This window comes from Somniosus microcephalus, chromosome 8 (assembly GCF_052327205.1).
Source record: "Somniosus microcephalus isolate GS21.2 chromosome 8, FLI_Smic_1.0, whole genome shotgun sequence".
Classification (NCBI taxonomy): Eukaryota; Metazoa; Chordata; class Chondrichthyes; order Squaliformes; family Somniosidae; genus Somniosus; species Somniosus microcephalus.
Window position 1 is genome coordinate 116,720,374 of NC_140994.1, and position 72,089 is coordinate 116,792,462.

The 72,089-nt window shown below is 46.4% G+C and overlaps 1 protein-coding gene across 1 annotated transcript; it reads right to left on the reverse strand.

Moving 5' to 3' along the window:
• Positions 1-2,847: 2,847 nt before the first annotated feature.
• Positions 2,848-45,371, reverse strand: tlx3b (T cell leukemia homeobox 3b). Its single transcript, XM_085994038.1, has 3 exons — positions 44,891-45,371; positions 40,056-40,293; positions 2,848-4,170 (listed from the first exon to the last, which is right to left on the reverse strand). The coding sequence occupies exons 1-3, from the start codon at positions 45,300-45,302 to the stop codon at positions 3,960-3,962; spliced, it is 861 nt and encodes a 286-aa protein (XP_085850164.1). The 5' UTR covers positions 45,303-45,371; the 3' UTR covers positions 2,848-3,959.
• Positions 45,372-72,089: the final 26,718 nt, after the last annotated feature.

Consider the following 72,089-nt stretch of genomic DNA (forward strand, 5'->3'; position numbering starts at 1 on the left):
TGTTTGTGGGAGCTTTCTGTGTGCAAATTGGCTGCTGCGTTTCCTACATTACAACACTTCAAATGTACTTCATTGGCTGTAAAGTGCTTTGGGACATCCTGGGTCCTGAAAGGTGCTATATAAATGCAAGTATTTCTTTCCATAGTTACAATAATAATAGCCTGGACTGTTTTGTTTATGGCTCTTTCACTAACAGAATTTTTTCCTGATAGTTATTCTCAATTGCAAATAAATGAATGAGAATTGAGGGTAAATATCCCCAGCAAAGCGAAGTGTGTCTGACCCTGAGCTCACACTGGCTGGGGCAGGGATTGTTGGGGTCATCTACACATGTACTTTAGTGCTGGATCCTGTTTGGCTGGGACACTGTGGTCGTTGTGTTGAAAGGGAGCCACATCACCAGTCTTTTTTTATTCGTTTATGGGATGTGGGCGCCGCTGGCAAGGCCAGCATTTATTGCCCATCCTAATTGCCTTTGAGAAGGTGGTGGTGAGCCGCCTTCTTGAACCGCTGCAGTCCGTGTGGTGAAGGCACTCCCGCAGTGTTGTTAGGGAGGGAGATCCAGGATTTTGCCCCCCATCGCCCCAGCAGCCGGGGAGAGAGGGGCGCAGGGTTCACACCCCAGTGCGGGTCTCGCAGCTGCAGTGTTCGCATCCAAAGCCAAGTCGAGCGCCTTTTTAAACGCATGTTACTCCTCGGAGATCAGAGCAATATCCCCCTCTAAAAAAAAATATTGAGACTGGAAAGGTCAGAAATAAATCTTGTCCCTCTGCTCCAGTAACTCTCTCACCCTGACAGCCAATTGGTCCTGGGCTAACCTCAGCGTTGTGTCCCCTTGCCTGCCGGATTATTGCAGTCATTTATCATTCGTTCAGTAAGTTTTCCCTGATACCGGTTGGAGACTTATTTTCATTGTCTGGGAGATGGAGTCCCGGAGGAACCCCGGCGATGGGAAGTAATCTCTTGGATTGAAGCCACCTCCTAATGTATTCCGGCTTTCAAATTAGAAACCTTTTCTCCCCAAAAAACGTGCGCATTGCTGAGTGTAAGTGGTGATTCGGAAACTATTTATAACGTCACTAACTGCCACGTTTTTGGTACAAATCTCGAAGCATCGAGAGCAATACTGATTTGAACAAAATCCAGTTTGTTTCATCGCTGACCGATGAAAGTAAATATTTAAAATCCCCCCAAAATGTCACAAGATATCTGTTGAGCGGGACAGAAGTGACTAGTACTGGTGTCCTAGTGGGATCTAAATTACCAGAAATGGGGCCTCAGAACAGGTACATTTAGAAAAAGATCAGAGTTTGAAACTCAGTGGGTTAAAGCGGATCTGAACCCGCAATATTAACCTGTCTTTCCACAGATACGGTCTGATCTGCTGTAAATTTCCAATCTTTTCTCTTTGAATTTCTGTTTCCCTTTCATTTACATTATTTTCTTTAAATTGTTTGTTCGCCGGTGGTTCGGGAAGAGTGCAATGATATTTTCCCGACATTGCATATGGTGAAACATAGAAACATAAGAAACATAGAAGATAGGAGCAGGAGTAGGCCATTCGGCCCTTCGAGCCTGCTCCGCCATTCAACGAGATCATGGCTGATCATCCAAACCCTAGCACCCGGTCCCTAAGACAGCCATCCCACCCAAGCCCTATCCCCGTAACCCCGTAACCCCACGTATTTAATCCCCCCTAACACTAAGGGCCAATTTTTTTATCATAGCCAATCAACCTACCCCGCACATCTTTGGACTGTGGGAGGAAACCGGAGCACCCGGAGGAAACCCACGCAAACACGAGGAGAATGTGCAAACTCCACACAGTCACCTGAGGCCAGAATTTGAACCCGGGTCCCTGGCGCTGTGAGGCAACAGTGCTAACCACTGGGAACACGGCGATCTGAAAGGGAGAGAGCCCGGTATCAGTCCCAGTCTCTGAGCTTTGATCAGGGAGAGCTGAGGTGCTGACTTACCGGACGAAGTTGGCGCTGAACGAGGCTACAGGGTTCTCCTTTAAACAAAAAAACACTTTATTACTTGGGAGCCGCCTTATTACAGTGTTCAAAAGAGCAGATAAATCAAGAAATGGTAATTGAATTTGGCCAGGATTGGGTTAGGAAAGACAGTGGATGGAAAATGAAAACTGAAGGAGGTGAGAAGTTCCACAGTTCGAAGGAGAGAGAGGAGATGAGCAGCCCTGGCTCAGTTGGCAGCACATCATGGGTTCATAACCCCTCTCCAGAGATTTGAGCACATAATCTAGGCTGACACTTCAGTGAGTGCTTCACTGTTGGAGGTGCCGTCTTTCCGATGAGAGGTTAAACGCAGGCCCCATCTGCCCTCTCAGGTGGATATAAAAGATCCCACGGCACTATTGGAAGAACAGCAAGGGAGTTCTCCCGGTGTCCTGGCCAATATTTATCCCTCAACCAACATCACTAAAACAGACTATCTGGCAATTATCTCATTGTTGTTTATGGAATCTTGCTGTGTACAAATTGGCTGCTGCATTTCCTGCATTCCTACATTCACTTCAAAAGTATATAATTGGTTTTGGGACGTCCGGAGGCCGTGAAAGTCATTATATAAATCTAAATCTTTCTGTCTTTTTGAATCCAAGACAGTGAGATTAGGAGAAAGGGACGGTAAGATGGTGTATTTATACAGAACAGTATTCATGTGCATGTTCTATACAGACTGAGAAATATTAATGGCTCATTGGTACCCGGGAGAATGTCGGAGCGAAGAAGCTTATTGGGGCTGGCGTTATGTATGTGGAGTTATGCTGGAGTTGTGTAATGATGTGATATTTGGGATATCGGGTCAGAACGACGAAGATTTTTTTTAAAGAAAACAGGCTTTTATTTACACATTTTGTAAGTACAAAGTAATAGTGTACAGTGCTTGTTATATACATTATATTACCGTCACTCAAACCTATAGTCGATGGCGTTATATGAATCCATACATTAAAAATGCTCTGGCGCATGCTTCTCACACAGAGGTGATGAATTAACAGCCCCTTTCCCAGGCGATGGGGTCGAAGCTGGATTAAAGTGAACAAGAGACAATTCAAATAAAGAGGAGAATTTTCAATAATAAAAGAAACTGAAGGGTGCAGTTTGTTTGGTGAATAATGTACATTAATAAAGTCCCTGGAATGCTCACACTCTCCACTGATAGCTAGTTCAGAATTCCCCCTCACATTCCTTGATGCTCCCAATGAGTTCGCACCTCGCAGGATTCCCGATCTCTCCCGGAGAGGGACTCCAGGGAGCTGAAATGAAAAGTGCGGAGAGGGTGCAATCCTTGGAGAGATGCGAGCAAAGCTTCAGCTCCTCACGCGGGGCCTGGTGCCCTCTTCCAGTGCGGGGGTCAATCAGAGGGGATGACAAATTTACAGTCTCACTCCACAGAAGTTTGTCTTTGTTTTAATAGATGGGCACCGAAACTGTTCTTTGAGCAACGACACTCAAAGGGAGAAGTTAGTTTAATAGTTTCAAAGTCCAGTCTTCGAGTGGTTCAAGTGAGCAAAAATGTTTGAAATTCTCCCTTTTTCCTGAGGGTTACTTAAAAAAATTATAATTATTAACTCTTAATATTCCCGAAGATTTGACAGCAGGCGATGTATATTAAGTTTGCAGTCAAAGTAAGACAGCAAGTCTCGCCGCGCTCTCCCCCTCTCCGTGTTCCCAGTGTTAAAGGAGTCTTTTATTACTATTTTTGTTGTTGTTTAAATGCTTCTCGGAGTTGCTTTGTTGGTTATTCTCCCTCACGTTACTGGCTTCGAGCAGTTCAAGAACTATTCAGTTCAAAAAGTGTCCTTAACCCGCTTGGTTACTCATCCTTGGTCAGATTCTCTGTTTTTTTTCTCTCCCCCAATTCATCTTTGAAAGAAAAAAACACCAATCCATGTCCGGGACAGTGCGGGTCTGTTTGGTGCCCACCTATTAGGCTCACACTAAAGACGTGACAACTGGGATCTTGCCATTCTCCTCGGCCCAGGGCTGCAGGTTCTGCAGGGCGTACAGAGACGAGTTGTGGAGACAGAGAGGGTCGGGCTGGATGGAATCGTTGAGGGATTTCTGGAAGGCGTCGTGTTGCAGCTGTAACATCAGTCTGTTGGCTTGTTGTCTCTCGGCCTCTCTCTCTTCTGCCGTCTGCCGCCTGGGTGAGATAAACACAACAACCCCGTTAGATCAGAGGCCGGCTCTTGACACCTTGGGCCTAGTCAAAAGGAAGGGATGGACCCCACCTTGGGTTCAGTTTCTGAGCCCTTCCTTTCTCGCTGTGTTACTCAATTAGCCGTTTTGCTCCGCATTACCTCGTTCTATTAATGGCCCCATTGCAATGTGTTTAAAGCCTCCAGGAACGGGCGGTTCAATATCACAAATAGGCTAAAAATCAATTCTAATAAACGGAAGTCCTTTTATAACAGTGCAAGAACGGGAATGAATCCAATAATCATCAGGAATAATACAGGTTGCTGCACTCCTGGTTTAAGATTGGGATTCTACCCCACTCTCTCTCCTCCTGTACAGATCTTGTGCACAAGGATCCAGGTTGTCCCAGGTATCAGTTAACTGGTCACACCTCACCCTCTAAACTGCTCTGATGGCCACTTTACAATCTCTTCAATTCGTTATGTTATTAACCCCCCCCAACCCCCAACCCCAATCGACAACTACAAAGGTTTTCCGATTTACGTTTTAAAAAAGTAACGAACCTGTAACTCGATTAAACTCAGGTCCAAGTACACACGTCACGTGTGGGTAGAAGGGGCGAGGTTGAGTCCGAGCGGGGCACCCCAGTCAGCGTCTCCAGTCAAACGCGGGTTAGGGTGCACGCAGGCAGTCTGGACTCCACAGCACCAATACAATCACAGATCATTATAATCAAAACAGAACAGAAAGGGACGGGCAGTTTGCCAGGTTTTGGTTTTGTTTGCTAATTGAAGCATCATTAAAGGAGGCATTTCTATTCGTTAATGGGGATTTGGCGAGCCTCGGACATAATACACAGTAAACCTGCGCGTGTTTTGGCACAGGGCAGAAGGAACCCCACTCTTGTGCGGGTTGAAACTGCAAGTAACAGGAGGGAATGAAAGAGGGTCCAATTCAAGAATAAACGAGACTTTAAGTACAAAGATCGCAATGCCCCTCTAGTGACTTGCGTTAGCCACATTGTGGGAAGGCGTTCCATAAAACCACAGTACAGGAGGAGGACACTCGATCCCTGATATCTATGCTCTTGGCCAGAGCAATCTAAAACCAATTCCACTGCCCCGCTGTCTCCCCACAAGCCCGTCTCTTCCTCGGATTCAAATATTTCTCTGTTTTCCTTTAAAAGATGCAATGGTCTCTGTCTCACTCCCTCCCTCTGGGAGAACAGCTCATGCTCCAATGATAGACATTTCCCCTAACCTCCCTCCTCACTCTCTTAGTGATCATTTTAGTTTCATGACCCAATCCTCACTCACTCTCTAACCAGAGGGATCATGTTGGCAATCCTAAAAGCATTCTGGAAAGAAAGGGTTTATAATTTCACTGAAATCCTAACCAGAGAAAAATTCTCCCCTTCAATTTGTTACGGTCACCTCCAAAAGCAATAAACCATTAAACGATTACTCCACACAACCGTGTTGTGAAAGACACGCATCTTCCCTTAAACATCTGTAACCCTTCACATTACAGAAAACAAGAGTCAACACTCTAGTAAAAGGGCAAGAAAGACTACAAGTGTCGCAAGTCTGAAAATGCTGGAAATACAGTGTGTCAGTCAGCAATTGGAAGAGATGGAATAGAGTAACGTTTCGTGTGTAGACCCCTGGGCAGAGGCCGATAGACAGATCGAAATCTGAAACATCAAACTGCCTTTCAAACCAAAATCAAAATACTGTACACGCGGGAAACAGAAACAGAAACAGAAACTGACTGAAATTCTCAGCTCTGATGAAGGAATATGCCGAAAAAGTCAACATTTCCCCTTGCTTTACAGAGGAATGTGCCTATCACTTTCTGTGTTTGCATCAATCCGCCTTTCCTCTTTCCCCAGGATGGTTGCACTGTGGAGTATTTACATTTGTTTCCTGATTTCGTTTCAATAAATACATTTGAAAGGATAAGTCGATGAGTGCAATAATTCCGATAGTTTGGGACAGAGTCTACATCATTGCGGGGTCACTCGTATTATTAGTGCCGGGTGGATCTATTGTTATTTCGATGCATAGTTCTGTATTTTCACTCTGCGAGCGTGGGTTCCGATTCTGGGAGGTAGAATCTGACTTGTAGAAATGGGTTTACCCCGAAAAATACATCAGGACAAAATAAAAACGGCTCCCCTGTGTATCAATGTGGTAAACGCGTTCACGAAGGTTCCTCCATGTCCTACTTCTAGCATGGCACTTTTACATAGAAACAGAAACATAGAAGATAGGAGCAGGAGTAGGCCATTCGGCCCCTCGAGCCTGCTCCGCCGTTCGATGAGATCATCCAAACTCAGTACCCTGTCCCTGCCTTCTCCCCATAACCCTTGATCCCTTTAGCCTTAAGAAATATATCTAACTCCTTCTTGAATATATTTAATGAATTGGCCTCAACTGCCTTCTGTGGTAGAGAATTCCACAGGTTCACCACTCTCTGGGTGAAGAAATTCCTCCTCATCTCTGTCCTAAATGGCTTACCCCTTATCTTTAGACTGTGACTGCTGGTTCTGGACTCCCCCGCCGTCGGGAACATCCTTCCTGCATCTAGTCTGTCTAGTCCTGTTAGAATTTTATAAGTTTCAATGAGATCCCCTCTCATTCGTCTAAACTCTAGCGAGTATAAGCCCAATCAACCCAATCTCTCCTCATACGTCATTCCTGCCATCCCAGGTATCAGTCTGGTGAATCTTCGCTGCACTCCCTCCATGGCAAGAACATCCTTCCTCAGATAAGGCGACCAAAACTGCACACAATACTCAAGGTGTGGTCTCACCAAGGCCCTGTACAACTGCAGCAAGACATCCTTGTTCCTGTACTCGAATCCTCTGCTAGGAAGGCCAACATACCATTTGCCTTCTTAACCGCCTGCTGCACCTGCATGCTTACCTTCAGCGACTGGTGCACAAGGACACCCAGGTCTCGTTGCACTTCCCCTTCTCCCAATCTATTGCCATTCAGATAATAATCTGCCTTCCTGTTTTTGCCACCAAAGTGGATAACCTCGCATTTATCCACATTATATTGCATCTGCCATATATTTGCCCAATCACCCAACCTGTCCAAATCATACTGGAGTTTCTGGGCATTCTCCTCACAGGATTTCGTTAGAAACAGCCAACGCAATGAATCGTCGCCACCAGGTTTACACTGGGGATAACCCGCTCCTAGGAAATGTGTAGGCACAGACCACGAGTTTTCCTCGTCCACTTTACTGGCTGGGCTGGGATGTGCCGTTTCCTCATATGTGCTCCCTGGAGTGGCAAGTTGGAAGTGTTCACTCTGATGTCATCATGCAGCATGGCCAGAAAAGTACTTGCCAACAAAAAATGGGTTTTTAAAAATCATGGGAATTAGTGAGTTTCTAAGGGACAGTCTGGTTTTAGATAATGCATTATTAAACGTACTTTTCTTTTTAAAAATGAATCACTCACGTAGCATTTCCCCAGCCTACCTGTTACTCTGTTTCTTTTCATCGATAAACCCCCAGGGATTTCGCCCCAAGGATTTTGCTCTATCTGGGGTCTGTGCTTTTGCATATCACTAAAAATCGTGCTTGTGACAGTATTATTGAAAGCCCCCTCACCCCATCAATACAGATCTATTGAAAGATAAATACAATCACTGTAAAATGAGCAAGTTTATTGCCATTCAGGTTTAAAAAAAAAAATTCTCCTTACATTACAAAACTGACTACACTTCAAAAACTACTTTGTTGACTGTAAAGTGCTTGGGATGAGCTGAGGATGTGAAAGGCTCTATATAACTGGTTAGTTCTCTATTATTTATATTGAAAATTGATTTAACTTATACTTGTATTGCTGTTTGCTGACATATAGGTCAGTATTTGGGGTAGAGTGGGGGTGAGGTTTCATAGAATCATAGAATGTTACAGCACAGAAGGAGGCCATTCGGCCCATTGTGCCTGTGCCAGCTCTTTGGTAGAGTTATGCAATTATTTGCATTCCCTTGCTCTTTCCCCATAGCACTGTAAATGTTTCCCCTTCAAGTATTTATCCAAATCTCTTTTGAATGTTATTATTGAATTTGCTTCCACCACCCTTTTAGACAGCGCATTCCAGATCATAACAACTCGCTGTGCAAAAAAATATTCCATTGTGTCATCTCTGGTTCTTTTGCCAATCATCTTAAATCTGTGTCCTTTGGTTACTGACCCTTTTGCCACTTTACTCTATCAAAACCACTCATTATTTTAATCACCTCTATCAAATCTCCTCTTAACCTTCTCTGTTCTAAGGAAAACAACCCCAGCTGCTCCAGTCTCTCCACATAACTGAAGTCCCTCAACCCTGGAACGATTCCAGTAAATCTCTTTTGCACCCTCTCCAAGGCCTTGATATCCTTCCTAAAGTGTGGTGCCCAGAATTGAACACAATACTCCAGCTGAGGTCTTACCAGCGTTTTATAAAGGTTAGCATAACTTCCTTGCTTTTGTATTTTATTCCTCTATTAATAAAACCAAGGACCCCATATGCATTTTAACAACTTTCTCAACTTGTTCTGCCACCTTCAATGTTTTGTGTGCATACACCCACAGGTCTCTCTGTTCCTGCACATCCTTTAAAATTGTACCATTTAGTTCATATTGCCTCACTTAATTCTTCCTACCAAAATGTACCAAATCACACTTCACTGTGTTAAATTTCATTTGCCATATGTCTGCCCATTTCAACAATCTGTTTATGTCCTTCTGAACCTCCTGAAGTTTGCATTGTTTACAACATTTCCCGAGTTTCATATTATCTGCAAACTTTGAAATTATGCCTTGTATACCCAAATCCAGGTCATTAATATATATAAAAAAGAGCAGTGGTCCTAATACTAACCCCTGGGGAACACCACTGTGTACTTCCCTCCAATCTGAAAAACAATCATTCACCACTACTCTCTGCTTTCTGTCCCTTAGCCAATTTTGAATCCATGCAGCCACTGTCCCTTTAATCCCATGGGCTTTAATTTTGCTAACAAGTCTATTATGTGGTACTTTGTCAAACACCATTTGAAAGTCCATATACACAACATCAACCGCACTACCCGCATCAATAAAGAACTTGATCAAGTTAGTCAAACACAATTTGCCTTTAACAAATCTATGTTGACTTTCATTTATTAGCCCATACTTTTCCAAATGCCAATTAATTTTGTCTCAGATTATTGTCTTTAAAAGTTCCCTCCACTACCGACAATAGGCTGACTGGCCTGTACTTACTGGGTTTATCCCTCTCCCCTTTTTTGAACAGGGGTGTTACATTTGCAATCCTCCAGTCCTCTGGCACTACTCCCATATCCAAGGATGATTGGAAGATTGTGGTCAGAGCTGCTGGAATTTCCACTCTTACTTCCCTCAGCAATCTAGGATTAATCCCATCTAGACTGGATGACTTTCCTACTTTGAGCAGTGCTAAATTTTAAGTACCTCCTATTTATCTATTTCTATCCTATCCAATATCACTACCACCACATTAGCAGCATCCTCTTCTTTAGTGAAGGCAGATGCAGAGTATTTGTTTAGTACCTCAGCCATGGCCTCTGCCTCCACAAAATCTCCGTTTTGGTCCCTAATGAATTCCACCTTTCCTTTGGCTACCTTTTTACTATTTATGTGTTTATAAAAGACTTTTGGGTTCCCTTTTACATTAGCTTCTAATCTATTTTCATAACCTTTCATTGCCCCTCTTATTCCATTTTTTAGATCTCCTCTGTACTTTCTATATTCAGCTTCATTCTCTACTGTATTATGAACAGTACAATTGTCATAAGCCTTCCTTTTCTGCCTCATTTTAACCTCTATCTCTTTAGTAATCCAGGGAACTCTAGCTTTGGAGCACTTCCTTTAATCATATTGTGAGGGTGCCAGTCAGTTCCTTCTGTAGCCTCTAGATGGCACCTTCACTTGTTTGATTCTAGCCCTTTGTTAATTGTTCCTAGCCTCCTGTGTTAATTCTTAAACAGCCTGTTAGCTGTTCATGGGTTGCACCTGGTTTTCTTGGTATATAAGTTCTGTGGTTGCTTCACTCTTTGCTCAGTCCTAATCGGGAACTGGCCTTGCTCTGTGGCTCCTGGCTTTAACTAGCTGGTTGCCATGGTTATCTCGAGCTTTGTATTTAAGATGTATTCTCGAGCTTTGTATTTAAGTTGTATTCTCGAGAGCTGTATTTAAGATGTAACTAACTTTGTGTTTTTGTTGTTCTTAGTCTTGATAAGGTGCTGGGCTGGACTAGCGTGTTGCCATGTTGGCGCTTGTCTTGAGCTTTGTATTGAGAAGCCTGTTACCCCTGCGGCAGCCCCTTGTGATAGCTTGTCTCGAGTCTCGTCTCGGCAAGCTGGTTGCGCTTGTGGTAAGCTTATCCCAGCTCAGTATGGACAAGTATGTTGCCTCATGGAAGCTGTCCTGAGTTCCTATTCTTGACTAGCCGTTTTGTAACTTGTCTCGAGTTCTATGTATATTGTTCTTCTCTCGAGTTCTATGGATGATGTGTTTTCCTGTCTTGAGTTCTTACGTATGCTGTTGTGTTCTTGTATGAATCTAGTTATGTGTGAATCTAGTTAAGTAATGAATAAAGTACTGTTCTTTAAGATTGTATACCTGCCTTTAGCCTGGTTTCTGCACTTGGGTCCAGAACCTACCTTGCCCGGAGAGCACGGCCCCGTATCTACATGGCCCTGTGGCTCCCCCACCCGTGACACATATGGGAATGTATCTATACTGTATCTGAACCATCTTTCTTTTGAAGGCTTCTCATTGTTCAATTCTGTGCTGTACTGTTCCATAATTCTAATTACTATTTTGTCTACCAATTTTCGATTCCAATACACCTGGGCCATATCACTATTCAACTCACTGAAGTTATCCTCCCTCCAGTTAAATATTTTTATGAGTGATTGCACCTTGTCCTTTTCCATAACTATTCTCAACCTGATGATATTATGATCACTGTTCCCCAAATGCTCTCCCACGGAAACATGATCCACTTGCCCCAGTTCATTCCCTAGAACTAGATCCAGTACTACTTCCTTCCTCATTGGGCTGGAAACACACTAATCAAGAAAGTTCTCTTGTACACATTTCAGGAATTCCCCTCCCTTTGCCCTTTACACTGTTACTATCCCGGTCTATATAAGGATAATTGAATTCCCTATTATCACTACTCTGTAGTTCTTGCATCTTTCTGTAATTTGCCTGCAGATTTGCTCTGCTATCTCTGTCCCACTATTTGTTGGCCTATAGTACACAACCAATAATGTAATAGTTCTTCTATTGTCCCTTAATTCTAACCAAGTAGACTCTGTCTTTGATTCCTCCATTACATCATTCCTCTCCAGTGCTATAATAGTTTCTTCAATCAATACTGCCACCCCACTTCTTTTTTTTCCTTCCCTATCTTTCCTGAATACTTTGTAACAAGGAATATTAAGTTTCCAATCCTCCCCTTCTTTGAGCCAGGTCTTTGTTATTGCCATATATCATAGTTCCATGTGGTGAATTGTGCCTGCAGCTCACCAACCTTACTTACCACACTACGTACATTTATGTACATGCACTCCAAGCCCATCTTAGACTGCTTCACATTTGCCCCGTCTAATCCCTCCTAATTCTGAACTATTCTTTACTCTAGTGCTATTTTCCTCTCCAAGTCCTCTGTGCACCTTGTTTCTCCTCTCTAATGTTTCATCCTAGTACCCTTCCCCCTGCCAAATTAGATTAAATCCTCCCCCACAGTACTAGTTAAACTTCCCACTAGGATATTAGTCCCAGCTCTGTTGAGGTGCAACCCGTCCACCTTGAATAGGTCCCTCCTGCCCCAGAACTGGTCCCAATACCCCAGGAATCTGAAGTCCTCCCTCCTGCACCATTTCTCCAGCCACTCATTAACCTGTTTTATCCTACTGTTCCTCTACTCACGAGCATGTGACACTGGGAGTAATCCAGAGATTACTACCTTTGAGGTCCTGCTCTTTTAACTTCCTCCCTAGCACCTGAAAATCTGACTGCAGGACCTCAACCATTTTCCTTCCTATGTCATTGGTTCCCACATGGATCAGAACTTCTGGCTGTTCCCCTTCCTCCCTCAAAATGTTCTGCGCCCTCTCAGTGGTGTCCTTTACCCTGGCACCAGAGAGGCAACACACCATGTGGGGCTCACATTGGTGGTTGCAGAAATGCCTATTTATCATCCTGACTATCGAATCCCCTATGACCTTTGCATTTCTACACTTTGCTATGTCCCCCTGTACAGTTATTTGCCAACACAGTGCCGTGGACTTGCTCTAGAATGCACTCCCCATGGTGTTATCAACCTCACTTGTATTCAGTGGTCTGGTCAGTAATTAGGGTGGAGTGAGGTGAAGGGTCAGGTCAGTAATTGGGGTGGAGTGGGGGGTGAGGGGTCGGGTCAGTAATTTGGGTGGAGTGGGGGTGAGGGGTCGGGTCAGTAAGACTGCAACTCAGGCAGGCAAGGGGGCCCCAGGTGCCGTGCAGGAGGAGCCTCGTCCTTTGCCCTTATCCAACAGATATGAGGTTCTTGTTGCCTTTATGAATGGGGGCAAAATCTGCAGGGTGGATGAGCAAACAGACCACGGCACTGTGGTACAGGAGGCCATTCAATTGGGGGAGTGAAAAGCAATGTGGTAGTGTTAGGGGACAGTGTCATTAGGGGGACAGATACTCTTCTCTGCAGCTGTGACCGGGAGTTCCGGAGGCAGTGTTGCCTGCCTGGTGCCAGGGTTAAAGATATCTCCTCTGGGCTGGAGAAGAATTTGGAGTGGGAGGGGGAGGATCCAGTTGTCGTGGTCCACGTAGGAACCAATGACATAGGTAGAACTAGGAATGAGGTTCTGCTGAGATAGTTTGAGGAGCTAAGGCCCAAATTAAAATGCAAAACCTCAAAGGTAATAATCTTTGGATTGTTACCTGAGCCACGTGCAAATTGGCATGGGGCAAGCAGATCAGAGAATTAAATGTGTGGCTCAAAGATTGGTGTGAGAGGAAGGGGTTTCAATTCATGGGGCACTGGCACCAGTACTGGGGAAGGAGGGAGCTGTTCCATTGGGACGGACTCCACTGAAACCGGGCTGGGACCAGTGTCCTGACAAATCAAATAACTAGGGCTGTAGATAGGGCTTTAAGCTAAAAAGGAGGGGGGGGGGTCAGGTGAGGGGAAGTTTTGAAACCTAAAGAGAAAAGTCAATGCAATGGAGCAGTGTAGAAATTTGAATAAAGATAAGCAGAGTGTGATAGGAAGGGACAGAGAGTTTAATGATCAATGTGTATCAGCGAATAAGGTGAAAGCAGGGAATAATGGTAAAAAGTTCAAATTAAAGGCACTTTATCTGAATGTATCAAGCATTCATAACAAGATAAATTAATTCGTGGCACATATAGAGATAAATGGCTTTGATCTAATAGCGATTACAGAGACCTGGTTGCAAGGTTACCAAGGTTGGGAACTAAATATTCCAGGGTACTTGATGTTTTGAAAAGACAGGCAGGATGGAAAAGGAGTAGGGTTGGGTAGCCCTGATAATAAAGGATGACATAAGGGTAGTAGTGAGAAAGGATCTCAGCTTGGAAGGTCAGGAGTAGAATCAGTATGGGTGGAGATAAGAAATAACCAGGGGCAGAAATCACTGCTGGGAGTAGTTTATAGGCCCCCACATAGTAGCTATACTATTGGACAGAATATTAATCAACAAATAATATGAGCTTGTAATAAAGTTAATACAATAATCATTTAATATTCATATAGACTGGGCAAATCAAATTGGCAAATATAGTCTGGAGGACGAGCTCATGGAATGCATTTGAGGCAGTTTCCTAGAACAATATGTCATTGAACCAACCAGAGAACAGGTTATTTTAGATCTTGTATTGTGTAATGAGAAAGGGTTAATTAGTAATCTTATAACTCCTCTAGGAAAGAGTGATCGTAATATAATAGAATTTCACATTGAGTTTGAGAGTGAAATACTTAGAAAAACAGAACATTTTTTAAATGGTGAGAAAATATTAAATGTTGGTGTTCAGAGAGATTTAGATGTGCTCATACAGGAAACACAGAAATTTAGCATGCAGGTGCAGCAAGCAATTAGGAAGGCATATGGCATGTTGGCCATTATTGCAAAGAGGTTGGAGTACAAGAGTAGGGAAGTCTTACTACAGTTGTACAGGGCTTTGGTGAGACCACACCTGGCGTACTGTGCACAGTTTTGGTCTCCTTATCTGAGGAAGGACATACTTGCCTTAGAGGCAGTGTGATGAAGGTTCACTAGATTGATTCTTGGGATGAGAGGGTTGTCCTATGAAGAGAGATTGAGTACATTAGGCCTATTCTCTCTGGAGTTTAGAAGAATGAGAAGTGATCTCATTGAAACATACAAGATTCTTGAGGGGCATTGGCAGGGTAGGTGTTGTGAGATTGTTTCCCCTGGCTGGAGTATCTAGAACTAGGGGGCATTGTCTCAGGATAAGGGGTAGGCCATTTAAAACAGAGATGAGGAGGAATTTCTTCACTCAGAGGGTTGTGAATCTTTGGAATTCTCTACCCCAAAGGGCTGTGGATGCTGAGTTGTTGAATATATTCAAGGCTGAGATAGATAGATCTTTGCACTCTCGGGGAATCAAGGGATATGGGGATCAGGCAGGAAAGTGGAGTTGAGTTCGATGATCAGCCATGATTTTATTGAATGGCGGAGCAGGCTCAAGGGGCCGTATGGCCTACTCCTGCTCCTAATTCTTATATTCTTATAATTCAGGTGGAGTGGAGGGGGTGAGGGGTCGGGTCAGTAATTGGGATGGAATGGGGGGGGGTGCGGGGTCAGGTCAGTAATGGGGTGGATTGGGGTGAGGGGTCAGGTCAGTAATTTGAGGTGTAGTGGGGGTGAGTGGTGTGTTTGATAATTGGGGTTGTGGGGGTAGATCATTAGGGGACGTTTTGGTGAATGAAATGTGGTGTGTTTTGCAGTTTGAAAGCTCAGACTGGAATGTAGAAACTAGAGAGCAAGATGCAGTGCTCATTGTTCAGGATGGAGGGTATAGAGGTGGGTGAGTGATTATTGGGTCAGAAGGTTGTGGGTTCAAGTCCCACTCCAGAGAATTGAGCACAAAAATCTAGGCTGATACTCCAGTGCAGTACTGAGGGAGTGCTGCACTGTCTGAGGTGCCGTCCTTCGGATGAGACGTTAAGTACTCTGCTCTCTCGAGTGGAAGTAAAAGATCCCATGACACTATTTTGAATAAGAGCAGGGCAGTTATCCCTGGTGTCCTGGGCCAATACTTATCCCTCCATCAACATCACTAAAACAGATTATCTGGTCATTATCACATTGCTGTTTGTGGGATCTTGCTGTGCGCAAATAGGCTGCCGTGTTTCCTATATTACAACAGTGACTACACCTCAAAAGCTTTAAAGCGCTTTGGGACGTCCAGTGGTCGTGAAAGACGCTTTATAAATGCAAGTCTTTCTTTTATTAAAAATACACGTGTCATTAAATGCAGGTAAATTATCCGATTTAATTATATAACGGGAGATTTCTCCGCATAGACTCCCGGCGGGTATTACAGATAATATTAATGGATATTGGAGTGTGCGCGTTGCTTAATGGATTAAAACTTATGTCGAGAAGTTTTTGTTCAGTCCATTCACAGGCTGTAGAATTGCTGATCGTTTCGCTACACACGGCAGTGTAACTGTGGCGGGAGCCCCTTGATCCGGAGCCCAAGCCCCTGGTGCTGGCTGTGTCACAGGTGAAATGTGTGATAGGCACAAATCTGTACAAGATTCTTCACGCTCCGCCATGCACCAGCCTGCCCCTTGTGTTCTTTTTATTAATCCACTCGAACATGTCAAATGCTATCTGTTAACCCATTACAAACTCTCCTTGTTCGATTCATGTAGGAGACACATCTGTGCATTCAGAAGCTGGGAGATGCACAACTCTGATTGGACCGAAGGCGATTAGATCCTCTTAAACAGTTTAGTTACAGCACGTATACAGTGGGACTCCAAACTAAAATCGGGAAATGGCCGGGATACAGAATAGGGCCGTCAGTATCTGAAAAGCGAGGTTAACATGGGAGGTGATGGGGCTGGGGGTGGGTGGGTGGGGAGGGGTTGCAGGGTGTAGGGTGCTCGCTCAGTCCTGTTGAGAGTTGTCTTCTCTCGGGGAATGCCCAACCCTCTTAATATTTGTTTTTTTGCGTTTGATGTCTACTTAAAAAAAATGAAAATCTGTTGAGAAATTAGCGTGTGTTCGAGAGAGAAACGTGTGTGAGATTTAAAATGTATATGAGAAATATTTGTGTTAAATATAGAGATATACATATATATATACGTACGATACATATATGTACAAATATATATTTAATGTAGATATGTGTCATATATTGGAGAGACTATTTACTATGTATGGGACAGGCAGAAATGTGTGTATGGAATATATACGTTTGTGATATAAGGTGGGTGTGCGGTATAAAATGGAGAGTGAATTTTAGCTGTATAGCACTGTGTGTAATTGATGCGTTATGATCGGTTCGAAGTTCACGTTAGTTACCGTTTATTTGTTCAACATTAAAATAGAACAGAAATACCGATGGTTCTTTGCAGCCTATTGAAACAGGCACACACACACACCTCGCACACAAAGAAACATTCTCACATAAAAATATACAAACACACACTCTCAAACACGCACACTTACACACACTTTCACACTCTCAAGCTCACGCACAAAGTCTTAATACACTCACACTCTAACACACACTCAACACACTCTAATACACACACACTTAATCACACAGACACACACTCTTAACACACCACACACGCACACTAACACACTCTCTCACACACACTCTCTAACACACACTCTCGCACACTCTCACACACTCTCTCACGCACATTTTAACACACACACACACTCTCACATACATTCTCTCACACACACTCTCTCACACACACACTTTCACACACATTATATCACACACACACACACACACACACACACACACACACACTCTCACACACACTCTCACACACACCATATCACACACTGTAACACACACACACTCTCACACACACTCTCACACACTAACACACACACTCTCACACACAGTCTCACACACTGTAACACACACACTCCAACATACTCTCATGCACTAACACACACATACTCTCACACACTCTCTCACACACTGTAACACACACACACACTCACACGCTCTCACACACTCGCTCACACATGTAACACACACACACTCTCACACACACTCTCACACACACTCTCACACACTGTAACACACAAACTGTAACACACACACTCTCACACACTCTCACATACACTCACACACACTCTCACACATTCGCTCCCACATTCTCACACACTCTCACAGAATAACTCACACACTGTAACACACACTCTCACACACACTCTCATACTCTCACACACACGCTCACATATTCTCACACACTCACACACACTCACACACACACTTTCACACACACACTTTCACACACACACTCTCTCACACACTCACTCACACACACACTCTCACACAGACTATCTCGCACACTGTAATGCACACACACACTCTCACACACTAACACACACACTCTCACACACAATCCCTCACACACTGTAACACACACACTCACACACACTCTCATACACTAACACACACACACTCTCACAAACACTCTCACACACTGTAACACACACACACACTCTCTCACACACTCTCACACTGTAACACACACACTCTCACACACTCTCACACACTAACACACACACACTCTCACACACTCTCACACAATAACTCACACATTCTCACACACACTCTCACACACACTCTCACACTCACTGTAACACACACTCTCACACAATAACTCACACACTGTAACACACACACACTCTCACACACTAACACACACATACTCTCACACACTCACACATTCTCACACACAGTCACACACTCTCTCACACATTCTCACACACATACACACTCTCACACTCTCACACACACACTCACACTCTCACACACACTCACACACACTCTCTCACACACTCTCACACACTCTCACACACACTCTCTCACACACTCTCACACACACTCTCACACACTCTCACACACACTCTCTCACACACTCTCACACACACTCTCTCACACACTCTCATACACACACACTCATGCACTCTCTCACACATTCTCACACACACTCTCTCACATATTCTCACACACTAATAGACACACCCTCTCACACACACACTCTCACACACTCTCACACCCTCTCTGACACATTCTCACACTCTCACACACACTCACACATTAACACACACACTCTCACACTCACACACACACTCACACACCCACACTCACACTCTCACACACACTATCTCGCACACTCGCACACACACACTCTCACTCACACTCTCTCACACGCACACACTCACACACAGTCTCACACGCACTCTCACACACACTCTCTCACGCACTAACACACATAGGCCTAGAAATTCAGTATAGCCACGTTTGGGGTGCTACAGCCAGGCGGCCGCTAAAGTTTGCGCCCGGCGCAACTTCGCACCACCATCACCAATATTCAGTGGCATCGCCCCAAGAGGTTGCTGCTGCGCTAAAGCAGGCGATGCACGACTATCATTAGGCACTAAGCCGGCGATCCGGGGCGCTAACACCGAGGACGGGCGCAGCGCAGGTGCGGCGAGTTGCTCAATGAAGGCAGACACGCTGGTGCCGGTCAGCTCTTAAAGGGGAAGGGTAGACTTGTTTGGCTGCCATGCCCTGCACACTGCAGCCCTGAAGCAAGGCCTGACCATTGCTGGTTCATCAGTTCTACGCCCTCAACCATGGGGAAGGCCGCTATTCTTCCAAAGCCGATTGCACGCTCTTGCTGCTTGTCCAGGGGAAGGAGATGTACTGACGTCTCCTTCTGAAAAGGGCATTGTTCACCTGGCGGATGCAGCAATGTACCGCGAACTGGGAGATGTTGGCAATGTCCCCAGTAGCGGATTGGAAGGAGCCAGTGGCATCGAAGTTGAGAGCCACCGCCACCTTCACTGCCACTGACAGAGACGTCCTGTTCCTCAGCTGTGGCTGCAGATCTCTGTGAAGCAGGTGGCAGATCTCAGTGACCACCTCCCTTCTGAATTGTATCCTCCGAACACACTGCTCCTCAGACATGTTCAGATATGAGAACTGCTGGCAGTATACCCTGGGTGGGTAAGGCCTCCTGTGTCAACGCCTGTTGGCCAATCTCTGTCTGGCCATGACTGGCACTCTCTCACGGCGTCTCTGATCCCTTTGAATGCAATGCAGAAAGCCAACGTTTCCACCCATTGCAGCCCCCATTATATGTGGCGACTCAAGGCTATGGCACTGAAAGTGAAATCCAAGTGCAAAGCTCTGGCCTGAAGCCACAAGTACCTGTGCAAGCGCTGAGTCAAAGCAGAAAGCTCTCTGCCTTTGTCTCTCTCCAAATATCCATCTCTCACACAGAGGGATTGGCACAAAATGGCTGCCACTTATACTGCAGGAGGAGTCCCCTTTAAATAGCACCCCCCGCGCCCCGCAGCGACTGGGAACCGTTCCCCTCTACCAGTCGCTGGGGGCGCCAGGTGCAAAGAAGGGCGGCGCCACTGAATTTCCAGTTCGGGGCGCACAAAGGGCGTTGCACGATGAAATGACGTCAGGATCTGCGCGCGCAGCTGAGCGCGCGCAAAGGCTTTGCGCCGCCGCTAAATCTTTACTGAAGTTGGGGAGAGGCGCAGATCGCGCTGCGCCCGGCCGCTAGCCGCCTAGCGCCCCACATCTCCTCCTCCTAAGGCGCTAGCCTGGCGCAAACAACTGAATTTCTAGGCCATACACTCTTTCACACACTTTCTCTCTCTCACACACACACACGTTAAAAGCACCTTGTGCTCCGTGTTTACTAATGAATCACGAGTGGACCGCACCCGATCGGCAGTATTTTCACAGCAAAACGCATTCAAATATTTAGCCCTGATTTAAGGTGTTGCACTCTCATCTCCATCATCTAGCTCACCGAAGGCGACTGCCCCATTTCAGAGAGAGAGAGAGAGAAATCCAAATGTGCATGCTGCCATCATTCATCCTTTAAATCTACCCTGGCCTTCAAATTTATAACAGCAGGAGACACGGCGAAATAAACGCCATCCCTTTATTCACTGTTCCCTGTTTGGCGGCGGGAACTGCAGTCAGTTCCGATAACAGATTGCCCAATAACACTGTTGCTGCTGTTTACTGATGTTATTACAAATGCTATCATCTTGTCCAGAATCTATTATGTTTGACAGAGAGCTGTAAATGGGTCAATCCCCACTAACGAGCCATTAGTGTCAATCTCTGCATGCACAAGTACCTTCTATATGTCCACGTATATTCCTATTTCTTAATAAATAAAATCCAGAACATTCAGTTTGCGGATTCAGTTAGAATCGGCTTTAAACATTTCTAATTACACTTTTCAGGACTTCGTGTCTCGATAATTCAAACACCTACTAACACCCGAACAGATTGTTGCATTTATTAATCAACAATATATTCACATTTAGGAGAGAGAGGAGCACTTCACATTCATTGCAAACAGATCTGCTTTGTCCATTGAATGGAGATAAAAGATAACTTCGAACAAGAGCTGAGGGCGATGGTATTATTTAAAAAAATGAAAGTTTCCTTAATTAGTTCTATTTATTTATCTCTTTTAATTGTATCGTAACATGTCCCTCTTCCTCTTCCTAATTTCTCAGGGCTGCAGTTTACAGATTTACAGCCTATTTTTTCCATTCTTATTCGAGCTCTCGGAAAGTAATAGTTTCCCCATCAAAGAGGGGTTATTACTGGTGAGAAAGTTAATTAAAACAGCCCTACGGTACAAAGCCTGATTTTACAGACAGCCGTGTCTTATTTAATTATTAAATAAAATGAAAATTACATACATCAAAAAAAAACCTTCCGCAAAAACCAGTCCGAGAACAGCTGCAGTTCCCTCTGGCATCAACCCATCCCGAAATGATTAGGAATGGGGCGTCTTTATCGAGAAGCTCACAAGGACGGCCTCCCCTTTCCCACATTTCTCCTCACGCTCTCTCTCTCTCTCTCACACACACACACATGTAAAATTCCCCCTTGACACAGATCCATCAGCCTTCACCAATTAAAAGATTACTTTGCAGAACCAGTACTGGTTAAATTACAGAGCTGAGGAAAGAATTATATTTTACATCGAACTTTCTTAAGCATAACTTGCCTGGTTAGCAAGCCTTTTAATTGTATTATTATATCACACAGAATCCGCAAACCCAATCCCCCAAATCCTACTTGATGGACAATAACGGCACCTTACAATAAACCGAGCCCTGAACTTCAAGAATAGCATGGTATTGTCACGGATTAAGAAGCATTTTGAAAACTATTCGGCTAAAACACGAAATTATTTCTGGTCCCAATTCACTTCTTTGGACTGTGATTTTAAAATCGACTAACTTTTCGCGCTCCTCATCACTTCCAGTATGATTAAATCTGTTACTGTTACTCTCTCTCTCTCCGTCACTCCCTGTATTTTTAATTATATTAATTTTACTCTCTCTCCGTTACTCCCTGTATTTTAAATCTATTCATTTTACTCTCTCCCTGCCACTCCCCAGTACTTTTAAATGCAATAATTTTACTCACTGTCACTTCCTATATTTTATTCTATTAATTTTACTCTCTCTGTCATTCCCTGTATTTTAATTCTAATAATTTAACGCTCTGTGTCTCGCCCCTGTATGTTCAAATCTATTAATTTTATTCCAGCTTGCTGTTGTTCAGTATTTTTAAAAGCATTCTTTTTAATTTTACTCTCTCTGTCATTCCCCGTACATGTAAATGTATTAATTTTACTCTGTCACTCCCTGTATATTTAAATGTATTAATTTTAATCTCTCTGTCACTCTCTGTGTATTTAAATGTATTAATTTTACTCTCTCTGTCACTCTCTGTGTATTTAAATGTATTAATTTTACTCTCTCTGTCACTCCCTGTATATTTAACTGTATTAATTTTACTCTCTCTGTCACTCTCTGTATATTTAAATGTATTAATTTTACTCTCTCTGTCACTCCGAGTATATTTAAATGTATTAATTTTACTCTCTCTGTCAATCTGTGTATTTAACTCTATTAATTTTACTCTCTCTGTCACTCTCTGTATAATTAAATGTATTAATTTTACTCTCTCTGTCACTCCCTGTATATTTAAATGTATTAATTTTACTCTCTCTGTCACTCCCTGTATATATAAATGTATTAATTTTACTCTCTCTGTCACTCCCTGTATATTTAACTGTATTAATTTTACTCTCTGTGTCACTATTTGTTTATTTAAATGTATTAATTTTACTTTCTCTGTCACTCACTGTATATTTAACTGTATTAATTTAACTCTCTCTGTCACTCCCTGTATATTTAAATGTATTAATTTTACCCTCTCTGTCATTCCCTGTATATTTAAATGTATTAATTTTACTCTCTCTGTCACTCCCTGTATATTTAAATGTATTAATTTTACTGCCTCTGTCACTCTCTGTGCATTTAACTGTATTAATTTTACACTATCTGTCACTCCCTGTATATTTAAATGTATTAATTTGACTCTCTCTGTCACTCCCTGTATATTTAACTGTATTAATTTTACTCTCTCTGTCACTCTCTGTATAATTAAATGTATTAATTTTACTCTCTCTGTCACTCTCTGTGTATTTAAATGTATTAATTTTACTCTCTGTCACTCCCCGTATATTTAACTGTATTAATTTTACTCTCTCTGTCACTCCCTGTATATTTAAATGTATTAATTTTGCTCTCTCTGTCATTCTCTGTATATTCAACTGTATTAATTTTACTCTCTCTGTCACTCCCTGCATATTTAACTGTATTAATTTTACTCTCTGTCACTCCCTGTATATTTAAATGTATTAATTTTACTCTCTCTGTCACTCCCTGTATATTTAAATGTATTAATTTTACTCTCTCTGTCACTCCCCGTATATTTAACTGTATTAATTTTACTCTCTCTGTCACTCCCTGTATATTTAAATGTATTAATTTTAATCTCTCTCTCACTCCCTGTATATTTAACTGTATTAATTTTGCTCTCTCTGTCACTCCCTGTATGTTTAAATGTATTAATTTTACTCTCTCTGTCACTCCCCGTATATTTAACTGTATTAATTTTACTCTCTCTGTCACTCCCCGTATATTTAAATGTATTAATTTTACCCTCTCTGTCACTCCCTGTATATTTAAATGTATTAATTTTACTCTCTCTGTCACTCCCCGTATATTTAACTGTATTAATTTTACTCTCTCTGTCACTCTCTGTATATTTAAATGTATTAATTTTACTCTCTCTCTGTCACTCCCTGTATATTTAAATGTATTAATTTTACTCTCTCTGTCACTCCCTGTATATTTAAATGTATTAATTTTACTCTCTCTGTCATTCCCTGTATATTTAACTGTATTAATTTTACTCTCTGTCACTCTCTGTATAATTAAATGTATTAATTTAACTCTCTCTGTCACTCCCTGTATATTTAAATGTATTAATTTTACTCTCTCTGTCACTCCCAGTATATTTAAATGTATTAATTTTACTCTCTCTGTCACTCCCCGTATATTTAACTGTATTAATTTTACTCTCTCTGTCACTCTCTGTATATTAAAATGTATTAATTTTACTCTCTCTCTGTCACTCCCTGTATATTTAAATGTATTAATTTTACTCTCTCTGTCACTCCCTGTATATTTAAATATATTAATTTTACTCTCTCTGTCATTCCCTGTATATTTAACTGTATTAAATTTACTCTCTGTCACTCTCTGTATATTTAAATGTATTAATTTTACTCTCTCTGTCACTCTGTGTATTTAAATGTATTAATTTTAATCTCTCTGTCACTCCCTGTATATTTAAATGTATTAATTTTACTCTCTCTCTGTCACTCCCTGTGTAATTAAATGTATTAATTTTACTCTCTCTGTCACTCTCTGTGTATTTAAATGTATTAATTTTACTCTCTGTCACTCCCCGTATATTTAACTGTATTAATTTTACTCTCTCTGTCACTCCCTGTATATTTAAATGTATTAATTTTGCTCTCTCTGTCATTCTCTGTATATTCAACTGTATTAATTTTACTCTCTCTGTCACTCCCTGCATATTTAACTGTATTAATTTTACTCTCTGTCACTCCCTGTATATTTAAATGTATTAATTTTACTCTCTCTGTCACTCCCTGTATATTTAAATGTATTAATTTTACTCTCTCTGTCACTCCCCGTATATTTAACTGTATTAATTTTACTCTCTCTGTCACTCCCTGTATATTTAAATGTATTAATTTTACTCTCTCTCTCACTCCCTGTATATTTAACTGTATTAATTTTGCTCTCTCTGTCACTCCCCGTATATTTAAATGTATTAATTTTACTCTCTCTCTGTCGCTCCCAGTATATTTAAATGTATTAATTTTACTCTCTCTTTCACTCCCCGTATATTTAACTGTATTAATTTTACTCTCTCTGTCACTCTCTGTATATTTAAATGTATTAATTTTACTCTCTCTCTGTCACTCCCTGTATATTTAAATGTATTAATTTTACTCTCTCTGTCACTCCCTGTATATTTAAATGTATTAATTTTACTCTCTCTGTCATTCCCTGTATATTTAACTGTATTAATTTTACTCTCTGTCACTCTCTGTATAATTAAATATATTAATTTAACTCTCTCTGTCACTCCCTGTATATTTAAATGTATTAATTTTACTCTCTCTGTCACTCCCAGTATATTTAAATGTATTAATTTTACTCTCTCTGTCACTCCCCGTATATTTAACTGTATTAATTTTACTCTCTCTGTCACTCTCTGTATATTAAAATGTATTAATTTTACTCTCTCTCTGTCACTCCCTGTATATTTAAATGTATTAATTTTACTCTCTCTGTCACTCCCTGTATATTTAAATATATTAATTTTACTCTCTCTGTCATTCCCTGTATATTTAACTGTATTAAATTTACTCTCTGTCACTCTCTGTATATTTAAATGTATTAATTTTACTCTCTCTGTCACTCTGTGTATTTAAAAGTATTAATTTTAATCTCTCTGTCACTCCCTGTATATTTAAATGTATTAATTTTACTCTCTCTCTGTCACTCCCTGTGTAATTAAATGTATTAATTTTACTCTCACTCCCTGTCACTCTCTGTATATTTAAATGTATTAATTTTACTCTCTCTGTCACTCCCTGTATATTTAAATGTATGAATTTTACTCTCTCTGTCACTCTCTGTATATTTAACTGTATTAATTTTACTTTCTCTGTCACTCTCTGTATATTTAAATGTATTAATTTTACTCTCTCTGTCACTCCGTGTATGTTTAAATGTATTAATTTTACTCTCTCTGTCAATCTGTGTATTTAACTGTATTAATTTTACTCTCTCTGTCACTCTCTGTATAATTAAATGTATTAATTTTACTCTCTCTGTCACTCCCTGTATATTTAACTGTATTAATTTTAATCTCTCTGTCACTCCCTGTATATTTAACTGTATTAATTTTACTTTCTGTCACTCCCTGTATATTTAACTGTATTAATTTTACTCTCTCTGTCACTCTCTGTATATTTAAATATATTAATTTTACTTTCTCTGTTACACCCTGTATATTTAAATGTATTAATTTTACTCTCTCTGTCACTCTCTGTGTATTAAATGTGTTAATTTTACTCTCTCTGTCACTCCCCATATATTTAAATGTATTAATTTTACTCTGTCACTCCTTGTGTATTTAACTGTATTAATTTTACTCTCTCTGTCACTCCCTGTATATTTAACTGTATTAATTTTACTCTCTCTGTCACTCCCTGTATATTTAAATGTATTAATTTTACTCTCTCTGTCACTCTCTGTATATTTAAATATATTAATTTTACTCCCTCTGCCACGCCCCGTATATTTAACTGTATTAATTTTACTCTCTCTGTCACTCTCTGTACATTTAAATGTATTAATTTTACTCTCTCTGTCACTCCCTTTATATTTAAATGTATTAATTTTACTCTCTCTTTGTCACTCTCTGTGTATTTAAATGTATTAATTTTACTCTCTCTCTCTCTGTCACTCTCTGTATATTTAAAATTATTAATTTTACTCTCTCTCTGTCACTCTGTGTGTATTTAAGTGTATTAATTTTACTCTCTCTGTCACTCTCTGTATAATTAAATTTATTAATTTTAGTCTCTCTGTCACTCCCTGTATATTTAACTGTATTAATTTTACTCTCTCTGTCACTCCCTGTATATTTAAATGTATTAATTTTACTCTCTCTGTCACTCCCAGTTAATTTAAATGTATTAATTTTACTCTCTCTGTCACTCCCTGTATATTTAACTGTATTAATTTTACTCTCTCTGTCACTCTCTGTATATTTAAATGTATTAATTTTACTCTCTCTGTCACTCTCTGTATATTTAAATGTATTAATTTTGCTCTCTCTGTCACTCCGTGTATATTTAAATGTATTAATTTTACTCTCTCTGTCACTCTGTGTATTTAACTGTATTAATTTTACTCTCTCTGTCACTCTCTGTATAATTAAATGTATTAATTTTACTCTCTCTGTCAGTCCCTGTATATTTAAATGTATTAATTTTACTCTCTCTGTCACTCCCTGTATATATAAATGTATTAATTTTACTCTCTCTGTCACTCTCTGTGTATTTAAATGTATTAGTTTTACTCTCTCTGTCACTCCCTGTATGTTTAACTGTATTAACTTTACTCTCTCTGTCACTCCCCTTATATTTAAATGTATTTACTTTACTCTCTCTTTCTCCACCTGTATATTTAAATGCATTAATTTTACTCTCTCTGTCACTCCCCATATATTTAACTGTATTAATTTTACTCTCTCTGTCACTCTCTGTATATTTAAATGTATTAATTTTACTCTCTCTGTCACTCCCTGTATATTTAACTGTATTAATTTTACTCTCTCTGTCACTCCCTGTATATTTAAATGTATTAATTTTACTCTCTCTGTCACTCCCTGTATATTTAAATGTATTAATTTAACTCTCTCTGTCACTCTCTGTGTATTTAAATGTATTAATTTTACTCTCTCTGTCACTCCCCGTATATTTAAAAGTATTAATATTACTCCCTCTGTCACTCCCCGTATATTTAACTGTATTAATTTTACTCTCTCTGTCACTCTCTGTATATTTAACTGTATTAATTTTACTCTCTCTGTCACTCTCTGTATATTTAAATGTATTAATTTTACTCTCTCTGTCACTCTCTGTATATTTAAATGTATTAATTTTACTCTCTGTCACTCCGTGTATGTTTAAATGTATTAATTTTACTCTGTCTGTCAATCTGTGTATTTAACTGTATTAATTTTACTCTCTCTGTCACTTTCTGTATAATTAAATGTATTAATTTTACTCTCTCTTTCACTCCCTGTATATTTAAATGCCTTAATTTTACTCTCTCTGTCACTCCCTGTATATTTAAATGTATTAATTTTACTCTCTCTGTCACTCCCTGTATATGTAAATGTATTAATTTTACTCTTTCGGTCACTCCCTGTATATTTAAATGTATTAATTTTACTCTCTCTGTCATTCCCTGTATATTTAACTGTATTAATTTTACTCTCTCTCTGTCACTCCCTGTATATTTAAATGTATTAATTTTACTCTCTCTCTGTCACTCCCTGTATACTTAAATGTATTAATTTTACTCTCTCTGTCACTCCCTGTATATTTAAATGTATTAATTTTACTCTCTCTGTCACTCCCTGTATATTTAACTGTATTAATTTTACTCTCTCTGTCACTCCCCGTATATTTAAATGTATTAATTTTACTCCCTCTGTCACTCCCCATATATTTAACTGTATTAATTTTACTGTCTCTGTCACTCTCTGTATATTTAAATGTATTAATTTTACTCTCTCTGTCACTCCCTGTATATTTAAAAGTATTAATTTTAATCTCTCTCTGTCACTCTCTGTATATTTAAATGTATTAATGTTACTCTCTCTGTCACTCCCTGTATATTTAAATGTATTAATTTTACTCTCTCTGTCACTCTCTTTATATTTAACTGTATTAATTTTACTCTCTCTGTCACTCCCTGTATATTTAAATGTATTAATTTTACTCTCTCTGTCACTCCCTGTATATTTAAATGTATTAATTTTACTCTCTCTGTCACTCCCTGTATATTTAAATGTATTAATTTTACTCTCTCTGTCACTCCCCATATATTTAACTGTATTAATTTTACTCTCTCTGTCACTCTCTGTATATTTAAATGTATTAATTTTACTCTCTCTGTCACTCCCTGTATATTTAACTGTATTAATTTTACTCTCTCTGTCACTCCCTGTATATTTAAATGTATTAATTTTACTCTCTCTGTCACTCCCTGTATATTTAAATGTATTAATTTAACTCTCTCTGTCACTCTCTGTGTATTTAAATGTATTAATTTTACTCTCTCTGTCACTCCCCGTATATTTAAAAGTATTAATATTACTCCCTCTGTCACTCCCCGTATATTTAACTGTATTAATTTTACTCTCTCTGTCACTCTCTGTATATTTAACTGTATTAATTTTACTCTCTCTGTCACTCTCTGTATATTTAAATGTATTAATTTTACTCTCTCTGTCACTCTCTGTATATTTAAATGTATTAATTTTACTCTCTGTCACTCCGTGTATGTTTAAATGTATTAATTTTACTCTGTCTGTCAATCTGTGTATTTAACTGTATTAATTTTACTCTCTCTGTCACTTTCTGTATAATTAAATGTATTAATTTTACTCTCTCTTTCACTCCCTGTATATTTAAATGCCTTAATTTTACTCTCTCTGTCACTCCCTGTATATTTAAATGTATTAATTTTACTCTCTCTGTCACTCCCTGTATATGTAAATGTATTAATTTTACTCTTTCGGTCACTCCCTGTATATTTAAATGTATTAATTTTACTCTCTCTGTCATTCCCTGTATATTTAACTGTATTAATTTTACTCTCTCTCTGTCACTCCCTGTATATTTAAATGTATTAATTTTACTCTCTCTCTGTCACTCCCTGTATACTTAAATGTATTAATTTTACTCTCTCTGTCACTCCCTGTATATTTAAATGTATTAATTTTACTCTCTCTGTCACTCCCTGTATATTTAACTGTATTAATTTTACTCTCTCTGTCACTCCCCGTATATTTAAATGTATTAATTTTACTCCCTCTGTCACTCCCCATATATTTAACTGTATTAATTTTACTGTCTCTGTCACTCTCTGTATATTTAAATGTATTAATTTTACTCTCTCTGTCACTCCCTGTATATTTAAAAGTATTAATTTTAATCTCTCTCTGTCACTCTCTGTATATTTAAATGTATTAATGTTACTCTCTCTGTCACTCCCTGTATATTTAAATGTATTAATTTTACTCTCTCTGTCACTCTCTTTATATTTAACTGTATTAATTTTACTCTCTCTGTCACTCCCTGTATATTTAAATGTATTAATTTTACTCTCTCTGTCACTCCCTGTATATTTAAATGTATTAATTTTACTCTCTCTGTCACTCCCTGTATATTTAAATGTATTAATTTTACTCTCGCTGTCACTCCCCGTATATTTAAATGTATTAATTTTGCTCTCTCTGTCACTCCCCGTATATTTAAATGTGTTAATTTTGCTCTCACTCTGTCACCCCCTATATATTTAAATGTATTAATTTTGCTCTCTCTGTCACTCACTGTATATTTAAATGTATTAATTTTACTCTCTCTGTCACTCACTGTATATTTAAATGTATTAATTTTACTCTCTCTGTCACTCCCCGTATATTTAAATGTATTAATTTTGCTCTCTCTGTCACTCCCTGTATATTTAAATGTATTAATTTTGCTCTCTCTGTCACTCCCTGTATATTTAAATGTATTAATTTTGCTCTCACTCTGTCACTCCCTGTATATTTAACTGTATTAATTTTACCCTCTCTGTCACTCCCTGTATATTTAAATGTATTAATTTTACTCTCTCTGTCACTCTCTGTATACTTAAATGTATTAATTTTACTTTCTCTGTCACTTCCTGTATATTTAAATATATTAATTTTACTCCCTCTATCACTCCCTTTATATTTAAATGTATTAATTTTACTCTCTCTGTCACTCCCTGTATATTTAAATGTATTAATTTTACTCCCTCTGTCACTCCCGGTATATTTAAATGTATTAATTTTACTCTCTCTTTCACTCCCTGTATATTTAAATGTATTAATTTTACTCTCTCTCTGTCACTCCCTGTATATTTAAATGTATTAATTTTACTCTCTCTCTCTGTCACTCCCTGTATATTGAAATGTATTAATTTTACACTCTCACTCCCCGTATATTTAAATGTATTAATTTTACTCTCTCTGTCACTCCCTGTATATTTATATATATTAATGTTACTCTCTGTCACTCCCTGTATATTTAAATGTATTAATTTTACTCTCTCTGTCACTCTCTGTATACATAAATGTCTTAATTTTACTTTCTCTGTAACTCCCCGTATTTTTAAATGTATTAATTTTACTCTCTCTGTCACTCCCTGTATATTTAAATGTATTAATTTTACTCTCTCTGTCACTCCCCTTATATTTAAATGTATTTATTTTACTCTCTCTGTCACTCCCTGTACATTTAAATGTATTAATTTTACTTTCTCTGTCACTCCCTGTATATTTAACTGTATTAATTTTACTCTCTCTGTCACTCCCTGTATATTTAAATGTATTAATTTTACTCTCTCTGTCACTCCCCGTATATTTAAATGTATTAATTTTGCTCTCTCTGTCACTCCCCGTATATTTAAATGTATTAATTTTGCTCTCACTCTGTCACCCCCTATATATTTAAATGTATTAATTTTGCTCTCTCTGTCACTCACTGTATATTTAAATGTATTAATTTTACTCTCTCTGTCACTCCCTGTATATTTAACTGTATTAATTTTACTCTGTGTCACTATTTGTTTATTTAAATGTATTAATTTTACTTTCTCTGTCACTCACTGTATATTTAACTGTATTAATTTAACTCTCTCTGTCACTCCCTGTATATTTAAATGTATAAATTTTACCCTCTCTGTCATTCCCTGTATATTTAAATGTATTAATTTTACTCTCTCTGTCACTCTCTGTATATTTAACTGTATTAATTATACTATCTCTGTCACTCCCTGTATATTTAAATGTATTAATTTTACTGCCTCTGTCACTCTCTGTGCATTTAACTGTATTAATTTTACACTGTCTGTCACTCCCTGTATATTTAAATGTATTAATTTGACTCTCTCTGTCACTCCCTGTATATTTAACTGTATTAATTTTACTCTCTCTGTCACTCTCTGTATAATTAAATGTATTAATTTTACTCTCTCTGTCACTCTCTGTGTATTTAAATGTATTAATTTTACTCTCTGTCACTCCCCGTATATTTAACTGTATTAATTTTACTCTCTCTGTCACTCCCTGTATATTTAAATGTATTAATTTTGCTCTCTCTGTCATTCTCTGTATATTCAACTGTATTAATTTTACTCTCTCTGTCACTCCCTGCATATTTAACTGTATTAATTTTACTCTCTGTCACTCCCTGTATATTTAAATGTATTAATTTTACTCTCTCTGTCACTCCCTGTATATTTAAATGTATTAATTTTACTCTCTCTGTCACTCCCCGTATATTTAACTGTATTAATTTTACTCTCTCTGTCACTCCCTGTATATTTAAATGTATTAATTTTACTCTCTCTCTCACTCCCTGTATATTTAACTGTATTAATTTTGCTCTCTCTGTCACTCCCCGTATATTTAAATGTATTAATTTTACTCTCTCTCTGTCGCTCCCAGTATATTTAAATGTATTAATTTTACTCTCTCTGTCACTCCCCGTATATTTAACTGTATTAATTTTACTCTCTCTGTCACTCTCTGTATATTTAAATGTATTAATTTTACTCTCTCTCTGTCACTCCCTGTATATTTAAATGTATTAATTTTACTCTCTCTGTCACTCCCTGTATATTTAAATGTATTAATTTTACTCTCTCTGTCATTCCCTGTATATTTAACTGTATTAATTTTACTCTCTGTCACTCTCTGTATAATTAAATGTATTAATTTAACTCTCTCTGTCACTCCCTGTATATTTAAATGTATTAATTTTACTCTCTCTGTCACTCCCAGTATATTTAAATGTATTAATTTTACTCTCTCTGTCACTCCCCGTATATTTAACTGTATTAATTTTACTCTCTCTGTCACTCTCTGTATATTAAAATGTATTAATTTTACTCTCTCTCTGTCACTCCCTGTATATTTAAATGTATTAATTTTACTCTCTCTGTCACTCCCTGTATATTTAAATATATTAATTTTACTCTCTCTGTCATTCCCTGTATATTTAACTGTATTAAATTTACTCTCTGTCACTCTCTGTATATTTAAATGTATTAATTTTACTCTCTCTGTCACTCTGTGTATTTAAATGTATTAATTTTAATCTCTCTGTCACTCCCTGTATATTTAAATGTATTAATTTTACTCTCTCTCTGTCACTCCCTGTGTAATTAAATGTATTAATTTTACTCTCACTCCCTGTCACTCTCTGTATATTTAAATGTATTAATTTTACTCTCTCTGTCACTCCCTGTATATTTAAATGTATGAATTTTACTCTCTCTGTCACTCTCTGTATATTTAACTGTATTAATTTTACTTTCTCTGTCACTCTCTGTATATTTAAATGTATTAATTTTACTCTCTCTGTCACTCCGTGTATGTTTAAATGTATTAATTTTACTCTCTCTGTCAATCTGTGTATTTAACTGTATTAATTTTACTCTCTCTGTATAATTAAATGTATTAATTTTACTCTCTCTGTCACTCCCTGTATATTTAAATGTATTAATTTTACTCTCGCTGTCACTCCCTGTATATATAAATGTATTAATTTTACTCTCTCTGTTACTCCCTGTATATTTAACTGTATTAATTTTACTCTCTCTGTCACTCTTTGTATATTTAAATGTATTAATTTTACTTTCTCTGTCACTCACTGTATATTTAACTGTATTAATTTTACTCTCTCTGTCACTCCCTGTATATTTAAATGTATTAATTTTACCCTCTCTGTCATTCCCTGTATATTTAAATGTATTAATTTTACTCTCTCTGTCACTCTTTGTGCATTTAACTGTATTAATTTTACACTTTCTGTCACTCCCTGTATATTTAAAAGTATTAATTTTACTCTCTCTGTCACTCCCTATATATATAACTGTATTAATTTTACTCTCTCTGTCACTCTCTGTATAATTAAATTTATTAATTTTACTCTCTCTGTCACTCCCTGTATATTTAACTGTATTAATTTTAATCTCTCTGTCACTCCCTGTATATTTAACTGTATTAATTTTACTTTCTGTCACTCCCTGTATATTTAACTGTATTAATTTTACTCTCTCTGTCACTCTCTGTATATTTAAATATATTAATTTTACTTTCTCTGTTACACCCTGTATATTTAAATGTATTAATTTTACTCTCTCTGTCACTCTCTGTGTATTAAATGTATTAATTTTACTCTCTCTGTCACTCCCCATATATTTAAATGTATTAATTTTACTCTGTCACTCCTTGTGTATTTAACTGTATTAATTTTACTCTCTCTGTCACTCCCTGTATATTTAACTGTATTAATTTTACTCTCTCTGTCACTCCCTGTATATTTAAATGTATTAATTTTACTCTCTCTGTCACTCCCCATATATTTAAATTTATTAATTTTACTCCCTCTGCCACGCCCCGTATATTTAACTGTATTAATTTTACTCTCTCTGTCACTCTCTGTACATTTAAATGTATTAATTTTACTCTCTCTGTCACTCCCTTTATATTTAAATGTATTAATTTTACTCTCTCTTTGTCACTCTCTGTGTATTTAAATGTATTAATTTTACTCTCTCTCTCTCTGTCACTCTCTGTATATTTAAATGTATTAATTTTACTCTCTCTCTGTCACTCTGTGTGTATTTAAGTGTATTAATTTTACTCTCTCTGTCACTCTCTGTATAATTAAATTTATTAATTTTAGTCTCTCTGTCACTCCCTGTATATTTAACTGTATTAATTTTACTCTCTCTGTCACTCCCTGTATATTTAAATGTATTAATTTTACTCTCTCTGTCACTCCCAGTTATTTTAAATGTATTAATTTTACTCTCTCTGTCACTCCCTGTATATTTAACTGTATTAATTTTACTCTCTCTGTCACTCCCTGTATATTTAACTGTATTAATTTTACTCTCTCTGTCACTCTCTGTATATTTAAATGTATTAATTTTACTCTCTCTGTCACTCTCTGTATATTTAAATGTATTAATTTTGCTCTCTCTGTCACTCCGTGTATATTTAAATGTATTAATTTTACTCTCTCTGTCACTCTGTGTATTTAACTGTATTAATTTTACTCTCTCTGTCACTCTCTGTATAATTAAATGTATTAATTTTACTCTCTCTGTCAGTCCCTGTATATTTAAATGTATTAATTTTACTCTCTCTGTCACTCCCTGTATATATAAATGTATTAATTTTACTCTCTCTGTCACTCTCTGTGTATTTAAATGTATTAGTTTTACTCTCTCTGTCACTCCCTGTATATTTAACTGTATTAACTTTACTCTCTCTGTCACTCCCCTTATATTTAAATGTATTTACTTTACTCTCTCTTTCTCCACCTGTATATTTAAATGCATTAATTTTACTCTCTCTGTCACTCCCCATATATTTAACTGTATTAATTTTACTCTCTCTGTCACTCTCTGTATATTTAAATGTATTAATTTTACTCTCTCTGTCACTCCCTGTATATTTAACTGTATTAATTTTACTCTCACTGTCACTCCCTGTATATTTAAATGTATTAATTTTACTCTCTCTGTCACTCCCTGTATATTTAAATGTATTAATTTAACTCTCTCTGTCACTCTCTGTGTATTTAAATGTATTAATTTTACTCTCTCTGTCACTCCCCGTATATTTAAAAGTATTAATATTACTCCCTCTGTCACTCCCCGTATATTTAACTGTATTAATTTTACTCTCTCTGTCACTCTCTGTATATTTAACTGTATTAATTTTACTCTCTCTGTCACTCTCTGTATATTTAAATGTATTAATTTTACTCTCTCTGTCACTCTCTGTATATTTAAATGTATTAATTTTACTCTCTCTGTCACTCCGTGTATGTTTAAATGTATTAATTTTACTCTGTCTGTCAATCTGTGTATTTAACTGTATTAATTTTACTCTCTCTGTCACTTTCTGTATAATTAAATGTATTAATTTTACTCTCTCTTTCACTCCCTGTATATTTAAATGCATTAATTTTACTCTCTCTGTCACTCCCTGTATATTTAAATGTATTAATTTTACTCTCTCTCTCTCTGTCACTCTCTGTATATTTAAATGTATTAATTTTACTCTCTCTCTGTCACTCTGTGTGTATTTAAGTGTATTAATTTTACTCTCTCTGTCACTCTCTGTATAATTAAATTTATTAATTTTAGTCTCTCTGTCACTCCCTGTATATTTAACTGTATTAATTTTACTCTCTCTGTCACTCCCTGTATATTTAAATGTATTAATTTTACTCTCTCTGTCACTCCCAGTTATTTTAAATGTATTAATTTTACTCTCTCTGTCACTCCCTGTATATTTAACTGTATTAATTTTACTCTCTCTGTCACTCCCTGTATATTTAACTGTATTAATTTTACTCTCTCTGTCACTCTCTGTATATTTAAATGTATTAATTTTACTCTCTCTGTCACTCTCTGTATATTTAAATGTATTAATTTTGCTCTCTCTGTCACTCCGTGTATATTTAAATGTATTAATTTTACTCTCTCTGTCACTCTGTGTATTTAACTGTATTAATTTTACTCTCTCTGTCACTCTCTGTATAATTAAATGTATTAATTTTACTCTCTCTGTCAGTCCCTGTATATTTAAATGTATTAATTTTACTCTCTCTGTCACTCCCTGTATATATAAATGTATTAATTTTACTCTCTCTGTCACTCTCTGTGTATTTAAATGTATTAGTTTTACTCTCTCTGTCACTCCCTGTATATTTAACTGTATTAACTTTACTCTCTCTGTCACTCCCCTTATATTTAAATGTATTTACTTTACTCTCTCTTTCTCCACCTGTATATTTAAATGCATTAATTTTACTCTCTCTGTCACTCCCCATATATTTAACTGTATTAATTTTACTCTCTCTGTCACTCTCTGTATATTTAAATGTATTAATTTTACTCTCTCTGTCACTCCCTGTATATTTAACTGTATTAATTTTACTCTCACTGTCACTCCCTGTATATTTAAATGTATTAATTTTACTCTCTCTGTCACTCCCTGTATATTTAAATGTATTAATTTAACTCTCTCTGTCACTCTCTGTGTATTTAAATGTATTAATTTTACTCTCTCTGTCACTCCCCGTATATTTAAAAGTATTAATATTACTCCCTCTGTCACTCCCCGTATATTTAACTGTATTAATTTTACTCTCTCTGTCACTCTCTGTATATTTAACTGTATTAATTTTACTCTCTCTGTCACTCTCTGTATATTTAAATGTATTAATTTTACTCTCTCTGTCACTCTCTGTATATTTAAATGTATTAATTTTACTCTCTCTGTCACTCCGTGTATGTTTAAATGTATTAATTTTACTCTGTCTGTCAATCTGTGTATTTAACTGTATTAATTTTACTCTCTCTGTCACTTTCTGTATAATTAAATGTATTAATTTTACTCTCTCTTTCACTCCCTGTATATTTAAATGCATTAATTTTACTCTCTCTGTCACTCCCTGTATATTTAAATGTATTAATTTTACTCTCTCTGTCACTCCCTGTATATTTAAATGTATTAATTTTACTCTTTCGGTCACTCCCTGTATATTTAAATGTATTAATTTTACTCTCTCTGTCATTCCCTGTATATTTAACTGTATTAATTTTACTCTCTCTCTGTCACTCCCTGTATATTTAAATGTATTAATTTTACTCTCTCTCTGTCACTCCCTGTATACTTAAATGTATTAATTTTACTCTCTCTGTCACTCCCTGTATATTTAAATGTATTAATTTTACTCTCTCTGTCACTCCCTGTATATTTAACTGTATTAATTTTACTCTCTCTGTCACTCCCCGTATATTTAAATGTATTAATTTTACTCCCTCTGTCACTCCCCATATATTTAACTGTATTAATTTTACTGTCTCTGTCACTCTCTGTATATTTAAATGTATTAATTTTACTCTCTCTGTCACTCCCTGTATATTTAAAAGTATTAATTTTAATCTCTCTCTGTCACTCTCTGTATATTTAAATGTATTAATGTTACTCTCTCTGTCACTCCCTGTATATTTAAATGTATTAATTTTACTCTCTCTGTCACTCTCTTTATATTTAACTGTATTAATTTTACTCTCTCTGTCACTCCCTGTATATTTAAATGTATTAATTTTACTCTCTCTGTCACTCCCTGTATATTTAAATGTATTAATTTTACTCTCTCTGTCACTCCCTGTATATTTAAATGTATTAATTTTACTCTCGCTGTCACTCCCCGTATATTTAAATGTATTAATTTTGCTCTCTCTGTCACTCCCCGTATATTTAAATGTGTTAATTTTGCTCTCACTCTGTCACCCCTATATATTTAAATGTATTAATTTTGCTCTCTCTGTCACTCACTGTATATTTAAATGTATTAATTTTACTCTCTCTGTCACTCACTGTATATTTAAATGTATTAATTTTACTCTCTCTGTCACTCCCCGTATATTTAAATGTATTAATTTTGCTCTCTCTGTCACTCCCTGTATATTTAAATGTATTAATTTTGCTCTCTCTGTCACTCCCTGTATATTTAAATGTATTAATTTTGCTCTCACTCTGTCACTCCCTGTATATTTAACTGTATTAATTTTACCCTCTCTGTCACTCCCTGTATATTTAAATGTATTAATTTTACTCTCTCTGTCACTCTCTGTATACTTAAATGTATTAATTTTACTTTCTCTGTCACTTCCTGTATATTTAAATATATTAATTTTACTCCCTCTATCACTCCCTTTATATTTAAATGTATTAATTTTACTCTCTCTGTCACTCCCTGTATATTTAAATGTATTAATTTTACTCCCTCTGTCACTCCCGGTATATTTAAATGTATTAATTTTACTCTCTCTTTCACTCCCTGTATATTTAAATGTATTAATTTTACTCTCTCTCTGTCACTCCCTGTATATTTAAATGTATTAATTTTACTCTCTCTCTCTGTCACTCCCTGTATATTGAAATGTATTAATTTTACACTCTCACTCCCCGTATATTTAAATGTATTAATTTTACTCTCTCTGTCACTCCCTGTATATTTATATATATTAATGTTACTCTCTGTCACTCCCTGTATATTTAAATGTATTAATTTTACTCTCTGTCACTCTCTGTATACATAAATGTCTTAATTTTACTTTCTCTGTCACTCCCCGTATATTTAAATGTATTAATTTTACTCTCTCTGTCACTCCCTGTATATTTAAATGTATTAATTTTACTCTCTCTGTCACTCCCCTTATATTTAAATGTATTTATTTTACTCTCTCTGTCACTCCCTGTACATTTAAATGTATTAATTTTACTTTCTCTGTCACTCCCTGTATATTTAACTGTATTAATTTTACTCTCTCTGTCACTCCCTGTATATTTAAATGTATTAATTTTACTCTCTCTGTCACTCCCCGTATATTTAAATGTATTAATTTTGCTCTCTCTGTCACTCCCCGTATATTTAAATGTATTAATTTTGCTCTCACTCTGTCACCCCCTATATATTTAAATGTATTAATTTTGCTCTCTCTGTCACTCACTGTATATTTAAATGTATTAATTTTACTCTCTCTGTCACTCACTGTATATTTAAATGTATTAATTTTACTCTCTCTGTCACTCCCCGTATATTTAAATGTATAAATTTTGCTCTCTCTGTCACTCCCTGTATATTTAAATGTATTAATTTTGCTCTCTCTGTCACTCCCTGTATATTTAAATGTATTAATTTTGCTCTCACTCTGTCACCCCCTACATATTTAAATGTATTGATTTTACTTTTTAGCTTCTTGTCATCGCCCTCTATTTTTAAATGTATAAATTTTGTTTTACTTCCCTGCAACTCTCTGCATTTTAATGTATAATTATAATCTAGCTGCTTGTCACTCAACTGTATTTTAAAATATATTAATTTGATGTTAGTTCTTTGTCACTCCCCTCTAATTTTAATATATCCATGTTACTCTCCTTCCCTATTGCTCCGCTGCCCTTTTAAAATATGTTAGGTTTATCGAGCTCTCTCTCTACTGTCACTCCCCTTTATGGTTAAAAACATTAATTCAAAGCTAATTTTTTGTTACCCCCTCTAATCCTAAATGTACTAATTTAACTCTCTGCCTGTCTCTTCCCTCTATTTATTGTTGGACTAATTTTACTCTGCTGTCTCTCTGCATCCCTCCCCTCCCTGTCTCTCTCTTCCTGCCTCTCTCCCTCTCTCTGTTTGGCCCCATGCACATTTTAATCCAATCTGCCTTCACTTACCTCCATTTAGTTCTCCTGTTCTGGAACCAGGTTTTGACTTGAGCGTCCGTCATTTTGAGGGACTTGGCGAGCGCCGCTCTCTCCGCCGAGGCCAGATACTTCTGCCGGTGGAACCTCTTCTCCAACTCGCAGATCTGGATCCTGGTGAAGGAGGTTCGGGGTTTCTTTCGTTTCGGAGGGGTTCTGTTCTGGTAAGGGTGGCCGATCCGCCGTGTCACTGTGAAAGGCGTCAGGGCAGCTAGCAGAAGGAAATAGAACAGGGCACCTCAGTGATCCCCAGCAGCATTGGCAGGGGCGAAATCAGGCTTCATTTTCAAAGGAAATGTTCTTTCTGAATATTATTGTTATCCTTTTTTCCCTGTAGGGATATAGACTCTGCATTTCAACCCCAAGACAAGAAAACACTCTAAGGAAGAAACTTTAAACGTACATACACACACCAACATATGCACACAGACTCACACGATCACACTCATACACTCACACACATAGACTCACACAGACACAAACATATACACACAGACTCACACGGTCACACTCATACACTCACACACACAGACTCACACGGTCACACTCATACACTCACACACACAGACTCACACGGTCACACTCATACACTCACACACACAGACTCACACGGTCACACTCATACACTCACACACATAGACTCACACAGACACAAACATACACACACAGACTCACACGGTCACACTCATACACTCACACACACAGACTCACACGGTCACACTCATACACTCACACACATAGACTCACACAGACACAAACATACACACACAGACTCACATGGTCACACTCATACACTCACACAGATAGACTCACACAGACACAAACATATACACACAGACTCACACGGTCACACGCATACACTCACACAGACTCACACAGTCACACTCATACACTCACACGCATAGATTCACACAGACACATACACAGACAAAACACATTACAACTCACAGACACACACATACTCACGCTCACACATACACTAACTTTCAGGAGTAAAATTAGGAAACACTTCTACATACAAAGGGTGGCAGAAGTTTGGAACTCTCTTCCGCAAAGGACAATTGATGCTAGGTCAATTGTTAATTTTAAATCGGAGATTGATAACTTTTTGTTAACCAGGGGTATTAAGGGATATGGGCCAAAGGCAAATGGAGTTAGGTCGCCGATCAGCCATAATCTCATTGAATGGCTCGAGGGGCTGAATGGCGTCCTCCTGTCCCTATGTTCCCATCTGCCCAAACTGGCGAGAGATTCCAAGTCAATAATAGAAAGCCATTGAAGTTTGAACTCTTCGGATGCATTAAAAAATAAAAAAAATAATTCGAGCTTTGCTGTTATAATTTGGAGTTTATTTAATATTTAGCAGACCGAGGTGAGGCGCCGGTGGAATGTGCTGTAGGCTTGGACACACGCTGTCACTTTATACCGAGGCTGCCGCTGTTTGGAGTCTCTGTCTGTGAATTATACCCAACTTTTCTCACTTGTTTTTTTTTCTAATTTAATCTTTAAAACATATCCTTTATAGAGAACGCTTCAATTGGACGCCGCAAATACAATTTTTGACCAATTGAATTATATTTTAAAAATCAAAAATGGTGCCTGTGAAAGCAGCGGAGACTGCCGATGGCACAGTTCGGTGCCAGAAAAAACTCCGGCCAGGAAGTGAAGGGATGGAGCAGAAAGTGCATCGAGCGCACAAAGTTTCCCGCGCGTTAAACCTCTTAAGAACCCGAATGATAGCGGGTAACCAATGCCGACTTTAAGGTGCATTTTAGCCGCGTGCAGGAACGGTTTAAATCTCTTTTCCTTTCCTTCTCCCTAGATCTAATTTATGTAGATTTTTGAGGATTTAAATTATTGCATTGTAAACGAGAGCCATCGAGCATATCGTCGGCACGAGTGCAAACTACACGGGGTATGTTTAAAACGGTGCACTTTTTGAAACATCACCTAGAACTGGAAGGACCATTTAAAAAAAAGACTTTCGCGTGTGATTTGAAAATGAAAACACATCAGGGTCTCTCTCTTCGAGGGCTGGGACCTGCTCTCTCTGGGCTGGAACCTGCTCTCTCCGGGCTGGGGCCTGCTCTCTCTGAGCTGGAACCTGCTCTCTCTGGGCTAGGACCTGCTCTCCCAGGGCTGGGACCTGCTCTCTCTGGGCTAGGACCTGCTCTCTCAGGGCTGGGACCAGCTCTCTCTGGGCTGGGATCTGCTCTCTCTGGGCTGGGACCTGCTCTCTCCAGGCTGGGGCCTGCTCTCTCTGGGCTGGGACCTGCTCTCTCTGGGCTGGGACCTGCTCTCTCCAGGCTGGGGCCTGCTCTCTCTGAGCTGGAACCTGCTCTGTCCAGGCTGGGACCTGCTCTCTCTGGGCTGGGGCTTGCTCTCTCTGAGCTGGGATCTGCTCTCTCCGGGCTGGGACCTGCTCACTCTGGGCTGGGACCTGCTCTCTCTGGGCTGGGACCTGCTCTCTCTGGGCTGGGACCTGCTCTCTCTGAGCTGGAACCTGCTCTCTCTGAGATGGGGCCTGCTCTCTCTAGAGGGCTGGGACCTGCTCTCTCTGGGCTGGGACCTGCTCTCTCCAGGCTGGGGCCTGCTCTCTCTGGGCTGGGACCTGCTCTCTCTGGGCTGGGACCTGCTCTCTCCAGGCTGGGGCCTGCTCTCTCTGGGCTGGGACCTGTTCTCTCTGAGTTGGAACCTGCTCTGTCCGGGCTGGGACCTGCTCTCTCTGAGCTGGGATCTGCTCTCTCTGGGCCGGGACCTGCTCTCTCTGGGCTGGGACCTGCTCTCTCTGGGCTGGGACCTGCACTCTCTGGGCTAGGACCTGCTCTCTCTGGGCTGGTACCTGCTCTCTCGGGGCTGGGACCTGCTCTCTCTGAGCTGGAACCTGCTCTCTCTGGGCTGGGACCTGCTGTCTCTGGGCTGGGACCTGCTCTCTCTGGGCTGGGGCCTGCTCTCTCTGGGCTGGGATGTGATTTTTCTGGGCTGGGACCTGTTCTCTCCGGTCTGGGACCTGCTCTCTCTGGGCTGAGGCCTGCTCTCTCTGAGCTGGGACCTGCTCTCTCCAGGCTGGGGCCTGCTCTCTCCAGGCTGGGGTCTGCTCTCTCTGGGCTGGGACCTGCTATTTCCGGGCTGGGACCTGCTCTCTTTGGGCTGGGATCTGCTCTCCCTGGGCTGGGACCTGCTCTCTCTGGGCTGAGGCCTGCTCTCTCTGAGCTGGGACCTGCTCTCTCCAGGCTGGGGCCTGCTCTCTCCAGGCTGGGGCCTGCTCTCTCTGGGCTGGGACCTGCTATTTCCGGGCTGGGACCCGCTCTCTTTGGGCTGGGATCTGCTCTCCCTGGGCTGGGACCTGCTCTCTCTGGGCTGGGACCTGTTCTCTCTGGGCTGGAACCTGCTCTCTCTGAAATGGGACCTGCTCTCTCTGGGCTGGACCTGTTATCTCTGAGCTGGGACCTGTCCTGTCTGAGCTGGGGCCTGCTCTCTCTGGGCTGGGACCTGTTCTCTCTGGGGCTGGGACCTGCTCTCTCTGAGATGGGACCTGTTCTCTCCGGGCTGCGGCTTGCTCTCTCTGGGTTGGGTCCTGTTCTCTCTGGGCTGGGACATGCTCTCTCTGAGATGGGACCCGCTCTCTCTGGGCTGTGACCTTCTCTCTCCTGGCTGGGACCTGCTTTCTCCAGGCTGGGGCCTGCTCTCTCTGAGCTGGGACCTGCTCTCTCCGGGCTGGGACCTGCACTCTCTGAAATGGGGCCTGCTCTCTCTGGGCTGGGGCCCGCTGTCTCTGGGCTGGGTCCTGCTCTCTGTGGGCTTAGGCCTGCTCTCTCTGGGCTGGGACCTGCACTCTCTGAAATGGGGCCTGCTCTCTCTGGGCTGGGGCCCGCTGTCTCTGGGCTGGGACCTGCTCTCTGTGGGCTTAGGCCTGCTCTCTCTGGGCTGGGTCCTGCTCTCTCTGAGATGGGGCCTGCTCTCTTTGGGCTGGGTCCAGCTCTCTCTGGGATGAGACCTGCTCTCTCTGAGCTGCGACTTGCTCTCTCCGGACTGGGACCTGTTCTCTCTGGGCTGGGACCTGATCTCTCTGAGATGGGACCTGCTCTCTCTGAGATGGGGCCTTCTCTCTCCAGGCTGTTTGACGACTTAAATTGCAATTTATCCATTTTACGTTTCCGTTTTGACTTGACCTTATTTTTAAGCTGGACCGCATGCAAATCGTTTTCAGGTTACCCTATTCTTTTATATCTCTGATGAAATTATATCCGAATTGGGTCTTCCCCACAGTCCACTCTGTGCAGCGGTCTTGCTAAATCCACTCTGTTTACATCAGTTTTAACATATCGCCAGGCCATGATTCGCGGTTTTAAACTCTCATCAGTTTTGTAAATAATATTACATATTTAAATCTACTTTTTCAAAATTCGATGCCTTTTCTGAGTCCAATTCCGTTCCCAAACCTCAATCTCTTTAAATCCATTGTTTTAGCACAACGAAAACCAATTCATACAAAAACCTGACTTTAAATTATTAATAAACAATTAGTATCGATGAATTTTAAAATGCCAGACGTTTTAAAATGTGTCAAGAATGAACGAAATGGGATTGGCAAAGTTAGAGTTGTACATTGACTGAGCTAAATCCACACACTTTACCAATAGCCCAATCTTACCCTCTGCAGATCATTGAAAGTTAACAGTTTAAAAGCAGAGTTAAGTTGTGAGATTTTTGAAGCGAAAGAATGTGCCAACCCTTGATCCTCGGTGTCACGCAGACGCTTCAGTCCTGTTTTACAGCATATTAAAAAAAACACTCGTTTCCCCTACCTGTCAGCCTGTCCTTAGCAAACCTCCTGCTGCTCTCCATCCAGGGAAAATTCAGGCTGCTCAAGCCGGCCACGTTGCCTATGCTGGGCATGGTGGGCATGGCGGCCTGTGGGATGGGACGGTGGGCAGGTACTCTGATCACCCCGGCCGAAGCCAAGCCGTTGACGTTCATACTCAGGTTAACACTGTAAGATCCGGACAGGCTGTCCTCGTATGTAGCCCCCATGGCCGGATAGGCAGCAGCAAGGGTAGGGTAGGCGCCGCTGACCGGGCTGGCTAAGTAACCGGCCTCGGAAACTCTGGCGGTGGATTGCAGGCAGCTCTCCTGGTCGGAACCACTGAGAATCTGGTCGATGCCGAAGCTGATGGGCTCGTGTTGAGGCTGTGTCTGCGTGTTCCCCGACTGATCCATCGTCCCCCCCAACCAAGCAATGTTTGCCAGAGAAAAAAAAACAATTTTTTAAGAGAAGCGCCTCGCCACTACAGCAGATCCACGAAGCATGCTCCTAGTTGGACTTTGCGAAGGTTGGACGGAGCAGGTGGGCTTTGAGAGGGAGCTTTCATCACTTTCAGACGCTTGCTACAACATGCCCTAGGTTCTGTTCCTTCAGACACGCGGACCCTCACTGGCTGAAAGCGAGGAGGTCTCTACCTGCTATTGGCTAACGCCTGGCAAATCCACAGGAAGGGGGAGCTAAGGGCCCGTGTGGATTTGTCAAGAATCTTAACGAGAGAATTCAATATAAAACCGTTGATAACGAAAACTATTAAAATGAATCGTTTTATTCAGCGGCCGATTGTTAAATGGAACGATATTTAAGTCTCCGGGCAATCGATGGACGGACGGCCCGAAGTTCAGTGTTTGTCCCACAGATTTATCTCGATACCGATGTAGACGGTCTGCTGGGTTTTTATCGGTGAATAAGTACCGGCCACTTTCATTTAAATTGCTGTGAAGACCATTATATTTTAGTTAAAAGACGCCAGTCCTAATCTCCTAAGCACCTCAAACTCCCGTTATATCTTTCCTAAGGTAAACTTTAGACAGACTTTCAGCGAGCAGATGAGCTAAGAAGTCATTTTTAATTTAAGATGCAGTTTCTGTTCTTTTTCAAGTTTATTATTTTTTTAAATTGTACATTAGTGATTAGCCCACAGAAGGAAAGGAACACAATATTTTTTAACAAGTTCAGAACTTGCATATAAGGAGTGGAACTGCTGAGAGTGCAGAACTAAACCTCGAGCAGAGAATTCGATTGAATTGCTATTAAAATAAGCTTTCATTTTCGAGGTTTTTACATTTCTATGATTTTGTTTTGTCTTTGTTCATTTAGAATTTTTTTTTTTAAAAAGCTAATTAAAACCCCTCTGGAACCACAGAGCGAGTCTTGAATCTCCCAACATTTCCCAGTTCAATCTTTCGATTTACCTGTTCGGAAAACTTGCAATCGCGGGACAGGCAGGAGAACAGAACCCCTTGTTTTAGGGATTTTTAGGTTTGTGTTGGGAGGGGAGATGCTTGGAGCGATGAACAGGCAAAGGATTAATTCCCCAGTCTCTAACTGAGCCGGTGTACGGTAGAAAGAAGGAATATGCCCCCCGATTAATATCTATTTCTCACAACATTCCCCGCCTCGAAAGTCAATTTATTGAGATTATATATAAATATAAAAAGTTTGTTTAAAACTAGTTGGAATTTGGCAACACTCCCTAGCCACGCCCAGTCCAATAAACGCTAAAAGTGTTGGGAATCAAACAAGGTTAGACTGCCAGGATCTAGCCGTGCAGTCACTTATCTCTTTATAAGAGAAATGAAAAGAGGGAATACATTTTACATTAATAAAATCAGCATTTTATCAGCGTGTGTTAGGAACCATTTCGTGATTTTATAAAAACAGTAACAAGGCGAGGGTTATTAGTTTTTCAGAACCTTCGTATTCAATTACACAAACACGCTGAATAATTTAAATGACCGCAATAAAACAGCACAAAACAGAGGCGGCTTCAGAACCCATCTCTGTAATTTGCTGATTGCTGTTTAGAAGATGCATCGGAACTGGTTAAGTGGTCCTGAAATGTCAGGGCGAGTCCTTTCCAACAGTTTTTAAAAATTAGTTGGATGAAATGCTGGGCACTTAACAAAAATTGAAACAGATAACAGGCCTCCTCAGTCAGAACGCCTGCCTCCCAACTCCATAATTGGAAAGTCTCGTCTTAACAAGAATTAATTTCCTTACAAGGAATTTTAAACTGCAATTTTTCATTATACATTTCATTAAATTAATTAAGACATTTAATGTTTATTTCTTTTTCAGAGACTGATATGTATTCGCCCTGAATCTATTTTATAAACCTTTTAGAATAAGTCACTTTTCCTACATTTTCTACAGTTTTGTGTGAGTATCTTTATTTCAACCGATTTTCCGCTCCTGGTCACGAAGCTTGAACGGAGATAACATCACGGACAATTAAAATACACTAATGAGACTTGCTCAACAAGGAAATTCTCAAACAAAATACACAGATTACAACATTTAATTCACATGAGCAGTGTTGTAAATGTATATGTCACTCTATATCACGTATTAGAACGGCTCGAACAGAGAAGCATTTAAGATTGATTAAAGGATGCTCCTTTAGCAATAAGGAGTAAGGTTGAGCTATACAGGGTTTATTCTCTCTATAAATATGTACAAAATTAAATATACACATAAGCACTGTTTGAATAGATGTACAAAACTACATATATACTACATGTAGTGTTTACATATACAAAATTAAAATACATAAGTACTGTTTGTATATACGTACAAAATTAAATAGAAACTATATGTAATGTTTGTATATATACAAAATACACTATATCTGGGGTTTGTATATATGTACAAAATTAAATATATACTATATGTAGTGCATGTATCTACGGACAAAGTTAAATATACTCTAATGCAGTATTTGTACATGTACAAAATTATAAATACATTATAAGTAGCGCTCGTATAAATGTACATTAAATATATTGTATAGTGGCTGTATATATGTACAATATTACATATACAGTATATGTAGTATTTGTATATATGTACAAAATTAAACATAGACTATAAGTAGTGTTTGTAAATACGGAAGAGTTAAATATACAAGAAGTAATGTTTGTAAATACGGAAAAGTTAAATATACACGAAGTAGTGTTTGTAAATACGGACAGAGTTAAATATACACGAAGTAGTGTTTGTAAATACGGAAGAGTTAAATATACAAGAAGTGATGTTTGTAAATACGGAAGTGTTAAATATACAAGAAGTGATGTTTGTAAATACGGACAGAGTTAAATATACACGAAGTAGTGTTTGTAAATACGGACAGAGTTAAATATACACGAAGTAGTGTTTGTAAATACGGACAGAGTTAAATATACACGAAGTAGTGTTTGTAAATACGGAAGAGTTAAATATACAAGAAGTGATGTTTGTAAATACGGACAGAGTTAAATATACACGAAGTAGTGTTTGTAAATATGGACACAGTTAAATATACACGAAGTAGTGTTTGTAAATACGGACAGAGTTAAATATACACGAAGTTGTGTTTGTAAATACGGACACAGTTAAATATACACGAAGTAGTGTTTGTAAATATGGACACAGTTAAATATACACGAAGTAGTGTTTGTAAATACGGACAGAGTTAAATATACACGAAGTTGTGTTTGTAAATACGGACACAGTTAAATATACACGAAGTAGTGTTTGTAAATACGGACAGAGTTAAATATACACGAAGTAGTGTTTGTAAATACGGACAGAGTTAAATATTGCGGTGAGCTTCAGAGGAACCATTCGCCCCGTTTTCTGTTCTAAAATATCTCTCTTCACCCTACATTTTTCAAAGAGATGATATATGAGTGAATTCTGGCTGAATATTTTCTGCTGTAATGATTGCAGGGTATTGTCAGAGGAAAACCGGGAGACGCCGCCGACTGTACAAATAGCGCTGAACTGCAGCAAATTTGTATTCGTTTTTACAAATGTTCAGGAGATACCCCGAAAGAACAATTTATATAAATACATGCACCTTCAGCCGCAGCAGTGTGACGAGAATCTATGGAGCGGACACACAGCCCTGGGGTGTTTTAATAAAAGACTTGATCGGAGCACTGACAATAAGAGTTTAATTCCATGCTAAAGCGGGGCACAAAAACAAAACAAAATCAGCCGCTCTTTTGTGATCCGTGTGTTGTTACCCGGACTTTTCGTTCATTGTAGAAAAAAGGGAGATTGGTGTTGAACATATGATGGATTTATAGCCCGGGGACAGGGATCGCTCATCCACTGACACCAGCCAGAAGAGAAGGGATCTCTCTCTCTCTCTCTCTCTCTCGGTCTGTCTGTCTCATTTTCTCATTTCTAATGGATTTTTGCTGAGAGATTATCCCTCAGCTACCAAGGGGAGCACGGGCCCTTCACAGAGAGAGGACTTTAATACCCTTGAACGCAGAGTTCCTCGAGTCTATTAAATATAATTATCAGGATATATTAATATAAGCGATATGGTTGCCATGCATCTGATCAGTTAGAGAGAGGGACCGGCAAACACTGAGACCGCCCACAGTCTTTCCGGTCAGTAAACTAAACCCGTCTCCTTAACATGGTGAAGAAAGATTCATTAAACCATATGAATGGGGCATATAGCAATTTGGTCACTCAACTCAACTAAACGTTAAATAAGCAACGAAACCCCGTGCTGCTTGCGAGTGACTTAAGGTCACGGGTGAGGACACTACGGATTTCGGACTGAAATCCTTCCATCAGACAGATGTGTGTTTCACTTTGTATAAACCTGTAAATTGGATCTTATGCACATGGTCTATAAACAGAGAAAAATTGTGCATGTTATATGGACGAATATATATCGCGTGTATAACATTTGATACATTTATTTTTTATGTAATCTTATATGAAATGATTTTACAGGTGGAACAATTATATAATTTTATAATATATACATTAGTGCATTTATGTACCGCACACACATACACTACACATAGTGTGTAATTATTTCTACAAACAATACACATAAGATATATTTAATTCTGTACATATATACAAACACTGCTTATAGCGTATAGTTAATATTATATATAAACACTACATACAGTGTATATTAAATATTGTATATATATATAAACAATACTTATAATGTATTGACAAAATGTGGATATACGTATACACACAGAAACACTACATATTGTGTATATATTTAATTTAGCACTTATAAACAACACTACGCTTTGTGTATATATTTAATTTTGTACATTAACATACAACCACTACATATAGTGTATACATTTAATTTTGCATATATATATATGTGTGTATATACAAACACTAAATATATAATTGTGTACACATATACAGACATTGCATAGCGTGTGTATATTCAATTTTCGACGTATATAAATCACCGTGTATGTTTTAATTTTTCGCACATATACAAACGCGATTAAACTATTTATATATACGCATTTGCAGTATATATATAAGTACTACATATACACAAAGAGCACATATAGTGTATATTTATTAATATTAATATTAATATACTCTGCATTGTACAAACTGTGCTCGGTCGTTTGTTAAAATGGTTAGTTTAATTTATTCAATTATATTTATTTAATACGGTTATGGTTTAGACAAAACATTGCCGCGATATGCCAGTTCCCGCTGCCTCTAATCCAAGAATATCCGGGCGATATTAAAAGGGCTTTCTTGCTGTTGATCTATAAGGATGAATCTGAGTTTTTTGCACATCATTCTCCGTTAGCTGTCCCAGCCGTACCATAATATTTAACATATATTAAAGACATTTAGTCAGGAGAGATGGCAGCTGCAGTATAAGAACCAAGTTATTTACCGACTGCGCAGAGGCTGCGGTGCTGGGAGTTTATTTTTATTATTATTTCCAGAAGTGAATTCCTGAGGAATCCGCTTTATTTATAGAGTGTGCGAGGAGAGGAGCTGGTAGGAACGAAAGAAAGTACCAGCCCGTTAAAGCGGAGACAAACCAGAGCGTGAGATAAAGAGAAAGAGGACCGCAGCGAGGGGCGCTTATCTCAGCATTTATTACAAAAAAGTTGTTTTTATATTAAAATAAGTTATGGGGAAACTCACTCGTTTGTTGCAGGAGGGTGTGGAGAATTTAACGACGCCACCGGGGCAGAGAGACAGAGAGGTCCCGACTAATGGGATAAATCCGCCGTACAAGACAGCAAGTTACCCAACACAGTCAGAAGGGATATTTTAATTATTCCGCTGGTTCGTTGTCATGTTATATTAAATAGTATTTATAGATTATTCATAAATAATTTTACATTTTATATTAAAACCGCTGTCCTCGTATCATTATTCCTGTTTTAAATATGATTTTATTGAGAGCCCGAAGGTGAAGGGCCAGGTACCCTGTGCAGGACAGCACCCAGGGCAGGAGGCAGAGAAAGATCCTTAAATAAAGGTCTACCCGACATCCCAGGGACTGGGAGAACCCAACGGGACCCGTGTGAACAGAAACAATAATCGTTCTGTACACATATTTTATGATTGTGTATTTCCGTTTTATAATTCGCTCCAGTTCTACCCAAACTGTTGGGAATCTGACGTGTGGGATTCGCCACTCCTTTAAAGCAAGGCACGGATAGCAGGGATCGGCACTAAGCAAGATCCCAATAAGTAAACTAATAAGTTACCTTTATAATCCTGATATATGAATGAACTAGGCAGCCCGTCTTTATATTGTTAGAGGAAAACTGCGTTGTGTCTGGGAAGGGAGAGAGGGTCACCCGCTCGCTGTCCCAGCGGAAGAAGGCAGTGAGAAGCTGCCCGGGCGGAGTCCCAGCCTCGGGGTCCTGGTCGAACTTCAGACGCTGATTCCGGGGGCAGACTTTCTCTTTAGCGCTGCTGATAATGGGCTGCTATTCAGTGTAGGATCTGTCTCTGGGGTCCCATAGGACGAAAGGGCAAGAAGAGTGTGGAATCCTGTGGAGAGAGGTCAGGGCAGGGAGAGAGAGAGAATAAATAGGTGTACAATCCCGTTGCACCCTGGGGTCGGGACACACTGCTCTCTCACCCTGGGGCCGGGACACACTCCTCTCTCACCCTGGGGCCGGGACACACTCCTCTCACCCTGGGGCCGGGACACACTCCTCTCTCACCCTGGGGTCGGGACACACTCCTCTCACCCTGGGGTCGGGACACACTCCTCTCACCCTGGGGCCGGGACACACTCCTCTCACCCTGGGGCGGGGACACACTCCTCTCTCACCCTGGGGCCGGGACACACTCCTCTCTCACCCTGGGGCCGGGACACACTCCTCTCTCACCCTGGGGCCGGGACACACTCCTCTCACCCTGGGGCGGGGACACACTCCTCTCTCACCCTGGGGCCGGGACACACTCCTCTCTCACCCTGGGGCCGGGACACACTCCTCTCTCACCCTGGGGCCGGGACACACTCCTCTCTCACCCTGGGGCCGGGACACACTCCTCTCACCCTGGGGCGGGGACACACTCCTCTCTCGCCCTGAGGTCGGGACACACTCCTCTCTCACCCTGGGGCCGGGACACACTCCTCTCTCACCCTGGGGCCGGGACACACTCCTCTTTCACCCTGGGGCCAGGACACACTCCTCTCTCGCCCTGAGGTCGGGACACACTCCTCTCTCACCCTGGGGCCGGGACACACTCCTCTCTCACCCTGGGGCCGGGACACACTCATCTCTCACCCTGGGGCCGGGACACACTCCTCTCTCACCCTGGGGTCGGGACACACTCCTCTCTCACCCTGGGGTCGGGACACACTCCTCTCACCCTGGAGCCGGGACACACTCCTCTCTCACTCTGGGGCCGGGACACACTCCTCTCACTCTGGGGTCGGGACACACTCCTCTCTCACCCTGGGGCCGGGACACACTCCTCTGACCCTGGGGTCGGGACAAACTCCTCTCTCACCCTGGGGCCGGGACACACTCCTCTCTCATTCTGGGGCCGGGACACACTCCTCTCTCACCCTGGGGTCGGGACAAACTCCTCTTTCACCCTGGGGTCGGGACACACTCCTCTCTCACCCTGGGGCCGGGGCGCACTCCTCTCTCACCCTGGGGCCGGGGCGCACTCCTCTCTCACCCTGGGGCCGGGGCGCACTCCTCTCTCACCCTGGGGCCGGGACACACTCCTCTCTCACTCTGGGGACAGGACACACTCCTCTCTCACCCTGGGGCCGGGACACACTCCTCTCTCGCCCTGGGGTCCGGACAAACTCCTCTCTCACCCTGGGGCCGGGGCACACTCCTCTCTCACCCTGGGGTCGGGACAGACTCCTCTCTCACCCTGGGGTCGGGACAGACTCCTCTCTCACCCTGGGGTCGGGACAGACTCCTCTCTCACCCTGGGGCCGGGGCACACTCCTCTCTCACCCTGGGGCCGGGGCACACTCCTCTCTCACCCTGGGGTCGGGACAGACTCCTCTCTCACCCTGGGTCCAGGACACACTCCTCTATCAACATGGGGTCGGGACACACTCCTCTCTCACCCTGGGGCTGGGACACACTCCTTTCTCACCCTGGGGCTGGGACACACTCCTCTCTCACCCTGGGGCCGGGACACAATCCTCTCTCACCATTGGGCCGGGACACACTCCTCTGACCCTGGGGCCGGGACACACTCCTCTCAAAACCTGGGGCCGGGACAAACTCCTCTCTCACCCCGGGACCGGGACACACTCCTCTCACTCTGGGGCCGGGACACACTCCTCTCTCACCCTGGGACCGGGACACACTGCTCTCTCACTCTGGGGTCGGGACACACTCGTCTCTCACCCTGGGGTCGGGACACACTCCTCTCTCACCCGGGGGCCAGGACACACTCCACTCTCACCCTGGGGCCGGGACACACTCCTCTCTCACCCTGGGGCCGGGACACACTCCTCTCTGACCCTGGGGCCGGGACAGACTCCTCTCTCGCCCTCGGGTCGGGACACACTTCTCTCTCACCCTGGGGCCGGGACACACTTCTCTCTCACCCTGGGGCCGGGACACACTCCTCTCTCACCCTGGGGCCGGGACACACTTCTCTCTCACCCTGGGGCCGGGACACACTCCTCTCACCCTGGGGTCCGGGACACATTCCTCTCTCACCCTGGGGTCGGGACGCAGCCCTCTCACCCTGAGGCCGGGAGACACTCCTCTCTCACCCTGGGGCCGGGACACACTCCTCTCTCATCCTGGGGCCGGGACACACTCCTCTCTCCCCCTGGGGTTGGGACACACTCCTCTCCTACCCTTGGGCCGGGAGACACTCCTCTCACTCTGAGGCTGGGACACACTCCTCTCTCACCCTGGGGTCGGGACACACTCCTCTCTCACCCTGGGGCTGGGACACACTCCTTTCTCACCCTGGGGCCGGGACACACTCCTCTCACCCTGGGGCGGGGACACACTCCTCTCTCACTCTGGGGCCGGGACACACTCTTCTCTCAACCTGGGGTCAGGACAAACTCCACTCTTACTCTGGGGCCGGGACACACTCCTCTCATTCTGGGGTCGGGACACACACCTCTCTCACCCTGGGGCTGGGAAACACTTCTCTCTCCCTGGGACCGGGACACACTCCTCTCTCACCATGGGGTCGGGACAAACTCCTCTCTCACCCTGGGGTCGGGACACACTCCTCTCTCACCCTGGGGTCCAGGACACAATCCTCACTCACCCTGGCGTCGGGACACACTCCTCTCACCCTGGGGTCGGGACACAGTCCTCTCTCATCCTGGGGCCGTGACATATTCCTCTCACCCTGGGGTCGGGACACACTCCTCACTCACCCTGGGGTCGGGACACACTCCTCTCACCCTGGGGTCGGGACACACTCCTCTCACCCTGGGGCCGGGACACAATCCTCTCTCACCCTGGGGCCGCGACACACTCCTCTCTCACCCTGGGGCCGGGACACCCACCTCTCTCACCCTGGGGCCAGGACACACACCTCTCTCACCCTGGGGTTGGGACACACTCCTCTCACCCTGGGTTCCGGGTCAAACTCCACTCTCACCCTGGGGCCGGGACACACTCCTCTCACCCTGGGGTCCGGGACACATTCCTCTCTCACCCTGGAGTCGGGACACAGTCCTCTCACCCTGAGGCCGGGAGACACTCCTCTCTCACCCTGGGGCCGGGACACACTCCTCTCTCATCCTGGGGCCGGGACACACTCCTCTCTCACCCTGGGGCCGGGAAACACATCTCTCTCCCTGGGACCGGGACACACTCCTCTCTCACCATGGGGTCAGGACAAACTCCTCTCTCACCCTGGGGTCGGGACACACTCCTCTCTCACCCTGGGGTCCAGGACACAATCCTCTCTCACCCTGGCGTCGGGACACACTCCTCTCACCCTGGGGTCGGGACAAAGTCCTCTCTCACCATGGGCCTGCGACATACTCCTCTCACCCTGGGGTCGGGACACACTCCTCACTCACCCTGGGGTCGGGACACACTCCTCTCACCCTGGGGTCGGGACACACTCCTCTCACCCTGGGGCCGGGACACAATCCTCTCTCACCCTGGGGCCGCGACACACTCCTCTCACCCTGGGGCCGGGACGCACTTCTCCCTCACCCTGGGGCCGGGACACACTCCTCTCTCACCCTGGGGCCGGGACACCCACCTCTCTCACCCTGGGGCCAGGACACACACCTCTCTCACCCTGGGGTTGGGACACACACCTCTCACCCTGGGTTCTGGGTCAAACTCCACTCTCACCCTGGGGCCGGGACACACTCCTCTCACCCTAGGGTCCGGGACACATTCCTCTCTCACCCTGGGGTCGGGACACAGTCCTCTCACCCTGAGGCCGGGAGACACTCCTCTCTCACCCTGGGGCCGGGACACACTCCTCTCTCATCCTGGGGCCGGGACACACTCCTCTCTCACCCTGGGGTTGGGACACACTCCTCTCCTACCCTTGGGCCGGGAGACACTCCTCTCACTCTGGGGCTGGGACACACTCCTCTCTCACCCTGGGGTCGGGACACACTCTCTCACCCTGGGGCTGGGACACACTCCTTTCTCACCCTGGGGCCGGGACACACTCCTCTCACCCTGGGGCGGGGACACACTCCTCTCTCACCCTGGGGCCGGGACACACTCCTCTCTCACCCTGGGGCCGGGACACACTCCTCTCTCACCCTGGGGCCGGGACAAACTCCTCTCTCACTCTGGGGCCGGGACACACTCCTCTCACCCTGGGGCCGGGACACACTCTTCTCTCAACCTGGGGTCAGGACAAACTCCACTCTTACTCTGGGGCCGGGACACACTCCTCTCATTCTGGGGTCGGGACACACACCTCTCTCACCCTGGGGCCGGGAAACACTTCTCTCTCCCTGGGACCGGGACACACTCCTCTCTCACCATGGGGTCGGGACAAACTCCTCTCTCATCCTGGGGTCGGGACACACTCCTCTCACCCTGGGGTCGGGACACACTCCTCTCCCCCTGGGGCCGGGACACAATCCTCTCTCTCCCTGGGGCCGCGACACACTCCTCTCTCCCTGGGTTCGCGACACACTCCTCTCTCACCCTGGGGCCGGGACACACTCCTCTCACCCTGGGGCCGGGACACACTCCTCTCTCACCCTGGGGTCGGGAAAAACTCCTCTCTAACCCTGGGGTCGGGACACACTCCTCTCTCACCCTGGGGTCTGGGACACACTCCTCTCTCACCCTGGGGTCAGGACACACTCCTCTCTCACCCTGGGTCGGGACAAACTCCTCTCACACCCTGGGGCCGGGACGCACTCCTCTCTCCTCCTGGGGTCAGGAGACACTCCTCTCACCCTGGGGTCGGTACACACTCCTCTCACCCTTGGATCGGGACACACTCCTCTCTCACTCTGGGGCCGGGACACACTCCTCTAACCCTGGGTCGGGGCACACTCCTCTCTCGCCTTGGGGCCGGGACACACTCCTCTCACACTGGGGTCGGGTCATACTCCTCTCTCACCTAGGCGTCGGGACACACTCCTCTCACCCTGGGGCCGGGACACACTCCTCTCTCACCCTGGGGCTGGGACACACTCCTTTCTCACCCTGGGGCCGGGACACACTCCTCTCACCCTGGGGCGGGGACACACTCCTCTCTCACCCTGGGTCCGGGACACACTCCTCTCTCACCCTGGGGCTGCGACACACTCCTCTCTGACCCTGGGCCGGGACACACTACTCTCTCGCCCTGGGGTCGGGATACACTCCTCTCTCACCCTGGGTCGGGACAAACTCCTCTCACACCCTGGGGCCGGGACACACTCCTCTCTCACCCTGGGGTCAGGAGACACTCCTCTCACCCTGGGGTCGGTACACACTCCTCTCACCCTTGGATCGGGACACACTCTTCTCTCACTCTGGGGCCGGGGCACACTCCTCTAACCCTGGGGTCGGGGCACACTCCTCTCTCGCCTTGGGGCCAGGACACACTCCTCTCACACTGGGGTCGGGACATGCTCCTCTCTCACCCAGGGGTCGGGACACATTCCTCTCACCCTGGGGCCGGGACACACTCCTCTCTCGCCCTGGGGTCGGGACACACTCCTCTCTCACCCTGGGGCCGGGACACACTCCTCTCTCACCCTGGGGCCGTGACACACTCCTCTCTGACCCTGGGCCTGGGACACACTACTCTCTCGCCCTGGGGTCGGGATAAACTCCTCTCACACCCTGGGGCCGGGACACACTTCTCTGTCACCCTGGGGCCGGGACACACTCCTCTCTCACCCTGGGGCCAGGACACACACCTCTCTCCCCCTGGGGCCGTGACACACTCCTCTCACCCTGGGGTCTGGGACAAACTCCACTCTCATCCTAGGGCCGGGACACACTCCTCTCACCCTGGGGTGGTGGAAACATTCCTCTCTCACCCTGGGGTCGGGACACAGTCCTCTCACCCTGAGGCTGGGACACATTCCTCTCTCACCCTGGGGCTGGGAAACACACCTCTCTCAACCTGGGGCCGGGACACACTCCTCTCTGACCCTGGGGCCGGGACACACTCCTCTCTGACCCTGGGGTCGGGACACACGCCTCTCCCACCCTTGGGCCGGGACACACTCCTCTCACCCTAGGGCTGGGACAGACTCCTCTCTCACCCTGGGGCCGGGACACACTCCTCTCACTCTGGGGCCGGGACTCACTCCTCTCACTCTGGGGTCGGGACACACTCCTCTCTCACCCTGGGGCCGGGATACACTCCTCTCTCACCCTGGGGCCGGGACACACTCCTCTCTCTCCCTGGGGTCGGGGCACACTCCTCTCTCACCCTGGGGCCGGGACACACTCCTCTGACCCTGGGGTCAGGACAAAATCCTCTCTCACCCTGGGGCCGGGACACACTCCTCTCTCACGCTGGGGTCAGGACAAACTCCACTCTTACTCTGGGGCCGGGACACACTCCTCTCATTCTGGGGTCGGGACACACACCTCTCTCACCCTGGGGCTGGGAAACACTTCTCTCTCCCTGGGACCGGGACACACTCCTCTCTCACCATGGGGTCGGGACAAACTCCTCTCTCACCCTGGGGTCGGGACACACTCCTCTCTCACCCTGGGGTCCAGGACACAATCCTCACTCACCCTGGCGTCGGGACAGACTCCTCTCACCCTGGGGTCGGGACACTGTCCTCTCTCACCCTGGGGCCGCGACATACTCCTCTCACCCTGGGGTTGGGACACACTCCTCACTCACCCTGGGGTCGGGACACACTCCTCTCACCCTGGGGTCGGGACACACTCCTCTCACCCTGGGGCCGGGACACAATCCTCTCTCACCCTGGGGCCGCGACACACTCCTCTCACCCTGGGGCCGGGACACACTCCTCTCTCACCATGGGGCCGGGACACCCACCTCTCTCACCCTGGGGCCAGGACACACACCTCTCTCACCCTGGAGTTGGGACACACTCCTCTCACCCTGGGTTCCGGGTCAAACTCCACTCTCACCCTGGGGCCGGGACACACTCCTCTCACCCTGGGGTCCGGGACACATTCCTCTCTCACCCTGGGGTCGGGACACAGTCCTCTCACCCTGAGGCCGGGAGACACTCCTCTCTCACCCTGAGGCCGGGACACACTCCTCTCTCATCCTGGGGCCGGGACACACTCCTCTCTCACCCTGGGGCCGGGAAACACTTCTCTCTCCCTGGGACCGGGACACACTCCTCTCTCACCGTGGGGTCGGGACAAACTCCTCTCTCACCCTGGGGTCGGGACACACTCCTCTCTCACCCTGGGGTCCAGGACACAATCCTCTCTCACCCTGGCGTCGGGACACACTCCTCTCACCCTGGGGTCGGGACACAGTCCTCTCTCACCCTGGGGCTGTGACATACTCCTCTCACCCTGGGGTCGGGACACACTCCTCACTCACCCTGGGGTCGGGACACACTCCTCTCAACCTGGGGTCGGGACACACTCCTCTCACCCTGGGGCCGGGACACAATCCTCTCTCACCCTGGGGCCGCGACACACTCCTCTCACCCTGGGGCCGGGACGCACTTCTCCCTCACCCTGGGGCTGGGACACACTCCTCTCTCACCCTGGGGCTGGGACACACTCCTCTCTCGCCCTGAGGTCGGGACACACTCCTCTCTCACCCTGGGGCCGGGACACACTCCTCTCTCACCCTGGGGCCGGGACACACTCCTCTCACCCTGGGGCGGGGACACACTCCTCTCTCACCCTGGGGCCGGGACACACTCCTCTCTCACCCTGGGGCCGGGACACACTCCTCTCACCCTGGGGCGGGGACACACTCCTCTCTCGCCCTGAGGTCGGGACACACTCCTCTCTCACCCTGGGGCCGGGACACACTCCTCTCTCACCCTGGGGCCGGGACACACTCCTCTCTCACCCTGGGGCCGGGACACACTCCTCTCACCCTGGGGCGGGGACACACTCCTCTCTCACCCTGGGGCCGGGACACACTCCTCTCTCACCCTGGGGCCGGGACACACTCCTCTCTCACCCTGGGGCCGGGACACACTCCTCTCTCACCCTGGGGCCGGGACACACTCCTCTCACCCTGGGGCGGGGACACACTCCTCTCTCGCCCTGAGGTCGGGACACACTCCTCTCTCACCCTGGGGCCGGGACACACTCCTCTCTCACCCTGGGGCCGGGACACACTCCTCTTTCACCCTGGGGCCAGGACACACTCCTCTCTCGCCCTGAGGTCGGGACACACTCCTCTCTCACCCTGGGGCCGGGACACACTCCTCTCTCACCCTGGGGCCGGGACACACTCATCTCTCACCCTGGGGCCGGGACACACTCCTCTCTCACCCTGGGGTCGGGACACACTCCTCTCTCACCCTGGGGTCGGGACACACTCCTCTCACCCTGGAGCCGGGACACACTCCTCTCTCACTCTGGGGCCGGGACACACTCCTCTCACTCTGGGGTCGGGACACACTCCTCTCTCACCCTGGGGCCGGGACACACTCCTCTGACCCTGGGGTCGGGACAAACTCCTCTCTCACCCTGGGGCCGGGACACACTCCTCTCTCATTCTGGGGCCGGGACACACTCCTCTCTCACCCTGGGGTCGGGACAAACTCCTCTTTCACCCTGGGGTCGGGACACACTCCTCTCTCACCCTGGGGCCGGGGCGCACTCCTCTCTCACCCTGGGGCCGGGGCGCACTCCTCTCTCACCCTGGGGCCGGGGCGCACTCCTCTCTCACCCTGGGGCCGGGACACACTCCTCTCTCACTCTGGGGACAGGACACACTCCTCTCTCACCCTGGGGCCGGGACACACTCCTCTCTCGCCCTGGGGTCCGGACAAACTCCTCTCTCACCCTGGGGCCGGGGCACACTCCTCTCTCACCCTGGGGTCGGGACAGACTCCTCTCTCACCCTGGGGTCGGGACAGACTCCTCTCTCACCCTGGGGTCGGGACAGACTCCTCTCTCACCCTGGGGCCGGGGCACACTCCTCTCTCACCCTGGGGCCGGGGCACACTCCTCTCTCACCCTGGGGTCGGGACAGACTCCTCTCTCACCCTGGGTCCAGGACACACTCCTCTATCAACATGGGGTCGGGACACACTCCTCTCTCACCCTGGGGCTGGGACACACTCCTTTCTCACCCTGGGGCTGGGACACACTCCTCTCTCACCCTGGGGCCGGGACACAATCCTCTCTCACCATGGGGCCGGGACACACTCCTCTGACCCTGGGGCCGGGACACACTCCTCTCAAAACCTGGGGCCGGGACAAACTCCTCTCTCACCCCGGGACCGGGACACACTCCTCTCACTCTGGGGCCGGGACACACTCCTCTCTCACCCTGGGACCGGGACACACTGCTCTCTCACCCTGGGGTCGGGACACACTCGTCTCTCACCCTGGGGTCGGGACACACTCCTCTCTCACCCGGGGGCCAGGACACACTCCACTCTCACCCTGGGGCCGGGACACACTCCTCTCTCACCCTGGGGCCGGGACACACTCCTCTCTGACCCTGGGGCCGGGACAGACTCCTCTCTCGCCCTCGGGTCGGGACACACTTCTCTCTCACCCTGGGGCCGGGACACACTTCTCTCTCACCCTGGGGCCGGGACACACTCCTCTCTCACCCTGGGGCCGGGACACACTTCTCTCTCACCCTGGGGCCGGGACACACTCCTCTCACCCTGGGGTCCGGGACACATTCCTCTCTCACCCTGGGGTCGGGACGCAGCCCTCTCACCCTGAGGCCGGGAGACACTCCTCTCTCACCCTGGGGCCGGGACACACTCCTCTCTCATCCTGGGGCCGGGACACACTCCTCTCTCCCCCTGGGGTTGGGACACACTCCTCTCCTACCCTTGGGCCGGGAGACACTCCTCTCACTCTGAGGCTGGGACACACTCCTCTCTCACCCTGGGGTCGGGACACACTCCTCTCTCACCCTGGGGCTGGGACACACTCCTTTCTCACCCTGGGGCCGGGACACACTCCTCTCACCCTGGGGCGGGGACACACTCCTCTCTCACTCTGGGGCCGGGACACACTCTTCTCTCAACCTGGGGTCAGGACAAACTCCACTCTTACTCTGGGGCCGGGACACACTCCTCTCATTCTGGGGTCGGGACACACACCTCTCTCACCCTGGGGCTGGGAAACACTTCTCTCTCCCTGGGACCGGGACACACTCCTCTCTCACCATGGGGTCGGGACAAACTCCTCTCTCACCCTGGGGTCGGGACACACTCCTCTCTCACCCTGGGGTCCAGGACACAATCCTCACTCACCCTGGCGTCGGGACACACTCCTCTCACCCTGGGGTCGGGACACAGTCCTCTCTCATCCTGGGGCCGTGACATATTCCTCTCACCCTGGGGTCGGGACACACTCCTCACTCACCCTGGGGTCGGGACACACTCCTCTCACCCTGGGGTCGGGACACACTCCTCTCACCCTGGGGCCGGGACACAATCCTCTCTCACCCTGGGGCCGCGACACACTCCTCTCTCACCCTGGGGCCGGGACACCCACCTCTCTCACCCTGGGGCCAGGACACACACCTCTCTCACCCTGGGGTTGGGACACACTCCTCTCACCCTGGGTTCCGGGTCAAACTCCACTCTCACCCTGGGGCCGGGACACACTCCTCTCACCCTGGGGTCCGGGACACATTCCTCTCTCACCCTGGAGTCGGGACACAGTCCTCTCACCCTGAGGCCGGGAGACACTCCTCTCTCACCCTGGGGCCGGGACACACTCCTCTCTCATCCTGGGGCCGGGACACACTCCTCTCTCACCCTGGGGCCGGGAAACACATCTCTCTCCCTGGGACCGGGACACACTCCTCTCTCACCATGGGGTCAGGACAAACTCCTCTCTCACCCTGGGGTCGGGACACACTCCTCTCTCACCCTGGGGTCCAGGACACAATCCTCTCTCACCCTGGCGTCGGGACACACTCCTCTCACCCTGGGGTCGGGACAAAGTCCTCTCTCACCATGGGCCTGCGACATACTCCTCTCACCCTGGGGTCGGGACACACTCCTCACTCACCCTGGGGTCGGGACACACTCCTCTCACCCTGGGGTCGGGACACACTCCTCTCACCCTGGGGCCGGGACACAATCCTCTCTCACCCTGGGGCCGCGACACACTCCTCTCACCCTGGGGCCGGGACGCACTTCTCCCTCACCCTGGGGCCGGGACACACTCCTCTCTCACCCTGGGGCCGGGACACCCACCTCTCTCACCCTGGGGCCAGGACACACACCTCTCTCACCCTGGGGTTGGGACACACACCTCTCACCCTGGGTTCTGGGTCAAACTCCACTCTCACCCTGGGGCCGGGACACACTCCTCTCACCCTAGGGTCCGGGACACATTCCTCTCTCACCCTGGGGTCGGGACACAGTCCTCTCACCCTGAGGCCGGGAGACACTCCTCTCTCACCCTGGGGCCGGGACACACTCCTCTCTCATCCTGGGGCCGGGACACACTCCTCTCTCACCCTGGGGTTGGGACACACTCCTCTCCTACCCTTGGGCCGGGAGACACTCCTCTCACTCTGGGGCTGGGACACACTCCTCTCTCACCCTGGGGTCGGGACACACTCTCTCACCCTGGGGCTGGGACACACTCCTTTCTCACCCTGGGGCCGGGACACACTCCTCTCACCCTGGGGCGGGGACACACTCCTCTCTCACCCTGGGGCCGGGACACACTCCTCTCTCACCCTGGGGCCGGGACACACTCCTCTCTCACCCTGGGGCCGGGACACACTCTCTCTCACCCTGGGGTCGGGACACACTCCTCTCTCACCCTGGGGCCGGGACATACTCCTCTCTCACGTTGGGTTCTGGACAAACTCCTCTCTCACTCTGGGGCCGGGACACACTCCTCTCACCCTGGGGCCGGGACACACTCTTCTCTCAACCTGGGGTCAGGACAAACTCCACTCTTACTCTGGGGCCGGGACACACTCCTCTCATTCTGGGGTCGGGACACACACCTCTCTCACCCTGGGGCCGGGAAACACTTCTCTCTCCCTGGGACCGGGACACACTCCTCTCTCACCATGGGGTCGGGACAAACTCCTCTCTCATCCTGGGGTCGGGACACACTCCTCTCACCCTGGGGTCGGGACACACTCCTCTCCCCCTGGGGCCGGGACACAATCCTCTCTCTCCCTGGGGCCGCGACACACTCCTCTCTCCCTGGGTTCGCGACACACTCCTCTCTCACCCTGGGGCCGGGACACACTCCTCTCACCCTGGGGCCGGGACACACTCCTCTCTCACCCTGGGGTCGGGAAAAACTCCTCTCTAACCCTGGGGTCGGGACACACTCCTCTCTCACCCTGGGGTCTGGGACACACTCCTCTCTCACCCTGGGGTCAGGACACACTCCTCTCTCACCCTGGGTCGGGACAAACTCCTCTCACACCCTGGGGCCGGGACGCACTCCTCTCTCCTCCTGGGGTCAGGAGACACTCCTCTCACCCTGGGGTCGGTACACACTCCTCTCACCCTTGGATCGGGACACACTCCTCTCTCACTCTGGGGCCGGGACACACTCCTCTAACCCTGGGTCGGGGCACACTCCTCTCTCGCCTTGGGGCCGGGACACACTCCTCTCACACTGGGGTCGGGTCATACTCCTCTCTCACCTAGGCGTCGGGACACACTCCTCTCACCCTGGGGCCGGGACACACTCCTCTCTCACCCTGGGGCTGGGACACACTCCTTTCTCACCCTGGGGCCGGGACACACTCCTCTCACCCTGGGGCGGGGACACACTCCTCTCTCACCCTGGGTCCGGGACACACTCCTCTCTCACCCTGGGGCTGCGACACACTCCTCTCTGACCCTGGGCCGGGACACACTACTCTCTCGCCCTGGGGTCGGGATACACTCCTCTCTCACCCTTGGTCGGGACAAACTCCTCTCACACCCTGGGGCCGGGACACACTCCTCTCTCACCCTGGGGTCAGGAGACACTCCTCTCACCCTGGGGTCGGTACACACTCCTCTCACCCTTGGATCGGGACACACTCTTCTCTCACTCTGGGGCCGGGGCACACTCCTCTAACCCTGGGGTCGGGGCACACTCCTCTCTCGCCTTGGGGCCAGGACACACTCCTCTCACACTGGGGTCGGGACATGCTCCTCTCTCACCCAGGGGTCGGGACACATTCCTCTCACCCTGGGGCCGGGACACACTCCTCTCTCGCCCTGGGGTCGGGACACACTCCTCTCTCACCCTGGGGCCGGGACACACTCCTCTCTCACCCTGGGGCCGTGACACACTCCTCTCTGACCCTGGGCCTGGGACACACTACTCTCTCGCCCTGGGGTCGGGATAAACTCCTCTCACACCCTGGGGCCGGGACACACTTCTCTGTCACCCTGGGGCCGGGACACACTCCTCTCTCACCCTGGGGCCAGGACACACACCTCTCTCCCCCTGGGGCCGTGACACACTCCTCTCACCCTGGGGTCTGGGACAAACTCCACTCTCATCCTAGGGCCGGGACACACTCCTCTCACCCTGGGGTGGTGGAAACATTCCTCTCTCACCCTGGGGTCGGGACACAGTCCTCTCACCCTGAGGCTGGGACACATTCCTCTCTCACCCTGGGGCTGGGAAACACACCTCTCTCAACCTGGGGCCGGGACACACTCCTCTCTGACCCTGGGGCCGGGACACACTCCTCTCTGACCCTGGGGTCGGGACACACGCCTCTCCCACCCTTGGGCCGGGACACACTCCTCTCACCCTAGGGCTGGGACAGACTCCTCTCTCACCCTGGGGCCGGGACACACTCCTCTCACTCTGGGGCCGGGACTCACTCCTCTCACTCTGGGGTCGGGACACACTCCTCTCTCACCCTGGGGCCGGGATACACTCCTCTCTCACCCTGGGGCCGGGACACACTCCTCTCTCTCCCTGGGGTCGGGGCACACTCCTCTCTCACCCTGGGGCCGGGACACACTCCTCTGACCCTGGGGTCAGGACAAAATCCTCTCTCACCCTGGGGCCGGGACACACTCCTCTCTCACGCTGGGGTCAGGACAAACTCCACTCTTACTCTGGGGCCGGGACACACTCCTCTCATTCTGGGGTCGGGACACACACCTCTCTCACCCTGGGGCTGGGAAACACTTCTCTCTCCCTGGGACCGGGACACACTCCTCTCTCACCATGGGGTCGGGACAAACTCCTCTCTCACCCTGGGGTCGGGACACACTCCTCTCTCACCCTGGGGTCCAGGACACAATCCTCACTCACCCTGGCGTCGGGACAGACTCCTCTCACCCTGTGGTCGGGACACTGTCCTCTCTCACCCTGGGGCCGCGACATACTCCTCTCACCCTGGGGTTGGGACACACTCCTCACTCACCCTGGGGTCGGGACACACTCCTCTCACCCTGGGGTCGGGACACACTCCTCTCACCCTGGGGCCGGGACACAATCCTCTCTCACCCTGGGGCCGCGACACACTCCTCTCACCCTGGGGCCGGGACACACTCCTCTCTCACCATGGGGCCGGGACACCCACCTCTCTCACCCTGGGGCCAGGACACACACCTCTCTCACCCTGGAGTTGGGACACACTCCTCTCACCCTGGGTTCCGGGTCAAACTCCACTCTCACCCTGGGGCCGGGACACACTCCTCTCACCCTGGGGTCCGGGACACATTCCTCTCTCACCCTGGGGTCGGGACACAGTCCTCTCACCCTGAGGCCGGGAGACACTCCTCTCTCACCCTGAGGCCGGGACACACTCCTCTCTCATCCTGGGGCCGGGACACACTCCTCTCTCACCCTGGGGCCGGGAAACACTTCTCTCTCCCTGGGACCGGGACACACTCCTCTCTCACCGTGGGGTCGGGACAAACTCCTCTCTCACCCTGGGGTCGGGACACACTCCTCTCTCACCCTGGGGTCCAGGACACAATCCTCTCTCACCCTGGCGTCGGGACACACTCCTCTCACCCTGGGGTCGGGACACAGTCCTCTCTCACCCTGGGGCTGTGACATACTCCTCTCACCCTGGGGTCGGGACACACTCCTCACTCACCCTGGGGTCGGGACACACTCCTCTCAACCTGGGGTCGGGACACACTCCTCTCACCCTGGGGCCGGGACACAATCCTCTCTCACCCTGGGGCCGCGACACACTCCTCTCACCCTGGGGCCGGGACGCACTTCTCCCTCACCCTGGGGCTGGGACACACTCCTCTCTCACCCTGGGGCTGGGACACCCACCTCTCTCACCCTGGGGCCAGGACACACACCTCTCTCACCCTGGGGCTGGGACACACTCCTTTCTCACCCTGGGGCCGGCACACACTCCTCTCACCCTGGGGTGGGGACACACTCCTCTCTCACCCTGGGGCCGGGACACACTCCTCTCTCACCCTGGGGCCCGGACACACTCCTCTCTCACCCTGGGGCTGGGACACACTCCTCTCTCACCCTGGGGTCGGGTCACACACCTCTCTCACCCTGGGGTCGGGACACCCTCCTCTCTCACCCTGGGGTCGGGACACACTCCTCTCTCACGCTGGGTTCTGGACAAACTCCTCTCTCACTCTGGGGCCGGGACACACTCCTCTCATTCTGGGGTCGGGACACACACCTCTCTCACCCTGGGGCCGGGAAACACTTCTCTCTCCCTGGGACCGGGACACACTCCTCTCTCACCATGGGGTCGGGACAAACTCCTCTCTCACCCTGGGGTCGGGACGCACTCCTCTCTCACCCTGGGGTCGGGGCACACTCCTCCCTCACCCTGGGGCTGGGACACACTCCTCACTCACACTGGGGTCGGGACACACTCCTCTCACCCTGGGGTCGGGACACACTCCTCTCACCCTGGGGCCGGGACACAATCCTCTCTCACCCTGGGGCCGCGACACACTCCTCTCACCCTGGGGCCGGGACACACTTCTCTCTCACCCTGGGGCCGGGACACACTCCTCTCTTACCCTGGGGCCGGGACACCCACCTCTCTCACCCTGGGGCCAGGACACACACCTCTCTCACCCTGGGGTTGGGACACACTCCTCTCACCCTGGGTTCCGGGTCAAACTCCACTCTCACCCTGGGGCCAGGACACACTCCTCTCACCCTGGGGTCCAGGACACATTCCTCTCTCACCCTGGGGTCGGGACACAGTCCTCTCACCCTGAGGCCGGGAGATACTCCTCTCTCACCCTGGGGCCGGGACACACTCCTCTCTCACCCTGGGGCTGGGACACACTCCTCTCACCCTGGGGCGTGGACACACTCCTCTCTCACCCTGGGGCCGGGACACACTGCTCTCTCGCCCTGGGGCCGGGACACACTCCTCTCTCACCCCGGGGTCGGGAAACACTCCTCTCTCACTCTGGGGCCGGGACATACTCCTCTCTCACGCTGGGTTCTGGACAAACTCCTCTCTCACACTGGGGCCGGGACACACTCCTCTCACCCTGGGGCCGGGACACATTCTTCTCTCAACCTGGGGTCAGGACAAACTCCACTCTTACTCTGGGGCCGGGAAACACTTCTCTCTCCCTGGGACCGGGACAAACTCCTCTCTCACCATGGGGTCGGGACAAACTCCTCTCTCACCCCGGGGTCGGGACACACTCCTCTCACCCTGGGGTCGGGACACACTCCTCTCACCCTGGGGCCGGGACACAATCCTCTCTCACCCTGGGGCCGCGACACACTCATCTCACCCTGGGGTCGGGACACACTCCTCTCACCCTGGGGCCGGGACACACTCCTCTCTCACCGTGGGGTCGGGAAAAACTCCTCTCTAACCCTGGGGTCGGGACACACTTCTCTCTAACCCTGGGGTCGGGACACACTCCTCTCTCACCCTGGGGTCCGGGACACACTCCTCTCTCACCCTGGGGTCGGGACACACTCCTCTCTCACCCTGGGTCGGGACAAACTCCTCTCACACCCTGGGGCCGGGACACACTCCTCTCTCATCCTGGGGTCAGGAGACACTCCTCTCACCCTGGGGTCGGTACACACTCCTCTCACCCTTGGATCGGGACACACTCCTCTCTCACTCTGGGGCCGGGACACACTCCTCTAACCCTGGGGTCGGGGCACACTCCTCTCTCGCCTTGGGGCCAGGACACACTCCTCTCACACTGGGGTCGGGACATACTCCTCTCTCACCTAGGCGTCGGGACACACTGCTCTCACCCTGGGGCCGGGACACACTCGTCTCTCGCCCTGGGGTCGGGACACACTCCTCTCTCACCCTGGGGCCGCGACACACTCCTCTCTGACCCTGGGCCGGGACACACTCGTCTCTCGCCCTGGGGTCGGGACACACTCCTCTCTCACCCTGGGGCCGGGACACACTCCTCTCTCACCCTGGGGTTGGGACACACTCCTCTCCTACCCTTGGGCCGGGAGACACTCCTCTCACTCTGGGGCTGGGACACACTCCTCTCTCACCCTGGGGTCGGGACACACTCCTCTCTCACCCTGGGGCTGGGACACACTCCTTTCTCACCCTGGGGCCGGGACACACTCCTCTCACCCTGGGGCGGGGACACACTCCTCTCTCACCCTGGGGCCGGGACACACTCCTCTCTCACCCTGGGGCCGGGACACACTCCTCTCTCACCCTGGGGAAGGGACACACTCTCTCTCACCCTGGGGTCGGGACACACTCCTCTCTCACCCTGGGGCCGGGACATACTCCTCTCTCACGCTGGGTTCTGGACAAACTCCTCTCTCACTCTGGGGCCGGGACACACTCCTCTCAACCTGGGGCCGGGACACACTCTTCTCTCAACCTGGGGTCAGGACAAACTCCACTCTTACTCTGGGGCCGGGACACACTCCTCTCATTCTGGGGTCGGGACACACACCTCTCTCACCCTGGGGCCGGGAAACAATTCTCTCTCCCTGGGACCGGGACACACTCCTCTCTCACCATGGGGTTGGGACAAACTCCTCTCTCACCCTGGGGTCGGGACACACTCCTCTCACCCTGGGGTCGGGACACACTCCTCTCCCCCTGGGGCCGGGACACACTCCTCTCTCCCTGGGGTCGCGACACACTCCTCTCTCACCCTGGGGCCGCGACACACTCCTCTCTCACCCTGGGGCCGGGACACACTCCTCTCACCCTGGGGCCGGGACACACTCCTCTCTCACCCTGGGGTCGGGAAAAACTCCTCTCTAACCCTGGGGTCGGGACACACTCCTCTCTCACCCTGGGGTCGGGACACACTCCTCTCCCCCTGGGGCCGGGACACAATCCTCTCTCACCCTGGGGTCGCGACACACTCCTCTCTCACCCTGGGGCCAGGACACACTCCTCTCTGACCCTGGGGTCGGGACACACTCCTCTCCCACCCTTGGGCCGGGACACACTCCTCTCACCCTAGGGCTGGGACAGACTCCTCTCTCACCCTGGGGCCGGGACACACTCCTCTCACTCTGGGGCCGGGACACACTCCTCTCACTCTGGGGTCGGGACACACTCCTCTCTCACCCTGGGGTTGGGACACACTCCTCTCTCACCCTGGGGCCGGGATACACTCCTCTCTCACCCTGGGGCCGGGACACACTCCTCTCTCACCCTGGGGTCGGGACACACTCCTCTCACTCTGGGGCCGGGACACACTCCTCTCACTCTGGGGTTGGGACACACTCCTCTCTCACCCTGGGGCCGGGATACACTCCTCTCTCACCCTGGGGCCGGGACACACTCCTCTCTCACCCTGGGGTCGGGACACACTCCTCTCTCACCCTGGGGTCAGGACAAACTCCACTCTTACTCTGGGGCCGGGACACACTCCTCTCATTCTGGGGTCGGGACACACACCTCTCCCACCCTGGGGCTGGGAAACACTTCTCTCTCCCTGGGACCGGGACACACTCCTCTCTCACCATGGGGTCGGGACAAACTCCTCTCTCACCCTGGGGCCGGGGCGCACTCCTCTCTCACCCTGGGGTCCAGGACACAATCCTCACTCACCCTGGCATCGGGACACACTCCTCTCACCCTGGGGTCGGGACACAGTCCTCTCTAACCCTGGGGCCGCGACATACTCCTCTCACCCTGGGGTCGGGACACACTCCTCACTCACCCTGGGGTCGGGACACACTCCTCTCACCCTGGGGTCGGGACACACTCCTCTCACCCTGGGGCCGGGACACAATCCTCTCCCTACCTGTGGCCGCGACACACTCCTCTCACCCTGGGGCCGGGACACACTCCTCTCTCACCCTGGGGCCGGGACACCCACCTCTCTCACCCTGGGGTCAGGACACACACCTCTCTCACCCTGGGGTTGGGACACACTCCTCTCACCCTGGGTTCCGGGTCAAACTCCACTCTCACCCTGGGGCCGGGACACACTCCTCTCACCCTGGGGTCCGGGACACATTCCTCTCTCACCCTGGGGTCGGGACACAGTCCTCTCACCCTGAGGCCGGGAGACACTCCTGTCTCACCCTGGGGCCGGGACACACTCCTCTCTCACCCTGGGGCCGGGAAACACTTCTCTCTCCCTGGGACCGGGACACACTCCTCTCTCACCATGGGGTCGGGACAAACTCCTCTCTCACCCTGGTGTCGGGAGACACTCCTCTCTCACCCTGGGGTCCAGGACACCATCCTCTCTCACCCTGGCGTCGGGACACACTCCTCTCACCCTGGGGTCGGGACACAGTCCTCTCTCACCCTGGGGCTGCGACATACTCCTCTCACCCTGGGGTCGGGACACACTCCACACTCACCCTGGGGTCGGGACACACTCCTCTCACCCTGGGGTCGGGACACACTCCTCTCACCCTGGGGCCGGGACACAATCCTCTCTCACCCTGGGGCCCGACACACTCCTCTCACCCTGCGGCCGGGACGCACTTCTCCCTCACACTGGGGCCGGGACACACTCCTCTCTCACCCTGGGGCCGGGACACACTCCTCTCTCACCCTCGGGCCGGGACACCCACCTCTCTCACCCTGTGGCCAGGACACACTCCTCTCTCACCCTGGGGCCGGGACACACTTTCTCTCACCCTGGGGTCGGGACACACTCCTCTCTCACCCTGGGGCCGGGACATACTCCTCTCTCACGCTGGGTTCTGGACAAACTCCTCTCTCACCCTGGGGCCGGGAAACACTTC

Coding starts and splice junctions, on each gene's coding strand:
- tlx3b (XM_085994038.1), bottom strand. CDS start 45,302: ATGGATCAGTCGGGGAACACGCAGACACAGCCTCAACACGAGCCCATC. Junction 40,294..44,890: donor TGCTAAGGACAGGCTGACAG/GTAGGGGAAACG, acceptor TCCTTCTGCTAG/CTGCCCTGACGCCTTTCACA. Junction 4,171..40,055: donor AACAGGAGAACTAAATGGAG/GTAAGTGAAGGC, acceptor TATCTCACCCAG/GCGGCAGACGGCAGAAGAGA.